Below are 62395 nucleotides of genomic sequence, written 5' to 3' on the forward strand. Positions count from 1 at the left end.
TGATCGCACTAGTGTGAACTTTGCCATTGGAAGCCATATAACCTAATTTCTATGCATTTTTTTTATGCGAAAAAAAAAAAAAATAAATAAACTCCACTGGACTGCATGTGGTGTGAACTGGCCCTTAACCACGTCAATACCGGGCCTATTCTGGCATTTCTCTCCTGCATGTAAAAATCATCATTTTTTTTGCAAAAAAATTACTCAGAACCCCCCCAAACATTTTTTTTTTTTTTTTTTAGCAGACACCCTGGGGAATAAAATGGCGGTCATTGCAACTTTTTATCTCGCACGGTATTCGCGCAATAATTTTTTTTTGGGAAGATAAACGGGTTCACGAATTAAAAAACAACAAAACAGTAAAGTTAACCCAATTTTGTGTAATGTGAAAGATGAGGTTACGCCGAGTAAACAGATACCCAACATGTCGCGCTTCAAAATTGCGCACACTCATGGAATGGTGCCAAACTTCGGTACTTAAAAATCTCCATAGGCAACGCTTTGAAAATTTTTAAAGGTTACCAGTTTAGAGTTAGAGGAGGTCTAGTGCAAGAATTGTTGCACGCGCTCGAACGCTCATGGCGATACCTCACGTGTGGTTTAAACGTTTATTTTTTTGATTACTTTTATTCCTATTACAAGGAATGTAAACATCCCTTGTAATAGGAATCTATTGTGACAGGTCCTCTTTATGGAGAGATGCGGTGTCAAGACCCCCACATCTCTCCTCCAGGCTGGAAAGCATGAGATTGGTGAAAAAAAAATAATAATAATAATTCACCGATCTCATGCTGACAACCGCGATCGCGGCTTTGTTTACATCCGGGAACCTGGGTGTGACGTCATAATGTCGCGCCCAGGCCTCTGACGGTCATAGAGATGACTGGTGACCATCTGGTCACCGGAAATCTCTATCGTAGTCATCCAGCGCTGGCCGATTCTTTCTCTGGGCCCCTGATGGCACGGGAGAGCTCGTAGAAGCATCGGATTGGCCATGGGGGAGAGAGAGAGAGAGAAAAAAAATATATCGCCTTCCGTCGCCTATAAGAATGATCAATCAGCGGAACTGGCACTATGATCATTCTTATGCTGCACAGAATCGCTGGCTGGAAATAATGATATCAGGATGATGCCTCTAGCTGCAGGCATCATTCAGATATCGCCTCACAAAGTCAAGGACGTCATTTTACTATGGCCCATTAGGGAAGTGGTTAATGAGTAAGTCCACTTTTGCTGAGCAAACACACTTTAATCTGCCCGTTCACCAACTGTACAAATGGGTCCCAATGCTGGCCGGTTGAAGAGTTAAAAGAGTAACTCCACTTGTGTTGAGAGAAACCCCTCCCCCTCTGGGTGATCTCTGTACATTGCAGAGAGTGTAACAAACTGTTACAGATTCCTAACTTTTGTTATTGTGAAGAAATTAGCGGTTTGTTTCTCTGTGTGCACAGTGAATGGGAGTGATTTTAAAATTATCAGCTGCTGCACTTGCAAGGCTCTGAGGAAACTAGCAGGGTCTGCACCCCTTTTAGATGGGATTTCTATTTTTTTTTTTTCCCCCTTTGGGAAGATCTCACCAAAAATGAAATTTTTGTCGCAGGAGATGCCAAAAACTGGATTTGTATCTTAGTGCAGACGACTTGGAAAATCGGTGAGTCAATCACACGAGCAGGAGGTTACATTTCTGGGGCTGAGCGTTTGGTTGGATGTCTGTATACCCTCTGTGTACAGAGCGCCTCCAAGTGGTCATATTGCATATTAGAGAATTACAGCGGCTGCAGATTGAAAAGGAAAGGGAATTTTTAATAATATTCAATTACAATATGACTTGTGCTGCCATTGTGTACACTATATTATTTTTTATTTGCCCTGGTGATTGATCCATTGATTGAATATGGTGGAATGCATGTTGTTGTCTAAGTGCAGAAGCATCAGTCCAGTCAGTAGAAAGCACTGGTTAGTTTATTTCCCATGGAATAAAAACCAATGATCACTATACAGAGAGAGCTCAGAGCCTTGTGCAGCCGGACTTCACCTGACTGTCAGGCGGCAGCGGTTTCCCCATGTGCTGCCCCACGCTGGGCCCATACTGCTCCTTGTGCTTCTCCATCACCTCCTTCTTCAGCACGAACCCCCCGGGGAAGGTCAAGTCAAATTCCTCATTGGGCACGAAGCTGATGGGCTTCTCCTCCCAGATCTTGGCCAGACGAGCCTTCCAGGCGTCCAGGATGACGGAACGTTTCTCAGGAGGGATGTGCCCGATGCTGTAGCCGATCTGAGGTTCAAGTACCTGGAAACCACAGAAGTGCAGGACTCCTCTCTGCGGGAGACACAGCGGAAGAGTCAGCAGACCGTTCATCTACACCACACAGCCTAGATGGCATAAGGGCAAAGGCTAGGCCCTGGATTTATAGCAACATTGTACATTGAAATCCAAATTATCACAAAAGCACAAGGTAATAACATTGGAATGCCTTACAGCGGACCGATCATCCCCCTTACAGGTCTTTATTACATATGACCGTGCCGTCATCTGCTTTTCTCATCATATGGATCAGGGGTCTCCAAACTTTCTAAACAAAGGGCCGGCTTACGGTCCTTCAAACTTGATGGGGGCTGGACCTTGGCCATTGGGGGTAAAAAAAAAAGTCCCATCTTTGGTGTTAGGTGGAGGAATTGTGCCCCATCATTGGTATCAGTAGGAGGAATAGTGCTCCGTTGTTGGTGTCAGTGAGAGGAATAGTGCCCCATCATTGGCATCTGTAGGAGAAATAGTGCCCTGTTATTAGTGGGAGGAATTGTGCCCCATTCATTGGCGTCAGTGGGAAGAATTGTGCCCCATCGTTGGCGTCAGTGGGAGGCATAGTGCCCCGTTGTTGGTATCAGTAGGAGGAATAGTGCCCCGTTGTTGGTATCAGTAGGAGGAATAGTGCCCCGTTGTTGGTATCAGTAGGAGGAATAGTGCCCCGTTGTTGGTATCAGTAGGAGGAATAGTGCCCCGTTGTTGGTATCAGTAGGAGGAATAGTGCCCCGTTGTTGGTATCAGTAGGAGGAATAGTGCCCCATCGTTGGCGTCAGTGGGAGGAATAGTACCCCATCGTTGGCGTCAGTGGGAGGAATAGTGCCCCATCGTTGGCAGGAATAGTGCCCTGTCATTGGTATCAGTAGGAGGAATAGTGCCCCATTGTTGGTGTCAGTGAGAGGAATAGTACCCCATCATTGGCATCTGTAGGAGAAATAGTGCCCATCATTGGCGTCAGTGGGAGGAATAGTGCCCCATCCTTGGTGACAGTGGGAGGACTAAGTGCCCCTTCGTTGGTGGCAGTGGGAGGACTAAGTGCCCCATCATTGGTGGCAGTGGGAAGAATAATGCCTAACTGTTGATGGCCGTTTTAGGAATTATGCCCCATCGTTACTGACAGTAGGGGAATATAGCCCCAAGGGCAGGATAAAAGCAAGCAAAGGGACCCCTGATTTAAACGGTACCATCTTTGTTTGGGTATCATCCAGGTTCACCATCTATTTATTGGACTGACAGCAAGTTCTTAGATGTGTTCACAAGTCTGACACAGATCAGCCCCTGCTGCCGCCTTGCGCCTGACTACAAAGTTACAGTCCTCCAGTATGGTCACTAGGGAGGAGAGGAGACCAAGGAAATACCATCTCCTGTCCTCAGCAGACTGATGTCATCACAGCTTAGTCAACAATACCTGACCTGAATGCAAGGACAGCTCTTTAATGATAATACCTCCCCCCACCCTTCCAAATCACCCATTGTCCCTTCCCCCCAATACACCTTTGAACACTGTCCCTTGTCTCTGCCCCCTACTCTACTCCCAATAGACCCCCTCAGCAACAACAGATCCTCTCTCCAGCAGCAAAAGAGACCCCCCCCCCCAGGAATAATAGATTCAACCCAGCAACAACAAACCCCCACCGGCAGCAGCAGACCCTCTCCCCAGCACCAGTAGACTCCCCCCAACATTAGTAGATCCTTTCCCGCAATACAAGTTTCCCTAACACCAGCAACAGTAGATCCCCCAACAACAACCCTCCTGCCTGCCCAAGCGCCCCTTGCCGGTACATACATTCAGTACTGGTGGTGCCGCATTGTGTGCCCACTGAAAAATCCTTGAATATAATTAGGTTTTATGATAGGTCAGGAATTCATGGAAAACATAAAGTGGTTAAAAGGCGCACACTAATAAAACCTAAACAATTTCTGCCTTCCACAGCAAGAAAAACAAAAGTACACGCAGATCTACAAACCCGTTACCTGGAGTGGCCAGAGGATAACATTCATATCTCCATTGACCCCAGTTGTAGAGTACATGGACTCCAGCCCCCCGGTGGTGAAGGAAAGGATAGCTTTTTTATTCTGAAAAGAGTAAAGTACATTTACAGACGGCATATTAAATAAAGGGAAAAGCATTTATTAAAATGTAACCTTTTACAAAAAGCACAGTGGTGTAGTGGTTAGCACTTACGCCTAGCAGAAAAAAGGGTCACTGGTTTGAATCCCAACCACGACACTACCTGCCTGGAGTTTGCATGTTCTCCCTGTGCCTGCGTGGGTTTCCTCCGGGTACTCCGGTTTCCTCCCACACTCCAAAGACTTCTGTCCAAAATTGGCCCTAGTATATGAATGTGAGTTTGGGGACCTTTGGATTGTGGGCTCCTTGAGGGTAGGGACCGATGTGAGTGTGCGATGTATGTGTGGAGCGCTGCGTAAATTGACGGCGCTATACGGGCATCTTAAATAAATAATATATAATAGAGGAGTATCTTAATGAGACACAATGTACAGGGATAGGGGCAATTGTAGACACGCACACTCACACTGGATGGACTGGTGTCTTTATTTAACCTTACTAACTCTGTAAAGACTACTGATCCCTAAATACACCAATGCAGGGGAGGAACTACAGCAAAGCCTTTGGGGAATTAGCCTGTCAGGGATGGGCTCAGCCCTTCCATCTCTGAGCTGGCCGCTCAGCTGTCAGCTAAATGGCAGCTCCCATCTCTCTCCACAGTGACTCACCTGTTGATGATATCCTGCTCATCAGTCCTGCCTACTTAAGCCGTCCAGCCCAAAAGGATCTCTGTCTTCGCCTTGAACAACATCACAGAGACTATCTCCTGCCATCCTGTTCAAGACTTGCTTTGCTGACATCCCTTCTGGCTCCAGATCCTGCTTGCTGTTCCACTACATTGATCCCTGACTTCTGGCTTGGCTGACTATCCATTCCAGTTTGGCTATGTTTTGACTATGTTTGTTCTTTTTACTTTTATTATTAAACAAGTGTGATTTAACTGTACTTCTGTCTCGGCCTGATTTCATGGTTTCTGACATAGCTAAAAGGTTATCTTCATGGACACTTCCTGGAAATAAAGTCCAGCCAGAGATGTCCCCTACAAATAACACCCCCCTCCCTCAGAGTAAATCAACCCAATCCTTAAAGTGTAACTCCACTTTTGTTGAGGGGAAAAAACTAAAAAAAAAAAAAAAACTAAACACATTCCCCCTGGGTGATCTCTGTACAATGCAGGGATTATAACAACCTTTGTTGCAGATCCTTACCTTGTGTTATTCTGAAGAAATCCCTGTGTGTTCCTCTGTGCCTCCGTGCTCATTGGGTCTAATGGGAGTGATTTTATAATTAACTGTCGTGTGCAGCTGTAGGGCACTAAAGAGGAAAGCTGCTGGGCCTGCATCCCTTTAGACGTGTTCCTATTGGAACTCCTTCACCAAAAATGAAATATTTTGTTGCAGGGGATGCCTGAAATCTGACTTGTATCTTAGTGCAGACTTCTGGGAAAATTGGTGAGCCAATCACACAAGCAGGAAATGATGTTTCTGGGGAGTGATTAGTGCACATCCTATGTACAGAACAACTTCTGGTAGCCACATTGTATTGCATTTATAGAACATTACAGAGGCTGCAGATTGAAAAGGTCATTTTTAATAACATTCAATTACAATAAGATTAGTTTCGCAATTGTATGCGCTGTATTATTATTTTTTTCCCCACGAAAGTGGAGTTACCCTTTAAGACGGAGCGAAAAGCCCCAAATACATCATTAGTTACAAATCGAAATTCTGACATTTTCTCTTCTCTGAGATTCGGATATTTCCGAACTAGGATAGTAACAAATTTCAACAAAACCAAAATAAAATTATAACGAAATGAGTTATTGAAAAAAGAAATTTCAATTCGAACATGAAAACGTATTGCAATACACACAGGAAGGTAAAAGTGAAATAAGATGATGATACCTACTTAGTCTGCTTTATAGAATAGAACAAAAAAAAAAGAAAAAAAAAAAAAAAAAAAAAGGTAAAAGAATAGAAAATAAAGAAATAGAATAAAAACAGAATTTATTCCGTTTTATTCTATTCTTTTCAAATTTTTATTTTTATTCTATTCAGCAGCCCAAGTAGGAATCGTCATCTTATTTCACTTTTATAAGTTACTGTATTTACTGCAATTTGTTTTATATTTCAAAAATTCATTTTCAAATTCAATTAGAAAACAAATATACAAAACAAATTCTGAAAATGGATCATTCTAAGTTAATAATTTCATTCTCTCCATATTCGTTATGTTAGAATGATAGATTTTTGGAATTCGTTTTGTATTACATAACGAATACGAGAGAACGAAATTATTAACTTTATGTTAGAATGATTAATTTTCAGAATTTGTTTTGTATATTTGTTCATTTTCTAATCGAATTTGAATTTCAAATATAAAACAAATTGCAATCAATACAGTAAAATATAAAAGGTGAAATAAGATGATGATTCCTACTTGGGCTGCTGAATAGAATGGAACGGACAAAAAAGGGGAAAAGAATAGAAAATAAAGAAAGGGAATAGAATAAAAACAGAATATTTTATTCTATTCTTTTCTATTTTTTTTTTTTTTTATTCCATTCTATTCAGCAGCCCAAGTAGGAATCATCATCTTATTTCACTTTTATACCTCACTGTATTTACTGCAATTTGTTTTATATTTCAAATTCATTTTTAAATTTGATTAAAAATATAACAAAATATACAAAAGCTAATTTTCCGAAAATGAATCAAAGTTAATGATTTCGTTTTGTCATAATCGTTATGTTAGGATGATTAATTTTCGGGAATTCGTATTGTATATTATTTTCTAATCGAATTTGAAATATAAAAAACAAATTGCAATAAATACAGTAAGATATTAAAGTGAAATAAGATGATAATTCCTACTTAGGCTTTTAAATAGAACGGAATAAAACAATAGGAAAAAAATAGGATATTCTGTTCTATTCTATTTCTTTATTTTCTATTTTCCCCCTTTTTTTTATGTTCTATTCTATAAAGTAGACAAAGTAGGAATTATCATCTTATTTCACTTTTATACCTTACTGTATTTGTTGCAATTTTGTTTTATATTTCAAATAAAATTTTCAAATTTGATTAGAAAATAACAAATATACGAAACGAATGCCGAAAATTAATCATTGTAACATAACGAATATGACAAAATGAAATTAATACCTTTAAACTAAACCAATTTTTCCTTTGGGCACATCTCTATCCATTGTCATGTCATGGATTGGGTTACTCTTACTACTTCCCTGCAGAATGGGGGAGGGTCACTCTACAGGTGCTCATGTTGCCGGCTTGATGACGTGAACAATTTCCACTCGGACTGTCAACGGGGATCACAGGAAATATTTCCTGTTTAAGTCACATTGATAAATAAGCCCCAAACGAACTTTAATTTGTGATCCAAGCATCAGATATGAAATGCACTGGTGGGGTGGGTGGGGGGGTTATATAGTAGTATACAGAATGTCTGAAGAACCAAGCCCTGAATCTGAGCTAGATAACGCATAGTCCTCTGGAAGACAAGAAAATCTGCCAGCGACCATGGGGTAAAGCCACAGGGGATCAACCTGATGCTCCCTCCACGACAGGACAGAAGAGACCTTCAGGCAATAAGAATCACTCCACTTGAAGGAACATTGAGACTGTACCAGCAAGGGGTTGTGAAACCCACTAAAACAGGTACAACAACATAACTACCTGATAAGGAAGAGAAGTGATAAAGAATAAAGGACACTGGAAAAACAGATCCCCAGAGGGAACCTTGAACAAAAGCAGGTCCACTAGAGAAGAACAGTCGGCCCATATTTGAAGGCCAAGGCCTTCTACCCTCAACCCCTAGGATTCAGAGAAATGCGGTTCAATCATAAGAATGGGGTTACCCGGCAAGACAACCAGTTTCACAAGAAGATAACCAAAGAATATGAAAATCCAAACAGTGTAATAGTCCATAAAGATAGCAATGTGACCCCTGAGACTGAAAACCCAAAGGGTATCAACTATAAAGTCAGCCTGACTGAAGAAAGGGGGTGGGGTTTGCTAAAGATACCCTACACAGGTAGGCAGGAGAGATGGTGTACTGCAACCCAAGACTGGTGTACATGAATATTATAAGAACAAGAGGATGAGCAAGGAACCAACACCCAGAGGTGTCTGTGGAGTTTAACTCTCTAAGCCCTTGTACACACGGTCGGAGATTTTGCCAACCAAATCCGTCGGATTTTGCCCGTCGGATTTAGTCCGACGGATTGTGTCCGAAACTGTTGCATACACACGGTCGGGCCAAGTTGGCGAAAAATCCGATCTTTCAGAACGTGATGACGTAATTTCGTTACAATGAGACTAGATTCAGGCTAGTAGCCAATAGCTTTGATGTAGGAATTTGATCTGACCATGCGTGGCACTTGGTCCGATGAAAATTCTCTACACATGATCGGATTAGGTCCGTCCGGCCCAGTTGGTCGGGAAATATTTCCAACATGTTGGAAAATTGGGTCGGATGGAGATTCGGACGGAATCAGTCCGATGCATACCACACACAGTCGGATTATCTGACGACACGGTCCGATAAGACTCATTCCGACAGATTCTCCGACCGTGTGTACAAGGGCTAAGACCTGCCCAACCTTGATCCAGAGCATGCTTCTAAGAATCTTATAACCTGCCCTGGAGCACCGAAGCATCCACAGCCATGGACCGAGGGGTGGGAACCCTAGTCACACCACTAAACCCTTGTACACACGGTCGGAAATTCTGACAGAAAATGTCCGATCCGACCGTGTGTGGGCTCCATCGAACCGTTTCCGTCTGAATATCCGACCGACAAAGTTTTAGAGCTGGGCTATAAAAAAATTTGACAACATGATCCAATCAGACTTTGTCCGATCGTTTGTAGAGAATTCAGATCGGACAAAGTGCCACGAATGCTCAGATCAAATTCCTAGACCAAAGCTATTGGTTACTAGCCTGACGTAGTCCCGTCGTAACGAAATAACGTCATCACGTTCCGAACAATTGGATTTTCCGACAACTTTGTCCGACCGCGTGTATGCAACACCAGTTTCGGACAAAATCCGACAGATTTTGTTGTCGGAATGTCCGACCGTGTGTACAAGGGCTAAGAACATTCACCTGATTGAGGACAGAACTGAGGAAGGAACTTAAAGAAATTCCACAAGAGGTTGTGGATCTGCCATGGAAGGAAGGCTTATCTCCAGATGATCGGGTCCCACAAAGGCCTCTGGATGTAATTTATACGCACCAAGGGGGTACCTGTAGCGGGATATAAGCATGTACATTCTGCTGACATTCCAGGGGAGTAGAGAGCCCTCCAGCAATGAGTCCTTTGTACCACGCAAGAGATGAGGAGCACCCAAGTGCGAAAACCTCTCCCTTTGAGGTGGAGACCACCAGCTGAGATAAAACAAATTTCAAGTTTCATTGTCCTAAGAAAGACAACACAGTCAAGTACTACACTCTTAATGTTGTCCAGCGTAGTGACCAGACCAATTGACTTGTCACAGGAAGAAACTCCCAGACTTTCCCGCAAGTGAAAGTGGCTATTATTAGGAAAGTTTTCTGTTAATACCCCACAAGCCCCTAAAGGGGAAGGAGGGGGATTTTCAATGATCCATGGGGTGTAGACTTCTTCAGCGAGGGTTTGAACTGGTTACTGATATTTACCAAACACTAGGCCCCTATGAGGCCCTAGGCTTATTAGGTCCTTTAAAAGGGTTCTGACTGCAAGGGACTAAACAAAGTATCCCTGTACAGGTAAGGTCACCTGAATGTCACACAAATGAGATGCCAGAATAAGGCACTAAAAGGTGGGCATAAGGTCCAGTGCTTCAAGAAATAGCATGTGCCTTCTGAAGGCCCTCTTATTTTAAAAGGCAAGTGCACCTGCAGCCACTCCCGTGCCACTCTGGTCACCCACGAAAGTGAAGTACCCCCAGGAATGGCGAGCATGCGTGGCCAATTGCATGGCCCATGGGAGAAGGGCTACAGATAACTAGGGCTGCACGCAATGATGATGAAGTTTGAGCCCAAGCTTTCGAAGCTGTGTATACGGTAGGTAATGTTGACAGCTACTAAATAGATAAGGTAGTCATTTCCAAGCTCACCTTGAATGGTCCATTATAGTACATTTCTGATTGGCTGTATGCAAATCCCCCAGTTAACACACGATCAAACCAGCCCTTCAGGACAGCTGGAAGTCCAAACCAATACATCGGGAACTGTTGAAACAAAACCAACAAAAAAAAGGAGGTCATCCATCTCCGTGCCCAATTTTGGTCATAAAAACTTTGTGGCCTTTTTGCCCAACCAAAAATAATCATGCACCTGAAATATCACCAAATCGGCATCTGCCAGCTTCTTCTGTTCCTCTACAATGTCTTTACTCAGACGGCCTTCTTTGTAGGCGTGCGAGGACTCAGCCGGGTATTTGAAGTTCTCTGGATCACGTGGACTTCCTGTACGAAAAAAAAAAGAATGCGATAAATAAATATGTATAGTCTGCCTAAGGAATTTCCTTGCAGAGTCCTTCACTATGAAGGTCACATATGGGATGCAGCAGTATGGCGCAAGATTGGTGAGCACTTTGGCCTTGGGGTCATTAACTGCCCAGGGTCATAAATCTGCATAAGGTTTGTGCAGCTTCCCCCTTGGTGGTGGTAGGGAAATTAGATTGTCGGCTCCTATGGCATGGTGAGGTGTTATATGTTGATGCTAAATACATCTGTGACGAAAAAAAGGTTTAATAAATGTGTAAATCAGAGAGAAAACCAACTTCTTTGGGAATGTTGGTATATTTTTATCTACTGGATGCCCAATAGACAACATACCACACTTATAAAACACATTTGGCTGGAGCAAGCACAGGACCAGGCAACGTGTTTCGAGGGCTCTGCCCTCTTTATCAAGCCCCTTGATAAAGGGACTGAAGCACACAAAACATGTTGCTGCCCATTCTCCCTCGTACCTTGGACTGAGTTTACCTGTGTGGACGCGCTGCAGGAGCACCTGTAGATGCCACCGATAACACACTGACTTGGTATGTCCTTGGCTTCTATATCTCCCATCTAGCCATGCTAATATTTTGCCTCCCTGCACAGTCAACCCATCACAGTTATCCTCTATGTAAGTGATACTATTGTTTGTCAATAAATCTGCTACAAACTATGGCAGGAAGGGGGTGCAGAGAATGTTGAGAGGCATCAAAAGACTCTTTACAGTTCAGGAAACAAACTCAGATTCCATTCTACCTACAATAGTGTTTCCTAGTCTTTACTAAAACAATCAAAAAGGACAAAAACAGGTGGAGCATGTATAAAGAGGCATCAAGGGCCTCATGGTGTCTACACACAGCCCTGCCTGTAAGTATTTGGTTGGAAAGCACCCTGTATGACATGGGTGCTCAACCTGTGGCCCTCCAGCTGTTGCAGAACTATAAGTCCCATGAGGCATTGCAAGCCACTGACATTTACAAACATGACCCCCAAAGGCAAAGGCACGATGGAACTTGTAGTTTTGGAACAGCTGGAGGTCCACTGGTTGAACACCCATGCTTATGATATCTGAAACATGGCCTCAGTTCCTATTTGGATCTGCTGAAAAATGGAAGGTTCATAATGTAATGCACCTGTGATGTCATCCCGTGACACAAGAGGGTTGAACTTCATGGCGTAGAGGTCAGACACCGTGACGACCCAGCCTTTCTTCTTCAAGGCTTCCACAGCCGCCTCCATCATGGCGTAATTAAACGAGGTCCGTTCCTGGTGAGCCAGCACCACCAGAGCTTTCTTACCTGGAACCAAAAACATGGGAACAGACTGCTGAGAAATTCAGTTCATGGGACTGCAGGTCATATATATATTACAACAAAAACAGTCTTGCGAGCTGCCATGTGAAAATCCAAATGATAATTAGAGATGACCCTTTGAGGACAATAATATTACCATCATCAATGTAAAAATAATTATATTTTTCCCTTTAACCACTTTCAGCCCAGGACCATTTTGCAGGCCAAAGACCGGACCACTTTTTGCGATTCGGCACTGCGTCGATTTAACTGACAATTGCGCGGTCGTGCGACGTGGCTTCCAAACAAAATTGGCATCCTTTTTTTTCCCCACAAATAGAGATTTCTTTTGGTGGTATTTGATCACCTCTGCGGTTTTTATTTTTTGCGCTATAAACAAAAAAAGGAGCGTCAATTTTGGAAAAAAAAAAAAAAAAAAAAACATTTTTTACTTTTTGCTATAATAAATATCCCCCAAAAATTTATTAAAAACATATATTTTTTCCTCAGTTTAGGCCGATATGTATTCTTCGACATATTTTTGGTAAAAAAAAAAAAATATTGCAATAAGCAATTATTGATTGGTTTGCGCAAAATTTATAGCGTTTACAAAATAGGGGATAGTTATTTTAATAATTGTATTTTTTTTTTTTTTTAACTAGTAATGGCAGCAATCAGCAATTTTTATTGTGACTGTTACATTACGGCGGACACTTTTGACACATTTTTTGGGACCACTGTCATTTATACAGCAATCAGTGCTATACAAATGCACTGACTCCTGTGTAAATGAAACTGGCAGTGAAGGGGTTAAGTGTTTCCTAGGGGCGTGTTACTAACTGTGTGGGGGGGGGGGGGGTGGCTGTGTCTTAGTGAACACTTATCTCTGCTCCAATCACAGGGAGCAGATATCGGTGTCACTTGTTGCTAGGCAGAATGGGGAGATTCTGTTTACAGGGGGATCTCCCCGTTCAGCCTCCCTGTGAGACGATCGCGGGTATCCACCACCGGCGCACGCACACGATGGCACGGCGGCATTCTTAAAAGGGACGTACCTGTACGCCCATATGCCTGTCCATGCCATTCTGCCAACGTACATCGTCGTGCGCCGGTCGGGAAGCTGTTAAGAATGTATTTGAACAATAAATAAAACCATTTCCACACTTGTGTCATTTTTGAGGGAGGAATTATGATCCAATAACATCTATTTAGGTTACTTTTTATGGAAAAAAAAGAAGCAATTTTATTCGTACAGTTTCGTAAGTTCGTACACTTTGGTTGCTGTAACTGAGCCATTTCATAAAATAACTGGCAAAAAGCTAGATCCATTTGTTGATAAGAACTAATATTTTGACTCAAACCAAAAAATGATAAAACAATAAAACAATAGAACTTGACATTTAAAGATATTCTCACAATTGACCCCTTTTTTTCCCCACAATTTTTGATTTTTTGGGGGGGATTTTTCACAAATCTGTGGATTTATTTGATTCCTTTTCATGAATTTGCATCCGATGATCATCATATTTAATTCCTGAGCACTTAGTTGGAATATCTCGGACACTATAACGGACTGTTAGCTCCTGCATTTTTGCCTTTTTTGGTACTTTATTGCCTCTTTGCACATCTTTGGCACAATTTTTTTTTTTTTGCTACACTTGCACATGACTGTTCATTTGCACTATTAGTTATTATTGCATTGCTCTCAATATTGCTACTTTGCACAGATTTCTTATTTTGCACTTGGATCTTTATTTACATTTTTATTATTGCTATTTTTCACAGATTGCGTATTTGCACTGGATTTTTTATTTTATTTCTCAGGATTTACGTGATTTATTTTTTTCAGGATTTACGTGTATTTATTTTGTAGCAAGTGATTTTATATATTTGCTTTTTTGAAATTTTTTGTTGATATGCTTATTCTGCACTAGGATCTTTATTTACATTTTTATTATTGCTATTTTGCACAGATTGCGTATTGGCACTTGCATTTTTATTTAGTTGTTCTTATTTCTCAGGATTTCAGTTATTTATTTTTTCAGGATTTCAGTGTATTTATTTTGTAGCAAGTGATTTTATATACTTGCTTTTTTAAATATTTTTTTTTGATACGTTAATTTTGAAGTAGAATATTTTTTCTGCACGTGGACATTTATTCTTTGCACTTTTCTTATATGCTCTTGATGCCGTATTTGTGATTTCTTACTCATATATTATTCTATTGCTGGATACAATGTTGAATTGGATTTTTTCTGGGAGCGGCTAGTTATATCTTTGTGGACGTTATTGCTTGGAGGGGCGGTTATTCATTAATTGTACAGCATTGGTTTGCAAATTCGTTTGTCCTCCCCCTACACATTGTAAAGCGCTGCGTAAACTGTTGCCGCTATATAAATCATGTACAATATTTTTTTGTTCTATTTATATTTATGTATGCTTCCTTTTGGAACATTGTAATGCTTTATATATATTATGTAACTAATGTATTTTATATGTTTTTCAGCACCATATTTGTTATATGTATACAAAGCTCCTGATGAAACTCATTTGTGAGTGAAACATGTCGAGCATCGTATCTAATTATACTTTTTGATTTCACAAGAGATTCTTCAAAATCTTTGTGTATTGGATGGATCTTTACACATGGTGTTTTTAGAAAAAGTTGTGAATTTTTTGTATTTTTTTGTAATAAATTGTTGAGATTTTTCTCTTTATCTTGGGTCTATTGTGTTTGATCCCTATTGGGTTCTCCCCATACTATGCAATATCAAAAGTCCCGTGAGGTTGGTTACCTCTTTCCCTGTTCTACATTTATATTGTTAATTCTTTCGTTTTTAGTAAGCGCCACATTACCTTTCTATTACTATCTTTATTCAGTATGAGAACACTTTTTATGTCGGCAGCTACTTTGTTAGGTTTTATTTATTTGTTTCCTCCCCTGTGGTTTGCACATTCATTTCCTGCTTCTTAAAACAATAAAGTGCTCCTGTTCACTCTTGTGCTCCCCTTTGGTGTAGGCGCTCACCTTGGAACGTGTGACCTTGCACCTAAGCTTGATCAAAATACGCTTTTAAACCACCTCTGGGTTTATGGTCAGCATTCAGATCCTTGGATGGTTGCTTGTAGCAATATTCATATGGAAAACAGAGGAAACTGGATAGTGTATTACCGTTTTTAAAAATGCCCAAGAGGGTTAGGGCAGTGCTGGAGAATAATGGTGGCCACACAAAATATTGACACTTTGGGCCCAAGTTGGACATTTTCACTTAGGGGTGTACTGACTTTTGTCGCCAGCGGTTTAGACATTAATGGCTGTGTGTTGAGTTATTTTGGGGGGACGGCAAATTGACACTGTTATACAAGCTGTACACTCACTACTTTACATTGTAGACAAGTGTCATTTCTTCAGTGTTGTCACATGAAAAGATTTACAGAAATGTGAGGGGTGTACTCACTTTTGTGAGATATTTGTGTGTGTGTCTCGTGTATGTATATTGTATAATATACATCATTTTTTTTTTATCTCTATATTTTTTTATATCTCTCTCATCTATATATATATATCTCTATATTTTTTTTATCTCTCTCATCTATATATATATATATATATATATATATATATATTTTTTTTTATATCTCTCTCATCTATATATATATATATCTCTATATTTTTTTTATCTCTCTCATCTATATTATATATATATATATATATATATATATATATATATATATATATATATATATTTTTTTTTTTTTTTTTTATCTCTCTCATCTATATATATATATATATATCTCTATATTTTTTTTTATCTCTCTCATCTATATATATATATCTCTATATATTTTTTTTATCCCTCTCATCTATATATATATATATATATATATATATATATATATATCTCTATATTTTTTTTTATCTCTCATATCTATCTATCTATCTATCTATATATATATTTATTTATTTTTTCTCTCTCTCTCATATCTATATATATATTTTTTTTATCTCTCTCATATCTACAGTGGTGTGAAAAAGTGTTTGCCCCCTTCCTCATTTCCTGTTCCTTTGCATGTTTGTCACACTTAAGTGTTTCGGAACATCAAACCAATTTAAACAATAGTCAAGGACAACACAAGTAAACACAAAATGCAATTTGTAAATGAAGGTGTTTATTATTAAAGGTGAAAAAAAATCCAAACCATCATGGCCCTGTGTGAAAAAGTGATTGCCCCCCTTGTTAAAATATACTATAACTGTGGTTGTCCACACCTGAGTTCAATTTCTCTAGCCACACCCAGGCCTGATTATTGCCACACCTGTTCACAATCAAGACATCACTTAAATAGGAGCTGCTTGACACAGTAAGGTCCACCAGAAGATCCTTAAAAGCTACACATCATGCCGAGACCCAAAGAAATTCAGGAACAATTGAGAAAGAAAGTAATTGAGATCTATCAGTCTGGAAAGGGTTATAAAGCCATTTCCAAAGCTTTGGGAATCCAGCGAACCACAGTGAGAGCCATTATCCACAAATGGCGAAGACATGGAACAGTGGTGAACCTTCCCAGGAGTGGCCGGCCGCCCAAAATTACCCCAAGAGCGCAGCGACGACTCATCCAAGAGGTCACAAAAGACCCCACAACAACGTCCAAGGAACTGCAGGCCTCACTTGCCTCAGTTAAGGTCAGCGTTCATGCCTCCACCATCAGGAAAAGACTGGGCAAAAATGGCCTGCATGGCAGAGTTCCAAGGAGAAAACCACTGCTGAGCAAAAAGAACATCAAAGCTCGTCTCAATTTCTCCACAACACATCTTGATGATCCCCAAGACTTTTGGGACAACATTCTGTGGACCGATGAGACAAAAGTGGAACTCTTTGGAAGGTGTGTGTCCAAGTATATCTGGCGTAGAAGGAACACTGCATTTCATAAAAAGAACATTATACCAACAGTAAAATATGGTGGTGGTAGTGTGATGGTCTGGGGCTGTTTTGCTGCTTCAGGACCTGGAAGACTTGCCGTGATAAAAGGAACTATGAATTCTGCTGTCTACCAAGAGATCCTGAAGGAGAATGTCCGACCATCTGTTCGTGTACTCAAGCTGAAATGAACTTGGGTTCTGCAGCAGGACAATGATCCTAAACACACCAGCAAGTCCACCACCGAATGGCTGAAGAAAAACAAAATGAAGACTTTGGAGTGGCCTAGCCAAAGTCCTGACCTGAATCCTATTGAGATGTTGTGGTATGACCTTAAAAAGGCCGTTCATGCTCGAAAACCCTCTAATGTAACTGAATTAGGACAATTCTGCAAAGATGAGTGGGCCAAAATTCCTCCAGGATGCTGTAAAAGCCTCATTGCACGTTATCGCAAACGCTTGGTTGCAGTTGTTGCTGCTAAGGGTGGCCCAACCAGTTATTAGGTTTAGGGGGCAATCACTTTTTCACACAGGGCCATGATGGTTTGGATTTTTTTTCACCTTTACAAATTGCATTTTGTGTTTACTTGCGTTGTCCTTGACTATTGTTTAAATTGGTTTGATGTTCCGAAACACTTAAGTGTGACAAACATGCAAAGGAACAGGAAATGAGGAAGGGGGCAAACACTTTTTCACACCACTGTATATATATATTTTTTTCTCTCTCTCATATCTCTATATTATATATATACACACACACACACACATATCTCTCTCTCTCATATTATATATATATATATATATATATATATATATATATATATATATATATATATATATATATATATATATATATATATATATATATATATATACACACACACACATATACACACACACACTAAAAGATCCTAAACACATGTTTTAGAAGCAGCAAGTGTACATGAGACCTAAATGCTATTTTCACTGTGACGTTGCATTGTACTGTAGTAGTAGTAATAATAATTAAAGAAAAAAAAAAAAGATATATATCTCCATCTCTATCTATCTTTTTTTTTTCTTTAATTATTATTACTACTACTACAGTACAATGCAACGTCACAGTGAAAATAGCATTTAGGTCTCATGTACACTTGCTGCTTCTAAAACATGTGTTTAGGATCTTTTAGTGTTTTTTTTCTTGCCAAAGCCCCTGAACTCAACTGTACCCGAGTTTAGGAGCAGCAGAGTTTAGCAGCAGTTAAATGTCCCTCTCTTGCACAGAACTATTGCATTCAGGAGAAGAACGTGTCGGGCAAATAAAACGCCAAATGCAGCAAAAAAAAAAAACGCATGTAGACCTTAAACGCTTTCCACGTTTAGCGCTTAGCCATTTATTCATTTCAATGGCAAGTACTCTGGTCAATGAAATTAATAAACATCCAAGCCTTAAACGCGATACCGTGTTTACACACTTTTTTTTGCCACATTTAGCATTTTTCTGCTGCCACGTCTAGGGGAGTGCCAGTGTACATGTACACTCTTATGCCCTGTACACACGGTCGGAAATTCTGATGGAAACAAGGTCTGATCGAAATATGTTGTCCTGTGTGTGTGGGCTCTATCGGACTTTCCGTCGGGAAATTCCGACAGAAAAAGTTTGAAAGCAGGATCTAAAATTTTCCAACAACAAAATCCGATCTGACTTTTTCCGATCGTTTGTAGAGAATTCCGACAGACAAAGTGCCATGCATGCTCAGATTAAATTACGAGACTGACGCTATTGGCTACTAGCCTCTACGTCGTCCCGTCGTATGGAACGAACGTCACCTCATTCCGAATGATCAGATAACTTTGTCCGACCGTGTGTGTATGCAACACAAGTTTCGGCCAAAATCCGTCGGGAAAAAAATCTGACGGATTTTGTGGTCGGAATGTCGCATTATGCCGCGTACACACGACCGGACTTTGACAGCAAAGGTCTGACGGAACGAATCCGTCGGACAATTCAATGGTGTGTGGGCTCCATCAGACCTTTGCTGTCCAAAAATCTTGACGGACTTTAGAAATAGAACATGTTTCAAATTTTTCCGCCGGACCCAGTTCCTATGGAGAAATCCGTTCATCTGTATGCTAGTGCGACGGACAAAAACCGACGCGAGGGCAGCTACTGGCTATGAACTTCCTTATTCTAGTCCGGACGTACGTCATCACGTTCAAATCCATCGGACTTTGGTGTGATTGTGTGTGGCCAAGTCCGTTTATTCGGAAAGTCCATCACAACTCCACCCAAAAGTCTGTCGGACCTAGTCTGCCGGAAAGTCCAGTCATGTGTACGTGGCATTAGAGCACAGTTTTTGCATGTGCGGAGTCGCAGGCTCCCAGAAGGGTTTGGTGTCGCTTAGGGTTTCACCCATACAGGATGAGGAGGGGCCCCAGAATGCAGGTCTCAGAGGAGACTAAATTTGTAAATCTTGGTCGGGGTGCTGGAGCCTAGAGACTTTGCAGATTCTTGCGTGGGGATGGAGCCTCCAGCTAGGTGTCCAAATTTTGGATGGCGACCAGCACACTGATTGTAGAGGTATGTGCAAGGGTTCTTTTTTGTAGGGAAGCCCACTACAGTTCAGCGCTCTATCTTGGAGACAGGAGGCTTCCCCCTGGAGGTCAGCGTGCAGGTCCAGTGCAGTCAGGAGCCTCAGGGTGTACAGCGTGCATGTGAGAAGGTCTGGGAGGAACAACAATGGTCTAAAGCAGGGATATGCAGTTAGCGGACCTCCAGCTGTTGCAGAACTACAAGTCCCATAAGGCATAGCGAGACTATGACAGCCACAAGCATGACACCCAGAGGCAGAGGCATGATGGGACTTGTAGTTTTGCAACAGCTGGGGGTCCACTAATTGCATATTCCTGGTCTAAAGCATGAGGCCAGAGCAACAAGTGAAAGCCAGGAGGCTGATGGAGTATTTTGTCGTGTTCGTGGAAGAGAGGCACGGAAAACTCCGGCAAGGGTAACTTTAAGGGTTATTTTAATAAAACTGGGCAAGAATTTTTTTTTCATAGATTTAAAAAAAATAAAAATAAAAAAAGTGTTTAAAGAATGTTCTCCCTGCAGGTTTGTGGACATGGCTCCGAATATTCTTCTTGCATTGTTTCTGCTGGGTGGAATCTTTGAGAGAGTGTTTATAGATGATAAGAGCCAGAAATCCAGGAAGTCTCTCCAGGCATAACATTTATTTTTTGGATAAAAGCCATTTTTATACAGCAGTCTTGTAAGTGACTTCCACACACATATATGGTCTGGGCTGGCTCCGGACACCCACCATGTACCAGGAAAAAAGGGTCCATTCACACACGAGCATTGCAGAAACGAATTGCTCCCCAGCGCACCAAAACTGAGCAGACTCGCTGGGTCTACAAACATATTATGAGGGTCTCCCACCCGCCTAGATTATGTTTTTGGAGGAGCTGGGACACCCAAAATGCCCATGTGGACAGAAACACAGTCAGGATATAATGGTACAGTGCCTTGCAAAAGTATTCACCCCCTTGGCTTTTTACCCATTTTGTTACATTACAGCCTTTAGTTCAAAGTTTTTTTTTTAAAAATCTGAATTATATGTGATGGATCAGAACACAATAGTCTAAGTTGGTGAAGTAAAATTAGAAAAATATATACATAAAACAATTTTTCAGAAATATAAAACTGATAATTGGCATGTGCGTATGTATTCACCCCCTTTGTTATGAAGCCCATAAAAAGCTCTGGTTCAACCAATTACCTTCAGAAGTCACATAATTAGTGAAATGATGTCCACCTGTGTGCAATCTAAGTGTCACATGATCTGTCATTACATATACACACCTTTTTTGAAAGGCCCCAGAGGCTGCAACACCTAAGCAAGAGGCACCACTAACCGGCCATGAAGACCAAGGAACTATGTTGTTGAGAAGTACAAGTCAGGGTTAGGTTATGAATAAAAAAACAAATCTTTGATGATCCCTAGGAGCACCATCAAATCTATCATAACCAAATGGAAAGAACATGGCACAACAGCAAATCTGCCAAGAGACGGCCGCACACCAAAACTCATGGAGCGGGCAAGGAGGGCATTAATCAGAGACCTGAGGTAACCCTGGAGGAGCTGCAGAGTTCCACAGCAGAGACTGGAGTATCTGTACATAGGACGACAATAAGCCGTACGCTCCATAGAGTTGGGCTTTATGGCAGAGTGGCCAGAAGAAAGACATTACTTTCAGCAAAAAAACAAAATGGCAAGTTTTGAGTTTGCGAAAAAGGCATGTGGGAGACTCCCAAAATGTATGGAGGAAGGTGCTCTGGTCTGATGAGACTAAAGTTGAACTTTTTGGCCATCAAAGAAAACGCTATGTCTGGAGCAAACCCAACACATCACACCACCCAAAGAACACCATCCCCACTGTGAAACATGGTGGTGGCAGCATCACGTGGTGGGGATGTTTTTCAGCAGTCGGGACTGGGAAACTGGTCAGAGTTGAGGGAAAGATGGATGGTGCTAAATACAGGGATATTCTTGAGCAAAACCTGTAGTACTCTGTGTGTGATTTGAGGATAGGACGGAGGTTCACCTTCCAGCAGGACAACGACCCCAAACACACTGCTAAAGCAACACTTGAGTGGTTTAAGGGGAAACATGTGAATGTGTTGGGATGGCCTAGTCAAAGCCCGGACCTCAATCCAATAGAAAATCTGTGGTCAGACTTAAAGATTGCTGTTCACAAGCGCAAACCATCCAACTTGAAGGAGCTGGAGCAGTTTTTCAAGGAGGAATGGGCAAAAATCCCAGTGGTAAGATGTGGCAAAACTCATAGAGACTTATCTAAAGCGGCTTGGAGCTGCGATAGCCGCAAAAGGCGGCTCTACAAAGTATTGACTTTAGGGGGGTGAATAGTTATGCACACTGACTTTTTCTGTTATTTTGTCCTATTGGTTGTTTGCTTCACAATAAAAAAAAACAAAAAAAAAAAAAAACACACATCTTCAAAGTTGTGGGCGTGTTCTGTAAATTAAATGATGCAAATCCTCAAACAATCCATTGTAATTGCAGGTTGTGAGGCAACAAAACACGAAAAATGTCAAGGGGGGTGAATACTTTCGCAAGGCACTGCAGGAAGATCTCACCTTTGTATGTTAGAAGCCAGTGGCTCATTCAGCTCGCCAGATTCCACCTAGACCTGAGACCACTTTTTGGTGGCCTGAATTGGGCTGTAGGTTGGGTTGAGGTTCACGCAGCTCTAGGATGAGGGGTACGTGTGTGTGCAGGGAGCTGGCGCTCAGCAAAGTGACACGTCTCCATTGGTTCTCCTGTAACCCGCATCATCACATGACCCAGCTAGGAAGTGCAGAGAAAAGAGTTTCGCAACTTATATAGCGCTACCTCCGAAGGAGCCACTAATTTGGGTTCTCTGCAGTGGTGGCCACCCATAAGGGGCGTCACCCCCCCCAAGCCACGCGCCCAGCCCCTAACCTCAATGCAGGGCACCGGACACATGGATTTCAACAGCATTTTTTATGTGGAAGCACATGATTAGAGCATGAGGCTCCCATTGGCTTCAAAAAAAAGGTGGGCTTGGGGGCACAGAGCGCTGCTCCCTGAGCCCACCCACTTTAGTGAATTCATTTTTCCCCAATGTCTTCCTGCTTCCCCTCCACGAGACTCAATTGGCCGGGAGTCCTAAGACCTGATTGGCCGGGAGTCAGCCAGGAGGAGAAGCGTCCGCCGGGGGGGGGGGGGAGAAACGGAGGGACGCCGCTAAAGCCGTGACCTGGATGGGGTAAGTGCGGGCTGGCGGGCAACGGACAAGCGAAGTGGCGATCAATCAAGCGACCAGCCACCAAAAAATAAATAAAAAATTGAGCAGCAGCCGCCACTGGTTCTCTGTTCTGCTCCTCGGCTCCAGTCAGCCCCTCTGACACACCTGGTTGGAGTGAAAGTTACAGCAATCACTTATAGGAACACAAAATGTGGAGACCTTTAACTTGACGGTGAATTAGCATCGGCCCTTTCCAGCTGTATTGTTAAAATTGTAAGTGGCCAAGGGGCGGTAAAAAAAAAAATGGCAGCGTGAAAGAGCTCTTAGGCCCCATTCACAGCTGAGCGATTGTTTGCTTGGAGCTCAAAAATACGAAGGAGACAGGGAAAAAAAATCAATTATTCTCTATGGAGTCGGTTCACATCTCCACTCCAAGTCACCTGAAGCCCAACAAGTTCTTGACGTGTTTGTATTCCCATAGAAATGAATTGAAATGCGCCATTCGCACATTTTTGCACGATTTTCTGCTCAAATAAAAAAAAAAAAAATAAGTAGAAAATAGTAATAATAATAATAATAAATAAATGGAAAATGTCAATACACAAATAACTAAAAATCTCAAATTAACTAAAATAAATGTATTGTAATAATACATTATTAAATAATAATTAACCTCTAAGGTTATTATTATTATACAGGATTTATATAGCGCTTTCTAGATTGTAAGCTCTAACAAGAGGGGACCGCTGATCCCTCCTGTATTGATTTGTATTGTAAGTGTACTGTCTGCACTCATAATGTAAAGCGCTGCGCAAACGGCGCTATATAAATCCTGTAGAATATAATAATAACAACCTTAAAAAAATATTAAATACATTATTATATTATTAATAATAAACACCCAAACTTTAACAAAATAAATAAATATTTTTGTGTTACGGTTAGGATGTTTAGTTAATTATTATTACTTTGTTTTTTTAAGGTGTAAGGGTTAAAGTTAGGGGTTATTTATTTATTGTTACTTAAAGAGGAGTTGCCATTCTAAAAAAAAAAAAAAAAAAAAAAAAATAATTAAAAAAATTGCTACAAATACTGCAGCTGCTGACTTTTAATAATCGGATACTTACCTGTCCCAGGGTCCAGTGTTTGCGGGGGATAGAAGCCCCGCTCGCCCCCCCCCCCCCCTGTTCAGCGGCGCCGACATTGTAACTGTGAAGCCACAGCCGGGCACCCACTGCGCATGCGCGAGCGGTGCCGCCGTGCGCCGTGATTGCCCTTAACAAGAGGGAGGGGGCGGAGCTGAGCCCTTACTGCGCCGAGGGAAAGTGATGTCACCAGCCCTGGCACTAAAGGAGGCAGACAACGAGGGACCCCCTAGCAACAGGCACTTAGAGGCGAGTAAAAAAAATTCCAAATTTTTTTTTTTTTTTAAGGAACATTCATGCATTTTTTTTTTTTGTGTGCAACACCACTTTAATATTCATATGACTTTTATTTGTGCATTTATTTTACAACTATTTATTCATTATTATTCATATAATAAATTAAATAAAATAAATAATAAATAACCCTAACCCAAGCCTAAACTGAACTCCCCTTACCCAAATGAAAAAAAATATATATAATAAATGAATAAGAAGAATAAGAATAAAAGAAGAAATAAAAGCGAATGGAAAAGTTAAAAAAAAAAAATAAATAAAAAAAAAAAAAAAAGCTAAAATACCTAGCAACAAATGATGCGACAGATAATTTTAAAAAAACGTCAAAGCCCAAAATAAACGCAAAAAAAATGCTGGAAAAGTGATCAAAAACGCTTCACTCAGGTGTGAATGCAGCCTAATATCAAGACATTATTTTAGGTATTTAGTTGCATAAAATAAAATAATAATGAACGTATAACCACATCGCATTTATTGACATTTTACATCTGTCTGGCTTTCAGCGTTTTACCATTTGAATTTTTTTTTTAGAGAGCAATTAAGCTGCCCATACACCAGAGGATTCCAAGATTGAATGTTCTTACAAACTAATTTTCATTATTTCTGTACAAAACTTTCTAACAGTGTATGGCCGGCTCCACGGTTGGCAAATATTTCTGTTGCTAGGCAGAATCTGCTTGGGTGGTGGCACTGGTGCCATATCTAATTTAGCGAAGAGCGTGTTTATTTTGTAGGATTAAATGAGTCCCTCTTGGTATAGTTATCATCTCAATAAATAGCTCAGCCCAACTCCCCTGTGGAAGGCATTGCCTGACGGTTCACCTGCCAGCAAACAAATACATTCAGGAAGGCATGATGTCGCCAAGCTGCGATTTATAAGATTCGCACGTTTGCTGTCTTAGAATTTGCTTTGGCGTGCCAAGCTGACCAGATTTCCAGAACTTACATTTTTAAAAGCTCAAGACAAAAAATGTTTCTTTCGTTTTAGAGCAGAAGAACACTGTCAGTTGCAAAGAGAAAGATCTCCATCCATTAGCCAGCTTCTAACGTTCCTCTACTTGTAGGTAGGGGCAGTCTACTTTCTCCACTGCAATGCAGGGCTGGTGCAAGGATTTTTGACACCCTAGGTCAGTAATGGCGAACCTTGGCACTCCAGATGTTTTGGAACTACATTTCCCATGATGCTCAACTACACTGCAGAGTGCAGGAGCATCATGGGAAATGTAGTTCCAAAACATCTGGGGTGCCAAGGTTCGCCATCACTGCCCTAGGTGAAACCTAATTTTGCCACCCCCATTGGCTCCATCCCTGACCCCACCCCCTTTGCCCTGCTCATGTGACAGAAGGCGCCGCTATACAGGAAGCATTGGCTCTGCTTCCTCTAGCGCTGGCTCCGGTGCCGTGTTCCACCTCTAATTACACTACCGATTGGACTGAGTTAGTTACATGCTGCAGCCTGCAGAGCAAGCAGACGTGGAGGGAAACCAGCAGCCGGGCGCCCCTAGGCAGCAGTACGCCCTATGCGCCCGCCTAGTGGTAGCACCGGCCCTGCTGCAATGGCACTGCAGCTGGAGAGGAACTCAAGGAGAACATGGTACCTTTATGGTTGCCTAGGTCACTGGGGAAACCAACGTATTGGATGTTGCGGTGCTATTTGACTGGCAGCCATCTTGGATCAGGCAGAGCCTATTTAAGGCCCTAGAACCCAGGGTTAGTGTGCATTTTGCAAGTGGGTAGAGGAAGGGAAGCGTATGGATCACAATTCTTCTGGACATCTTCCTGCTTGGGTATGAGATGGCCAGGCCACTTTCTGCCCCTCCTAAATGCTGTTTGGCTGGGACCTGCTCTCCGCACGCTGTGGAAATTCAGGAATGTTCCCGGTTGGGCCGTCTTCCCTTCTGTGGTTTACTGTGTCGCTGCATTGCTTCAAAAACAAGTTCCTGGCATGGTACTGGGACTGTGTGTGTTATCGCCGCCGCACCCCGCTGCACCCCACCTACACCATCTACACAGGGAGAGTTTTGTTTTTGTTTTGTTTTTTTAACCAGCATTTCCTTTGAAAATTGGTTTCTACTTCCCGCCCAAGACACAAGGTGAGGAAAGGGTTCTCCAATAGAGCCTACAAAAGGTTCTAACCTTTTCCAGCTCTACTGAAGGCCTAGTTCACACCTATACAGGTTGCCGTTTGCGTATTCCAGGTGCATTTTGTGTTTTTTCAGTACACGGTTTTGATACATTGATATCTATGGAACTAAAAATAAAACCTGCTGGTCCATGGCACTTTCTGTAAAATGCACAGATGCTAGCATGACCCATAGGAAACCATGTTAAATGGTTTCTGCAAAACCCACAAAAAATAAATAAATAAATAAATAAATAAATAAATGCATAGGTGTGAACCAGGCCTAAGGCTGGATTCACACCTGTGCAGTTTTAGTGCTTTTTGCATGTTGCAGATTTGCACTGCAGTCCACTTATCATGGACTGCAGTGCAATAAACGCTTATTGCGATATTTTATTTATTTTTTTAACCAAAAATACGTAGAAGAAGAATACGTATCTGCCTAAACTGAGGAAAAAAAATGTTTTTCTTATTTATTTTTTGGGGATGTTTATTATAACAAAATGTAAAAAATAATGCGTTTTTTTTTTTTTTTTTAAATTGATGCTTTTTTTTGTTTATAGCGCAAAAAATTAAAAACCGCAGAGGTGATCAAATACCACCGAAAGAAAGCTCTATTTTATTTTATTTTTTTTACCAAAAATATCTAGAAGAATACGTATCGGCCTAAACTGTGGGGAAAAAATGACCAGTTACACTTACCGGTAACGTCTTTTCTAGGAAATCTTCCAGGACGGCACACCTGAGAGATGACTGGTCCACCTGACAGGAAACACAATCAACAACAAGTTTAAAAGTCCCCACCCCTCCCTCAGACCCTCAGTTATGGTAAAGAAAAGCCCACACCGGTGTCAGAGGGAACATTCTGTGGAATCAATATACCACACCAATAAAACAAGGGTAGGGAAGTAGGCCTGCCGTCCTGGAAGATTTCCTAGAAAAGACGTTACCGGTAAGTGTAACTGGTCATTTTCTCCAGTCATCTTCCAGGACGGCACACCTGAGAGGATAAGCAAGAAGTTCAGGCCTACCTTTAGGGCGGGACAACCGCTTGTAGGACCTTCCTGCCAAATGCCAAATCCTGAGGGGACAACAGCTCCACTCTGTAGTGCCTCAGAAAAGTTCTATGGCTCGTCCATGTTGCTGCTCTGCAGATCTGGTCGATTGAGGCGCCTGCCCTTTCTGCCCAGGAGGTCGCCAGGGATCTGGTTGAATGCGCCTTAAGGCGGATTGGTACTGATTTACCCGCCTGTTTATAAGCAATAGATATGGTTTGTTTGACCCATCTAGCTATCGTTGTCTTAGAAGCTTGTAGACCCCTTCTCTTCCCTGAGAAGGCGATCAATAAGTGACTGGACATCCTAAAGTCTTTCACTCTTTCCAAATAGGCTAGGAGACAACGCCTGACATCTAAGAAATGGAAACTTTTCCTCTTCCTTATTCTTGGGATTCTGGTCAAAGGACGGGAGAATAATCTCCTGTGTTCTGTGAAATAAAGAGGCCACTTTTGGCAAATAAAGAGGATCCTGAGTGAGGATTACCCTATCCTCTAGGATGCGCAAAAAAGGACAGCTCTTTAATCGAAAGAGCCTGTATATCACCCACCCTTCTGGCTGTAGTTATAGCCAGAAGGAAGGCCAACTTAAATGATAAAAGTTTAACAGAAATTTGAGCCAATGGCTCAAAAGGCCCCCTTGTTAGGGCATCTAATACCAGGGACAGGTCCCATGGAGGGCAACAGACCGACCTGTCTGGGACTATCCTTTCCCTGGCCAACAAAAATCTTTTTATCAGCGGCTCCTGTCCTAGCTTCTTATCAAAAAACACGGACAGGGCTGCCACCTGGACTTTGAGGGTGCTGACTGCCAAACCCTGGTCCACCCCCTCTTGAAGAAAGTCTAGGATGGTAGGTATCACCTGGAGAGCCCCCTCTTTAGACTACAGCCAATGGGAGAAAACTTTCCAGACCCTTGCATAAATTTTTATGGTGACGCCTTTCCTACTGAGGAGAAGAGTGTCTATCACTCTCTCCGAACAGCCCCTGTCGCGGAGTATTTCCCTCTCAATAGCCATGCTGTCAGAGAGAGACGTCCCGGGTCGGGGTGAAAGACTGGACCCTGACTGAGCAGGTCTCGTTGCACCGGCAGATGCAGTGGGGGAGCTACCGAGAGACTCTGAAAGGTGGGAAACCAAACCCTCTTGGGCCACCAGGGTGCTATCAGCACCAGGTCTGTCCTTGAGTAGGTTAACTTCTGTAGGACTCTGGGAAGGAGTACCAGTGGGGGAAAGGCATAAGCCAGCCTGAAATCCCACACCTGTACAAGAGCGTCTATCCCTTCTGCTTCTTGATCCTTGTAAAGGGAGAAAAACCTGAGGACCTTCGCATTCCCCCGGGAAGCGAACAATTCTATTTCTGGCTTGCCAAAATGTCTGCACACCATGAAGAAGATTTCTTTGCTCAATCCCCATTCCCCTTGAAGGATGGGCTGAGTCTTTTATGTGAATCTCTGACAGTGAAAGGACCTTCCTTTCTGCTTCCCCAAGGATTCTGTGCTAACTGTCTTAGTTCCTTGGTGGTTTAGGTATGCAACCGTGACCAGGTTGTCTGAGAGGACCTGAACCTCTCTGTCCTGCAGCTGCTCTTAGAAATAGTCTAAGGCTTTGCCTACTGCCAGAAGCTCCCTGAAATTGGAAGATTCCCTGGCTTGGCTGTGGTTCCAGGACCCCTGGGTATATCGGTCTCCCAGATGAGCCCCCCCAACCCCAAGCGCTGGCGTTCGTGGTCAAGACCAATGGGTTTACCTGGGACCAGGGGCGACCTTTCAACAAATTGTGTGGGTTGAGCCACCACCGCAGAGAGAAAGAGAGACCTCCTCTGTGAGGGATACTCTGTTCCCCAATGTTTCTCTTTTTCCCTCCCCATGAGGCAAGCAGGAAAGTCTGAAGCTGCCGAGAATGGAGTTGTGCCCAGGTTACTGCCGGTATGCAGGCGGTCATGAGACCCAACAGTCTCATTATATACCTCAGAGAGGCTTCTCCTCTTTCGAGAAGGGTGACAACCGCATCTTGGACCTTCTTACTTTCTCTGTTGGTAAGAATACCTTCTGTGCCTGCGAGCCTAACAGGTAGCCTAGGTATAGTTTGGACTGAGATGGAGTCAGTGAGGACTTCTCCCGACTGACCATCCAGCCCAAAGTCTCCAGAGTCTCTAACCGATGTCTCTGTCTAACACCGCTTGCCTCTGATCCATACTGTAGATCAGCAAGTCGTCCAGGTAGGGTATTAACCCTATCCCCTGCAGGTGTAGGTATGCTACGACTTCAGCCATCACCTTTGTGAATATCCTTGGGCTTGCCGCCAGCCCAAAGGGAAGAACTCTGAACTGCCAGTGTTGTACCTTCTGCTGCATGCAAACTGCGAAGCATAGGTACTTCTGGTGTTCGGGAGCAATGGGTACGTGTAGATATGCGTTTTTTAGGTCCAGAGTGACCATAAAGACTCTTGTCTGAAGATGTTTTCTTACTGAGTAAATACTCTCCATCCTGAACCTCTTGTGGAGTAAGTAACGGTTGAGTCTCTCAAATTTTTTATCAACCGAAACCTGCCTGAGGGTTTTGGAACCACAAATACGTGTGAGTAAAAACCCCGGGCTAACTGACTGACTGGTACTGGAGCAACAACCCCTTGCTCTGCCAGCTCCTTTAAATTTCTCAGTAACCCCTTTGCTTTGGTTGGGTCCCTGGGAGGAAAGGTAAGAAGAAACTCCTGTGGGGGAAGACTTTGAAATTCCAGTCTGTACCCCACTTCTAAGAGATTTAAAATATATGGACTCTGCGTAATCCTTTTCCACTGGGGAAGGAAGTCGCTGAGTCTTGCGCCTACCCTTACGGTGGCGTCATTTGCCTTCTTTCTGAGAGGCTCCGGAACTGGAAAAAAAGAATTGCACTTTTTTTTTTTTTTTTTTCCAAGGTTCCACTTCTTCCTTGTTTCCCTCTATGATGAGTCTTTGAGTAGGGGCCTCGAAGAAATTCCTTACCCCTTTCCCTCTTGGGCCTCACCGGGAACTTCTTTCCCTTTTCAGTAGATCGGGACAAAACCTGATCTAGGCCTGACCCAAACAGCAGGGAACCCTCAAAGGGAATGCCGCATAAGCGAGACTTGGAAGTAAAAACTCCATCCCAGGTCTTTACCCATAGGGCCCTCCTGGCGGAGTTTAAAGTGCTGCTGCCTTAGCTGTGGTCCTAACAGTCTCCACCGCTGCATCTGCCACATATGCTACCGCTCGACTGATTACCTCCAGCGAGTCTACGATTTCTTTAGTCTCCCTACCCCGGGAGACGTGATCCATTAATTTGCCAAGCCAGGTGCATTCCTGGCTACACAGGCGGAAGCTAGAGCCGGCACCATTGCTGCCGCATTCGCCTCCCAGGCCCTTTTGAGTAAAGTCTCAGATCTTCTATCCATCTGATCCTGGATATTTCCAGAACCTTCGAAGGATAAATCGGATCTCTTCGACAGCTGCGCTAGAGCTGCATCCAAACGAGGAGTTTTAAAACTTTTCCTCCTCCTCATCCTTAAAGGGACACCTTCTTTTCCAAGCTTTCAGTTTGAGAAGCTTACGTTCAGGTTCCTTCCATTCTCTAAGGATTATCTCCTTCAGAGACTGGTGGATGTGGTCTGCAACCTTCCTAGGCCCCTATACACTCTGTCCTGCGCTGAGACCTGAGCAGAGGGGACCTGGAAATCTTCTGAGGTGTAAATGGCCTTTAATAGGCCCTCCATGTCCTCACTCGAGAACAAAAGTCCCCCAAGTTTAGCCTCCCCCTGGCTATCCTGGTCTGAATCTTCCTCCCCAGAACTAAAATCTGGGACCTGACCTTCCTCCACCTCAGACAATAGGGAGGTTTGGCCCTGGGAACTCTCCACATAAGATGTGGAAAGATTTTCTTGTGAATGAGGAGTCTCTCTCTCAGATGGACCCTCATCCAGACTTTTCACTAGAGTAGATTGAAAAGATTGAAGGGTGGCCAACCCATAACCTGGGTGGTCTCCTTGCCTGCGAGCTTAGATACATCTATCACAGAAAGGCCTGGTGTGCTATTGAGAATTACAATAGCCACAAATGCCTGGACTTTGAAGTAGCCTTACAAAAAAATAGACAATTAGCTACACATGTCCTAAAGGGGCAAGGGGGGTCTGCCTCAGAGTACCCTGCCCCTAAAACACAGCTGGATCACTCACCCCCTGTGGCGACCCCATGGCTGTCTGTTCAGACGGACCTTCCACATCCATGGCGATTTAGCTGCCCTGCAGGATCGCTGGACCAAGGTGCAATCTTGAGCGTCCCCCTGTTTGCCTTGGAGATGCTGCCAATACAAAGCGCTTCACCAGAAAATAGCCTGGGTGCTTCGCACCGCACCCTCTGCTGTTTAAATAGCGCACCGAACGGCGCCATCTTTTTGTCCGTCGCCCGGCAATGACGTACGGCCTCTTCCGGTCCTGCGCCGTGACGCTGGAACGCACGCCGGTGCGTCCAGACACCACAGATCCACCAGGCCTCCAGAAACTCGATACCCGGAAGTGACGCCTCCGAACTTCTGGACATGCGCCGTAGTGCTGGAACGCACGCCATCCGCGTTCAGCACTCCCGGAAGAATGCAGCTCACCTCACTCCACCAACGAACCCAGTTCAAGGTAGGCAAAAACGGCATAAATGGGGAACAGCACTGCTGGAACAACTCTCCTGTCCCACGAGGCTGCAACAAGGCTCACTAAAGAGACCTTGAGAGAGGACTATCACCCCCAGGTGTCTCTGGGGGTTACAAGGGAGCATCGCAGACCCTGTCTGCTAAGCCCCAGGAAAAGATAATTCTCTCAGGGAAAAAAACGGGGTCCCAGACCCCTCACAAAAAAAAAAAAATATAGAAAGGAGAAACTTGGTTTCGCTGCCATCCTGTGGGAAACACAATCAAGAACTGAGGGTCTGAGGGAGGGGTGGGGACTTTTAAACTTGTTGTTGATTGTGTTTCCTGTCAGGTGGACCAGTCATCTCTCAGGTGTGCCGTCCTGGAAGATGACTGGAGAAATAATGTTTTTTTTTTTGTTTTTTTTTAAAAATTGACGCTCTTTTTTTGTTTATAGCGCAAAAAAAAAAAAAAAAAAAAAAAAAAAAAAAAACGCAGAGGTGATCAAATACCACCGACCGCGCAATTGTCAGTTAAAACGGCGCAGTGCCGAATCGCAAAAAGTGCTCTGGTCTTTGACCAGTAAAGTGGTCCGGGGCTTAAGTGGTTAACATTCGTGACGTGGCAAATTATGAAATCTGGAAATGCAGCGCACAATTCTCTTCTTCTTTAATGGGATAATAATGAAGCTGCTTTGCAGGTGATACTGAGTTCTGAGTAGCCCATTATGCTTTACCTTTGCAGGGAATCAAAGAGGAAGTAAACCCATCAGGGTTTACTTCCTCTTCAATATTTGATTTGTTCCTGGTTATGTTTTTCTTTCCCTTTTTACACACCTTAGGCTTTGCATATTTTGTCGTTTTAAGCTTATTGGATACTCTCGTCCTTTTCCTGATGAAGCCAAACTGGCGAAACATGTTGAAATAGTAGGACAAGAGAATAACCTGTATGTGACTCCAGTTCTCTCGGCAGTTAGGGTTGAGATGTGCGTTATACCCAAAATGTTGACTGTAACTGTGGTCCTTGCTTTTATCTTGTTTATGTTCAATAAATGATTTCTACATTAAAAATGACCTGGTCGGGGGAGGGGGGGGGGGGTAAATCTTCCTTTCCAGAGCTGAAGTGGTTAAAGATAATAACATGCTGCTGCATTTTCAGAGAGCACACCGCAGAGGTATTCTCCTGGTGAACCAACGATAGTCTAAAAAGATAGTGCTGGACTTTCTTAGTAGAAAGCCAAGCATGCTTTGCATACACAGCGTCATGTACACTCCCTTATTACAAGTATTTTTTTTTATTTTTTATTATTGTATTTTTTTTTTTGCAAAATAAAGATTTTTGTTGCATCATTAAAAAAGATAATAACAAAAAAAATAAAAAAACTTTAAAGTAAAGTAAAAGAATAAATAAATAAAATTGTGTAAAAAAACTATTATACAATACATCTATGAAAACACGCCAGTGATGGTCCAGAGTGACTACAGGGTTAATTTTCCAAATCATCTAAAGTAAAGTTTCAGCTAAACGTTTACCCCCGTGTGTCACATGACTTGTCTAATCCCTCAAACCACCAATAAGACACCACCGCCCCCCAGTCTTGTGATTCGCTGCCTGAGAAAAGTTCAGACATTCCTAACAGGATGGGAATAATACAACAAGCCTGGAAGGAAGATTCTGAATTTCCTGCTGAGATCTGATTGGATTATCGGCACAGCTGAAGAGGATTTGTGACTTCAGTATATAGAACTGCTGTAGTGTTCTATCAAAAATCAAATGATGGATTTTATAGTTAATGGTTTAATTTCAAGGCTACTTTTAAACATAAAAAAAAAAAAAAAAAAAGGAGACACACTGGACGCACAAGAAAAAAATTTAAATATATACTCATCTTCAGGGCCTGACCCAAAAAAAATAAATAAATTGGGCAGGCTTTTAAGACTGAGTAGGCCAAGACATTTACCGGCCCCTTCCCCAATCCCGACGGAGGCAAAAGGGGGCATAGAAAAAGCACAGGGTGCAGAGAGCATGGGGGGGGGGGGGTGTAGAGCATGGGGTGCTGGAAAGCATAGGGGGAAGTGGGATGGGGGGCAGAGAGCATGGGGTGGTGGAAAGCATAGGGGGCACTGGGCGGGGGGGGTTGGAGAGCACAGGGGGCAGAGAGCATGGTGGGTGCGTAGAGCATGGGGTGCTGGAAAGCATAAAGAGAACTGGGGGGGGAAGGGGTTAGAGAGCATGGGGGGGGGGGTGCGTAGAGCACAGGGCGCAGAGAGCATGGGGGGGTGCGTAGAGTATGGGGTGCTGGAAATCATAAAGGGAACTGGGGGGTTGGAGAGCACAGGGGACAGAGAGCATGGGGTGCTGGAAAGCATAGGGGGCACTGGGGGGCAGAGAGCATGGGGGGTTGGAGAGCACAGGGGGCAGAGAGCATGGGGGGTGCATAGAGCATGGGGTGCTGGAAAGCATAAAGAGAACTGGGGGAGGGGGGTTGGAGAGCATGGGGGACAGAAAGCATGGGGTGCTGAAAAGCATAGGGGGGCCCAGAAGCTGCCACAGCTGACTGCTAATGAAGAAAACTTCCCTTTTTCCCCAATCATAGGAAAGCGTCGTCATTTTTTTTTTTTTCTTTGAGACGCCTGGCAAACCTCGGCTCTCACCGTGATTAAGCAAAATTCAGGTTTTCTTTCAGCCCTGATCACATGCCAAGGTTAATGACCACGTGCCAGAATGAAATGAATGGGAATAAAAAGGAGGGCTCTGTTCACTCCCTTCCAGGAGTGCGGGTGCGCCAACATCCAACACAAACATACAAAAATACAATTCTATCACACACAAAACTTACAGTGATATATTTTGTGACTATTTCATGTCTTTATTGTCTATTTTTGTAATATGTTTATATGAAAACCAACCAAAACGTACAGCAGCATTGTCAGTCTGGGAGGGCAGCGTTAGATGTACTAGCAGCAGAGCTGGTACAAGGGGGAGGGGGGGGTGGATGCCCTGGGCTGTACAATTTATTGGGGGGGGGGGCGCAGTGAAGTGTCCTTCTAAAACAGGCGTCACTAGTTTGCTGGGACCGCGGGTTTACCAAGCAACCAGTGACGCTGTGTGCGCGCGCCCGCCCCCTGCTCCTCACAGCAGGTTTTGGAGTTGACAGAAGACCAGCTCTCACTCACGGGCTGCGTGTAGGGGCATTTTTTTTTTTTAATAGTAATGGCGATGATCTGCGATTTTTTTTAATTGGGGCTGCAACATTGCGGCGGACTGATCGGACACTTTTGACACATTTTTGGGACCATTGACAGCTATAAAGCTATAAAGCTATAAAAATGCACTTATTACTGTATAAAGGGGAGCAATCAAGGGGTTAAGTGTGTGTTCCCTCAGTGTGTGTTCTAACTGTGGGGGGGGATTGACTTGGCGAGGAGATCGAACGGTGTTCCTATACACTAGGAACACACGATCTGTCTCCTCACCCCTGACAGAACGGGGATTTGTGTGCACACACACACACACACACACACACACACACACACACACACACAAATCCCCATTCTCGCTCTGTCAGGAGCGATCACGGGTGCCCGGCCAGCCGTGGCATGCATCAGCTCCTTCCAATGACACACAAGAGATTGTTTGTACCGCGAGGTCCTCCCAGTTCAAAGCTTTTATTTGTTGAATGCAAAACAAAAGTTTTTCGGTAGACGTGTTGTCAGGTGTGGCCGGGATTTTGGCTCGGGGCACGTAGCAGTTGAACACGTACAGTTTGTGAGTCAAACCAACGCACTGCGTCTTTAAAGGGTTTTCTGTTCTCAGCGACAAAAAAAAGAAGGAGCCGCTGCTAACCCCGTCCTCCCGAAAATACTAGTTTGCTGGTCTGAGGGACCCAAGACCTCCTGAGCATGCAAACGAGCATTTCTGATTTTACTGCTTGTACATTCCAGGTCAGTGGCTCAGTAGAATAACATGACTGCCAGTGCCAGCAAACTGATCAAACACCGAGGTCACCGAGATCACCGAGATCACCTAGCTCAAGAACTGTTCACTGTGCATATGAGAAGCAGACCTGAAATTGCTGGAGCATTTGGAGTTTGATAACATTTTTTGGGGGTAAAGCATCTACAGTGTTAAATATCTGGTGGTTCCTGCTCTACCACCCTGCTCCGAGGCGTGGGGTGGCCTCCATCATCCAGCTCCAAGGCGTGGGGTGGCCTCCATCATCCAGCTCCAAGGCGTGGGGTGGCCTCCATCATCCTGCTCCAAGGCGTGGAGTGGTCTCCATCATCCTGCTCCAAGGCGTGGAGTGGCCTACACCACCCTGCTCCGAGGCGTGGGGTGGCCTACACCACCCTGCTCCGAGGCGTGGGGTGGCCTACACCACCCTGCTCCGAGGCGTGGGGTGGCCTACACCACCCTGCTCCGAGGCGTGGGGTGGCCTACACCACCCTGCTCCGAGGCGTGGGGTGGCCTACACCACCCTGCTCCGAGGCGTGGGGTGGCCTACACCACCCTGCTCCGAGGCGTGGGGTGGCCTACACCACCCTGCTCCGAGGCGTGGAGTGGTCTCCATCATCCAGCTCCAAGGCGTGGGGTGGCCTACACCACCCTGCTCCGAGGCGTGGGGTGGCCTTCACCATCCTGATCCAAGGCGTGGAGTGGTCTCCACCATCCAGCTCCGAGGCGTGGGGTGGCCTACACCACCCTGCTCAGAGGCGTGGGGTGGCATACACCACCCTGCTCAGAGGCGTGGGGTGGCATACACCACCCTGCTCAGAGGCGTGGGGTGGCATACACCACCCTGCTCAGAGGCGTGGGGTGGCATACACCACCCTGCTCAGAGGCGTGGGGTGGCATACACCACCCTGCTCAGAGGCGTGGGGTGGCCTACACCACCCTGCTCAGAGGCGTGGGGTGGCCTACACCACCCTGCTCAGAGGCGTGGGGTGGCCTACACCACCCTGCTCCAAGGCGTGGGGTGGCCTACACCACCCTGCTCCAAGGCGTGGGGTGGCCTACACCACCCTGCTCCAAGGCGTGGGGTGGCCTACACCACCCTGCTCCAAGGCGTGGGGTGGCCTACACCACCCTGCAACAAGGCGTGGGGTGGCCTACACCACCCTGCAACAAGGCGTGGGGTGGCCTACACCACCCTGCAACAAGGCGTGGGGTGGCCTACACCACCCTGCAACAAGGCGTGGGGTGGCCTACACCACCCTGCAACAAGGCGTGGGGTGGCCTACACCACCCTGCAACAAGGCGTGGGGTGGCCTACACCACCCAGCTACAAGGCATGGAGTGGTCTCCATCATCCAGCTACAAGGCGTGGGGTGGCCTCCACCATCCTGTTCTGCAAGTAGTGGTCTCCACCATCCTTTGTCAGAGCATCACAGCGCCACCCCCACCCACCTTGCCCCTCTTTAATTACAGAGTCCCCCTGCCACCCACTTCACTCCGCCTCCAAGTCCAAGACACAGCAACCCCCTCTGCCCACCCCACTCCACTCCATCACAGTGCCTCACTCCATCATGGCGCCGCACCCACCCACCTTCGTTACAGTACCCATCCTCCATCCACAACACTACTTCATTCACAGTGCCCCATCCCTCTCATTGCCCACCTCCCACCCAGCTTAAAGCACCTCCCCCCTCCTCTATCCATGGCCGCCGCCCCCTCTATATGAATATTCGCTGTTGCAACACTGATACTCCTTCCCGCCAATCGGGAAGCGGGCATCAGACCCGCTTCCCGATTGGCTGAAAGGACAGGCAATCCCCGCCGCTGCCCAATTGTTTTCCTGCAAAGCACATCCCTTAGAGAAAGCAGCACACTAAAACACTGGCTAGGCACACACCTAACCCTGTGATCGCCCCTAGATGTTTAACCCCTTCCCAGACAGTAGCATTAGTACAGTGACAGTGCATATTTTTTAGCACTGATCACTGTATTAGTGTCACTGGTTCCCACAAAGTTAGTCAGTTAGTGTCAGATTGTCTGCCATACTATCGCAGTCACTGATCGCCACCATTACTAGTATACATTTTTTAATTTTTTATTTCAGTATATATTCCCATATTACCAAAAATATGTAGCAGAATACATATTGGCCTAAATTCATGAAGAAATTAATTTTTTTTTTATTGGATATGTTTTATAGCATAAAATATATATATATTTTTTTTATTTCAAAATTGTCGATCATTTTTTTTTATAGCTCAAAAGATAAAAAACGCAGAGATGATCAAATACCTCAAAATAATAATAATAATAATAATAATAATATTTGTGGGGGGAAAAAATGCTATAAATTTTATTTGGGTACAGCGTCGCACGTGCAACTGTTGGTTAAGGTAACGCAGTGCCGTATTGCAAGAAATGGCCTGGTCATAAGGGGGGGTAAATTTTCGGAATGTCAAGTGGGTAAAGTGACATAAAATTCTGATAAATAAACCCCATTCTATTCCAGTCTCCAAATTATTATTATTATTTTTCTTTTTGCAGGTGTGATCTGACTTCCTGTTGGAGGGCGACTACGTTCGGTTTCCAGGATCTGTATACAGGGGTGTAGTCACCCCTCTCTTGCTCACACCTGAGATGGATTATGGAGGGGGATGTCAAGGTCATGGTGGGCCGCATTAGTATTATGGTTGCCCCAAAGGGGCGTTGTATCTGTAGGGCTAAATGTCCAGAGAATCCCAACCCCCCTTTACATCAGAAGTCACGCGCCCCCCCCCCCCCCCCCATCAGAAGTCACCACCACCCTCCCGTACATCACAGTGCACCCACCTTACCTTGTGCTGCTGGTGGCGGAGCTGGGAAGCAGAAAGTGCAGGGTCTGGAGGAGGACCAGAGAAGAGTTGGAGTCAGATTCTGGAGTCTACTAAATGGCGAGGGGGAGGCGGAGACAAAAGGGGGTGCTGCGGCTGCACAGAGGATCTGTAGGAGGAGTTCTGGTGACTGCAGAGACATGAGGAGGGGGCAGAGACGAGCCTCTCCACGGTGAAGTGCAGAATCTGGAGGAGGCGCACTGTCCTCCTCTCTGGTGCTGACAGCAGAGACGGGGAAGGGGCAGAGATGAGCCTCTCCACGGTGAAGTGCAGAATCCGGAGGAGAAGCTCTGTCATCCTCTCTGGTGCCGACAGCAGAGACGGGGGTGGGGGCAGAGATGAGCCTCTCCACGGTAAAGTGCAGAATCCGGAGGAGGAGCTCTGTCATCTTCTCTGGTGCTGACAGCAGAGACGGGGGTGGGGGCAGAGATGAGCCTCTCCACGGTGAAGTGCAGAATCCGGAGGAGGAGCTCTGTCCTCCTCTCTGGTGCTGACAGCAGAGATGGGGAAGGGGCAGAGATGAGCCTCTCTACGGTGAAGTGCAGAATCCGAAGGAGGAGCTCTGTCCTCCTCTCTGGTGCTGACTTCAGAGACTGAAGAGGGGGCAGAGACGAGCCTCTCCACGGTGCAGTGCAGAATCTGGAGGAGGAGCTCTGTCCTCCTCTCTGGTGCTGACTGCAGAGATGGGGAATGGGCAGAGATGAGCCTCTCCACGGTGAAGTGCAGAATCTGGAGGAGGAGCTCTGTCCTCCTCTCTGCTGCTGAATGCAGAGACGGGAGAGGGGGCAGAGATGAGCCGCTCCACGGTGAAGTGCAGAATCTGGAGGAGGAGCTCTGTCCACCTCTCTGGGGCCGACTGCAGAGATGGGGGAAGGGGCCTCTCCACGGATCTGGAGGAGGATCCCTGCCCTCTTCTTGGCTTCCGACTGCTGAGACAAAGTGGAGGAAGAAACAAGGGGGTTGCTGCAGCTGCAAGGGAGGTGCAATAGCCACATGAAATGACCTGAAGGGCCAGATGTGGACCTGTGGACTAGGGGCAGTGTAGTGTGCATAGAGCAGTGCATGTGACTGCAACTAACGTGCACTGCTCATTCCAAACAAATGGCATTGAGCAGGGAAAAGGAGAGGGTTGAGAGTTCATAGATAACGGTACAAAGAGGCAGAAAAACACAAAAACCGTTGCATGAAAAATAGATCACAGGGCCATTAAGTAGTGATGTGGATGGATTATTTATATGGAGAATAATATATATTACTTATATGGAGAATGAGGATGTTGTTGAATTTAAAGCGGTATTAAACCCAAAAACGAAAATGTCACATATTGCAGCTTATGGATGTGGTGGCTGCATTAGTCTTTTTTTCCCCCTCTGTTTTCACCTTGTGATCTGGCCAGTAACACACCTCCTGTATTAGAGTGCACCCCCTCCCCCCCCCCCAATCTGGATGAAGGAGCACAGGGGGCACAGCATCAGCAGCATTATCAGTCTGATCGGAGGTGGGGCAGTGTAGCAGCACATTTGGATACACTAACAAACTGAAGCCAAACTCCAGCTCACACTTTTATAATCTGTTACAGCAAACAGTTTTGGGATAAAAAAATTTACGTAGATAAAAGCTGATCATTGTAAGCACTCCTGTTCAGTGGGTAATGGTTTGTCCCATCCCTACAACTGCTACATCTGCAGGACAGCTTGTTCCTAAAAAAAAAAAAAAAAAAAAAACGACAGACTTACTGGCCGGATCACCAGGTGTAAAATAAAAAGAAAGAAGATGAATGCATCCATCGCATCTAAGAATTGGGACGCTGCAATATAATAAACGATGGGGGTCATTGCCGCTTTCAGTTCAGTAAACCTCGGCAAACAATCATAAATCACTCTGCTAAAATCAAATCTGTACAAATCAGATTCCGATTGGTTGCCAAACGTTAGCGCCCTTAGGAATAGAAAACGCTTTATTGAGTACAGCTGTGTTTACACCCCAGTGACCCCACCCACCCCCCACCGTAATCAGAGATGGTTCGATCCGCACACAGCCATTGGGGGTCTCCCTGTGATCAGTCATTGCTGGGATCCATTTCTGATCTCTCCATTGTATAGAGAGAGAGAATGAAATCTCCTGTATAAGATCTGCGACTGTCTCTACACTCTACACACACTGCAATCTGCACCGTGCAAGATCTACAATCTGATGGGAAATATAGGTATAGATTGCAAGCTTTTGTGCAAAGTTCTGTCCATGAAGTCCTCCCAGAGAAGTAGAAGGGTGACACACATGCAGGACTCACCGGCCATGTCCTTGTCCTGTGCAGTCCTCCTCTCCGGGTGATGACGGTCCTCCTTCTATGGGGTGAACAGCCAGGATGACAGTAGATGGGGGGTGTGGCTGGGTGAGGTTTATTGGCCCCGCCCCAGGGAGGAGTTTGATGACAGCTATCCTCTGGGCTGGGATTCCTCAAGTGTGACCATTATATACTGGAGATCTCTGGCTGTGTGTAGAGGAGGGAGATACAAACAATCTGAGATATGAAATACATTGTAACTTTTAACATTGTTTCATTTATTTCTGCAAATACATTTTATAAAGTTCATGCATCCCTCCATCACACCGATGCGATTCATGTGATTTGACCCTTCAAAGCCGCATGACAAGTCGCACCCCATCGCCAGCAATGGAACCTTTCAAAATTGTTGCGACTCGAGTCGCTCGTCAGCCCTTCTCCCCGCAAACCTGACTCAGCACTTACCCCATCCAGGTCCCAGGCGGCTTTCCCAGCTTCTCCTCCAGGCCAATCCGGTCCCAGGACCCGCTTCCTGTCCTGATTGTCCTCAAGTCACTCGGCAGCCCTGCTCTCCCGCAAGCCCCACTCAGCACTTACCCCACCCCATTCAAAATCGCATGACAAGTCGCACCCCATCGCCAGCAATGGAAACTTTCAAATTGTTGCGACTTGAGTTGCTCGGCAGCCCTGCTCTCCCGCAAGCCCCACTCAGCACTTACCCCATCCAGGTCCCAGGCGGCTTTCCCGCCTTCTCCTCCCGGCCAATCCGGTTTGCTTCTCCTCTAGGTCAATCCGATCCCAGGACCCGCTTCCTGTCCTGATTGTCCTCAAGTCGCTTGGCAGCCCCGCTCTCCCGCAAGCCCCACTCAGCACTTACCCCACCCCATTCAAAATCGCATGACAAGTCGCACCCCATCGCCAGCAATGGAACCTTTCAAATTGTTGCGACTCGAGTCGCTCGTCAGCCCTTCTCCCCCCGCAAACCTGACTCAGCACTTACCCCATCCAGGTCCCAGGCAGCTTTCCCAGCTTCTCCTCCAGGCCAATCCGGTCCCAGGACCCGCTTTCTGTCCTGATTGTCCTCAAGTCGCTCTGCAGCCCCGCTCTCCCGCAAGCCTCACTCAGCACTTACCCCATCCAGGTCCCAAGGCGGCTTTCCCAGTTCACGTCTCTTCCCGGCCAATCCAGTTCGCTTCTCCTCCTGGCCAATCCGGTTCACTTCTCCTCCCGGCCAATCCAATTGCAATGGCCACCATTTTATTCTCTAGGGTGTTAGGGAAAAAAAAACAATTTTTAAGGGGTTCTAAGTAATTTTCTAGCAAAAAAAGCGGTTTTAAACAACGAGTCTGAAAAAGAGGCCTGGTCTTTAAAGTGGGGTGCCCCCTAAAAAAAAAAAAAAAAAATTAAAAGTCAGCAGCTACAAATACTGCAGCTACTGACTTTTAATAATCGGACACTTACCTGTCCCAGGGTCCAGCGATGCGGGGGAACGAAGCACCTCCCCCCTCGCCGTGATATGCCGCACAGTCATCTGGGACACATGACAGGTCCCTGATGACTGTGCGAGGCGAGGGAAAGTGATGTCACCAGCCCGGGCAAGGAAGAAGGCAGACTATGAGGGACCCCCTAGCAACAGGCATTTAGAGATGAGGAAAAAAAATATTTTTTTCCAATTATTTATTTATTTATATATTTTAAGAATTTTTAACTATTTTTTATTTTTTGGTGGCAACACCACTTTAAGTGGTTAATTAAAAAAAAAAAAAAAAAATAGTAAAGTTAGCCCAATTTTTTTTAGTAAAATGTGAAAGATGATGTTGCGCAGAGTAAATAGATATGGAATGCCGACAAACTAAGGTACCTCAAAATCCCCATAGGTGATGCCTTAAAAACATTTTTACAGGTTACCAGTTTAGAGTTACAGGGAGAGGTCTTATGCTAGAATTATTGATCTCGCTCTAACGATCGTGGCGATACCTCACATGTGTGATTTGAACACGGTTTACATATGTGGGCACGAATTACGTATGCGTTTGCTTCTGCGCGCGAGCTCGGAGGGATGGGACGCTTTAAAAAAATATATATATAGGTTTTTTTTTTTTTTTGATGACTATTATTCCTATTACAAGGAATATAAACATCTTTTGTATTAGAAATAAGTATGACAGGTCCTCTTTATTGCAAGTTCTGGGGTCAAAAAGACCTCAGATCCCACAATTACACTTAAAAGCAAAAAATAAATAAAAAATTGGCCCCTTAACCACTTCAGCCCCGGAAGATTTTACCCCCTTCCTGACCAGAGCACTTTTTGTGATTCGGCCCTGCGTCGCTTTAACTGACAATTGCGCGGTCGTGCGACGAGGCTCCCAGACAAAATTTGATGTCCTTTTCTCCCCACAAATAGATCTTTTTTTTGGTGGTAATTGATCGCCTCTGCGGTTTTTATTTTTTGCGATATAAATTTTTTATACAATTTTGAACGCATTATATTTTACAAAATACATAAAAAATACTTTTTTTTTTTCCTCGGTTTAGACCGATACGTATTCTATATATTTTTGGTAAAAAAAAAAATCGCAATAATTGTGTATTGATTGGTTTGCGCAAAAGTTATAGCATTTACAAAATAGGGGATAGATTTATGGCATTTTTATTCATTTTATTATTATTATTTTTTTTTTTTACGAGTAATGGCGGCGATCTGCGATTTTTATCATGACTGCGACATTATGGCGGACACATCGGACATTTTTGACACATTTTTGGGACCATTGTCGTTTATTGGGGCAATAGCAGTGATCTCTAATGGCCTCATGTACCACGTCCCCACTCTCACCTGCAGCATGTCCTTAGTCTCCAACCAAACCTGTAACATGTCCCCGGCCATCGTTTCCTCTCGTGTGTCCGTGGTCTGTGATGGTCCTCTCTACTACTAGTTGGCCCTTTAGTGATGTCAGAGGCCACCGCTGAGGCTCTCTATACCTAGCAAGTTGACAACCTGGGAGAAAAGGTTCTGAAGCTATTTCAAATAAATACTAAGGTATTGTTATTCTTATTGGCACACTGCCCCCTGCTGCCAGGCACTGGTATTACCAGACTCTGTATTGTAATTGCTATTGGCACACTGCCCCCTGCTGCCATACACTGGCAATACCAGACTCATTCCTATTGGCACACTGCCCCCTGCTGTCATACACTGGCAATACCAGACTCAGGATTAAGTTATTGTAATTGCTATTGGCACATTGCCCCCTACTGCCATACACTGGCAATACCAGACTCATTCCTGTTGGCACGCTGCCCCTTGCTGCCATACACTAGCAATAACAGACTCATTCCTATTGGCACACTGCCCCCTGCTGCCATACACTGGCAATACCAGACTCATTCCTATTGGCACGCTGCCATACACTAGCAATAACAGACTCATTCCTATTGGCACACTGCCCCCTGCTGCCATACACTGGCAATAACAGACTCATTCCTATTGGCACACTGCCCCCTGCTACCATACACTGGCAATATCAGACTCATTCCTATTGGCACACTGCCCCCTGCTGCCATACACTGGCAATAACAGACTCATTCCTATTGGCACGCTGCCATACACTAGCAATAACAGACTCATTCCTATTGGCACACTGCCCCCTGCTGCCATACACTGGCAATAACAGACTCATTCCTATTGGCACACTGCCCCCTGCTGCCATACACTGGCAATAACAGACTCATTCCTATTGGCACACTGCCCCCTGCTACCATACACTGGCAATATCAGACTCATTCCTATTGGCACACTGCCCCCTGCTGCCATACACTGGCAATACCAGACTCAGGATTAAGTTATTGTAATTGCTATTGGCACACTGCCCCCTGCTGCCATACACTAGCAATAACAGACTCATTCCTATTGGCACACTGCCCCCTGCTGCCATACACTGGCAATACCAGACTCATTCCTATTGGCATGCTGCCATACACTAGCAATAACAGACTCATTCCTATTGGCACACTGCCCCCTGCTGCCATACACTGGCAATATCAGACTCGGGATTAAGTTATTTTAATTGCTATTGGCACACTGCCCCCTACTGCCATACACTGGCAATACCAGACTCATTCCTATTGGCACACTGCCCCCTGCTACCATACACTGGCAATACCAGACTCATTCCTATTGGCACACTGCCCCCTGCTACCATACACTGGCAATATCAGACTCATTCCTATTGGCACACTGCCCTCTGCTACCATACACTGGCAATACTAGAGTCAGTATTGTAATTCCTATTGGCACACTGCCCCCTGTTGCCAGGCACTGGTAATGCCAGACACGGCACTAAAGCTTGGTTCACGCCTGTGAAATTTTTAGTTAGTTTGTAGGAGCGCAACAGTGCTAACACCGTAAGCCTGCGTATGGGGCCCATTTACATCTATGCATTTTTCTCCAGTGCATTTTTGGGAGAGATGCATGCACTTCTTTTGGTGCAGGGAGGTGTAGTTTTGTCCCCATGGGCTCAGTTCACACCTGTGCGCTTTTGCTGCAGTTCACCAAAAAAAAAAAAAAATTTCCATTGAAGTCTATGGGAGTGCACCAAAAACGCACCTTCCATTGAATTGAAGTCTATGGGAGTGCACCAAAAACGCACATTCCATTGAAGTCTATGGGAGTACACCAAAACCTCACCAAGAACGTACCTTCCATTGAAGTCTATGGGAAAGCACCAAAAATGCACCTTCCATTGAAGTCTATGGGAGTACACCAAAACCTCAACAAGAACGCACCTTCCATTGAAGTCTATGGGAACTCACTAAAAACGCACCTTCCAATGAAGTTCATGGAAGCGCGCCAAAAACGTACCTTCCACAGAAGTCTATGGGAGTACACCATGCATGCGCTATGCTTTTTTAAAATGCATTTTAAATAAAGTTATTAAAAAAGGGCTAAAAACGCAATGTGCACCTTCAAAAATGCATTTTCCAACGCACAGATGTGAACGAGCCCATAGACTTCAATGGGAGCACATGAAGAGCGCATGTACGTTTTTTTTTGGGGGGGGGGGGGGTGTGTTTTTGTATGTAACAACCAGTCCGCTCCTCTAAAAAGAACACGTATCAGACCCCATTCCCACCTCCGCATTCTAGGAATGCGCAAAAGACGCATCAGATATGGCGGTGCCATTGGTCGGCAATGGAAGCCCAAACATGGCCAGCATCTGGGCATTATTGTGCTCTACAAAACAGGCAACAAACGCGCTACAAATATACCAAAGTGTGCGGTAAAAAATAAATAAATAGATGCTGCGCGCCTGTAAAAATGTTCTGGAGCTTCACTGGCGCATTTGTCGCACAATTTGTGATGCCCAAAAAAAAAAGAAAGTGTGCAAAAAAAGGGGGGGGGGGTAAAAATGTGTGTTCAGTGTCGCTGGATATGAATGGGGCCCGGGGCATGAGAGAGCATCAAAAAAGCACCTGAAAATGGACAAAAGCGCACTAAAAGTCATGAAGACGCACCTGAGAACGCCGGTATTGTAATTCCTATTGTGCAAAACTGAAACTATTTGTTTCATTTCATATTCGTTTGTTAAGTTAATATTTTTGTTTCGTTGTATTCGTTATATAATAATGATTTGTTACGTATATTCGCTATTTTCGAATTGATTCGAAAATTCAAATTTCAGAAGCCAGCTATATTTGTTCTATTCTATTCTTTTCTGTTTTATTTTATTCTGTTTTATTCTTTTCTCTTCTATTATATTCTACTCTATTCTTTACTATTTTTTTATTTTCTATTCTATTCTTTTCCATTTTAGTCTAGTCTATTCTATTATTTTGTTTTATTTTCTATTCTTTTCTTTTTTTATTCTATTTTATTCATTTATATTCTATTCTTTTATTTTCTATTATAGTTACATAGTTACATAGTTAGTCAGGTTGAAAAAAGACACAAGTCCATCCAGTTCAACCTTAAAAACAAATAAATAAAATAAAAAATAATCGTACAATCCAGATACCCAATTTTATGCCCACAATTGATCCATTATATTTTCTTATAGTCTACTCTACTCTGTTCTTTTATTGTATTTTCGATTGTATTCTATTCTGTTGTATTACATTATTTTCCATCCTATTCTTTATTTTCTATTATATTTTATTATATTTTTTTTAATTCTTTAATTTTTCATTATTTTATTTTATGTTCTATTTTTTATTTTCTATTCTATTATTTTCTTTCAATTTCTACCCTGTTCTTTTCTATTATTTTCTATTATATTTGACTCTAATTCAATTCAATTTTTTATTTTTTTATTCTATTCTTTTCCATTTTTATTCCATTCTTTTATTCTATTATTTTCCATTCTTTTCCATTTTATTCAAGTCTATTATATTCTTTTCTCTTCTGTTTTATTATATTCTTTTCTATTATATGCTACTCTATTCTTTTCATTTTTTTGTTTTCTATACTATTCTTTTAATTTTTTTTTCTATTCTATTCTTTTCAATTGTATTCTAGTCTATTTTGTTTTATTTTCTATTGTATTCTTTCCTATTGTATTCTTTTTTTTCTATTCTATTCTTTCACTTTTTCCCATTTTATTCTAGTCTATTCTATTATTTTGTTTTATTTTCTATTCTTTTATTTTTATTCTATTTTATTCATTTATATTCTATTCTTTTATTTTCTATTATATTTTACTCTAGTCTACTCTACTCTGTTCTTTTCTTGTATTTTCTATTGTATTCTATTCTGTTGTATTACATTATTTTCCATTCTATTCTTTATTTTCTATTTTATTTTATTATATTCTTTTTTAATATTTTAGTTTTCCATTATTTTATTTTATGTTCTATTTTTTATTTTCTATTCAATTTTTTCCATTCTATTATTTTATTTTATTTTCTTTTCTATTATTTTATTTCAATTTCTATCCTGTTCTGGTCTATTATTTTCTATTATATTTGACTCTAATTCTTTTCAATGTTTTTATTCTATTCTTTTAATTTTTTTTTCCATTTTCTATTCTATTCAATTGTATTCTAGTATATTCTATTTTTATTTTCTATTGTATTCTTTCATTTTCTATTCTATTTTCTGCTATTATTTTTTATTCTATTCTATTCTTTTCTTCGATTTTCCATTCTGTTTTATTATATTCTTTTCCATTCAATTATTTTCTACTCTATTATTTTCCATTTTATTTTATTCTATTATTTTATTTTCTATTCTATAATTTTCTATTCCGTTTTCTTCTTATTTATTGCAATATGTTGCCATTTACAATTTTTATTCACTTTCGCAATCAAATTCATTTTGAGTTCGGATAATTCGCTATACTTTAGTTCAGATTGGTTGAAATTGGTTACTATTGCGATTCGGAAATCCGGATACGTCTAAATCGCCCAATAATGAACAATTCTAACCAATACGATTCACACATGTCTCATTCCCATTGGCATACCACCCCCTGCTGGCACACACTGGCCATACCCAGGCTCAGGCTATTGTAAGTCCCATTGGCACACCGCCCCCTGCTGGCACACACTGGCCATACCCAGGCTCAGGCTATTGTAATTCCCATTGGCACACCGCCCCCTGCTGGCACACACTGGCTATACCCAGGCTCAGGCTATTGTAATTCCCATTGGCACACCGCCCCCTGCTGGCACACACTGGCCATACCCAGGCTCAGGCTATTGTAATTCCCATTGGCACACCGCCCCCCTGCGGCCACTCCCAGGCTCCGCAGCCGACGCGACAAAACCCGCCGCTTAGTCTTTACCCGTCACCATAGTAACCGCCCCCCGGCGCCTCCTCGTCGCTGACCGATGACGCCAGCGCGGCGGGGTCACGTGGGTGGGGCGCCGTTGCTAGGGAGTGACGCAGCGCTCACGCAATTTTTAGACGTCGGTTGCTAAGGGAACGTCACGGTGACGCGACGGCTGCTGTGACCGGGCAAGGCCGCGAGGAGGCGCCGGGGCCGGAGAGAGAGAGATAGAGAGAGGCCGGGGAGAGCGCCATGTAGAGGCCGGGATCAGACGGCCTGCGGGGAGTCCATCATGAGAAGATGTACCGGTGAGTGGAGGAGGGGTGACGGCTGTATGGGGGAGGGGGGATCACCCCGGCCAGCTGGTGGGGTTTCCAGGGACATGGTGGGGGGAGGGAGATCGCCTGGGGGGAGGGGGTCCCCCCTGGGATTGGTTGGATTCCTTCTATAGTCAGCTCTGTCCCTGGAACTCAGCCGCCTTGACCGGCCAATCCCTCCGATGTATCCGGAATATGATCACCGGACTGATCCCAGAAACTTCCATGGATGACGCTGGGAAGGGAGAGATTTTTTGGGGTTTTTTTGGTGCCATTTGTGTCCCATTGGAAAGATATACCTTCACTTCCTGTCCCAGAGACACAACAGGAAGTGGGAGGAAATCTCCACAAAGTGAGGGGACCGCCATGCCGGTTATTACGGTAACAAATGTCCCTTGTTGGAAGATTTCCCCTCCTGGTCCTGTTCTGGTGACCAATCAAAACATTGGATTTCTCCTCACTTCCTGTCCAGGAGATACAGCAGAAAGTGGGAGGAAATCTCCACCGGGTGGGGGAAATGGTTGTTGCCAGAACTAGTGCCCCCCCCCCCCCCCCCCATTGGAAGATTTCCTCTCTGCGCTTGTTATGTTGACTAATCAGAACTATGGATTTCTCATCACTTCCTGTCCCGGGGTCACAATAGAAAGTGGGAGAAAATCTCCACAAAGCGAGGGAAACTCTCATGGTTGTCATAGAAACCAATGTCCCCCCCCCCATGGAAAGATTTCCCCTATAGTCCCGTTCTGGCAGCCAGTAAAAACATTGGATTTCTCGTCACTTCCTGTTTCGGGGAGACAATAGGAAGTGGGAGGAAATCTCCACGAAGTGAGGGGACCACCATTTTGGTTGTTATGGTAACAAATGTTCCTCATTGAAAGATTTCCCCTCCTAGTCCTGTTCTGGTGACCAATCAAAAGAAGGGAACCCCCCTCTGGGTTGTCTGCATTAGGAGGTTTCCCCTCCCATTTCTGCCTTGGTGACCAATCAAAATCGTTTCTCATCACTTCCAGTCTCAGAGGCACAACAGGAAATGGGAGGAAATCTCCACAAATTGAGGGGACCGCCATCTCGGTTGTTACGGTAACAAATGGCCCTCATTGGAAGATTTCCCCTTCTAGTCCTGTTCTGGTGACCAATCAAAGCATTGGCTTTCTCCTCACTTCCTGTTCAGGATATACAGCGGGAGGAAATCTCCACCGGGTGGAGGAAATGGTTGTTGCCAGAACTAGTGTCCCCCCATTGGAAGATTTCCCCTCTGCGCTTGTTATGTTGACTAATCAGAACTTTGGATTTCTCATCACTTCCTGTCCCGGGGTCACAATAGAAAGTGAGAGAAAATCTCCACAAAGCGAGGGAAACTCTCTCGTGGTTTTCATGGTAACCAATGTCCCTTCCCCATGGAAAGATTTCCCCTCCTAGTCCTGTTCTGGTGACCAATCAAAACATTGGGTTTCTTGTCATTTCCTGTCCAGGAGATACAACAGGAAGTGGGAGGAAATCTCCGCAAAGTAAGGGGACCACCATTTTGGTTGTTATGGTAACAAATGTCCCTCATTGAAAGATTTCCCCTCCTAGTCCTGTTCTGGTGACCAATCAAAAGAAGGGAACCCCCCTCTGGGTTGTCTGCATTAGGTTTCCCCTCCCATTTCTGCCTTGGTGACCAATCAAAATCGTTTCTCATCACTTCCAGTCTCAGAGGCACAACAGGAAATGGGAGGAAATCTCCACAAATTGAGGGGACCGCCATCTCGGTTGTTACGGTAACAAATGTCCCTCATTGAAAGATTTCCCCTCCTTGTCCTGTTCTGGTGACCAATCAAAACATTGGATTTGTTGTCACTTCCTGTCTCTTGGAGACACAATAGGAAGTGGGAGGAAATCTCTACCAGGTGAGGGGAAATTCTCTCTGGGTTGTTTATGGGAACAAGTGTCCTCATTGGAAGATTGTTCCCCCCCCCCCCCTTGTTCTGGCAGCCAACCAAATTGGATTTCTCATAATTTCCTGCCCCGGAGACACAACAGGAAGTGGGAGGAAGTCTCTACAAAGAGAAGGGAACCCCCTCTGGATTGTCACAAGAACAAATGTCTGTGTTAGGAGGATCCCCCTCCCATTTCTGCTTTGGTGATCAATCCAAATGATTTCTCATCACTTCCTGTCCCAGAGACACAACAGGAAGTGGGAGGAAATCTCCACAAATTGAGGGGATCGCCATGTCAGTTGTTATGGTAACAAATGCCCCTCAGTGGAAGATTTCCCCTCCTAGTCCTGTTCTGGTGATCAATCAAAACATTTGATTTCTCCTCCTTTCCTGTCCAGGAGAGGAATTTTCTATTTTTTTTTTTTCTAAATTTCCGGGCTGTCCACCCTATAGCCTAACGACGGCTACAGCCCGGGCCTCCAGTGCCCAGAGGGCGGCAGTTACTCGCACTCCTCCTGGGGCACAAGAGTGGCAGGCTCTGTGACCGCCACGTCCTTCCAACTCGGGTCATCACAGAACAGGGTAAAGGTCCAATCACAGCGGACCCTTGACCACATGATCAGCTGTCAGCCAATGACAGCTGATCACAGAAGTAAACAAGCTGGTTATCTGCTTTTTTTTTTTCTCCTCTCGATCAGCACGAGGAGAGAAGCAGTAAGCCGGTAATCAGCTTCTGTTATACGGACATCGGTCCCTGCCTTGGTGCCCGCCAGTGCAGCTAATCAGTGCCCATAAGTGCCCATAAGTGCCACCTATCAGTGTCAATCAGTGCCTCGCCATTAGTGCCACCTCATCAGTGCCAATCAGTGCAGCCTCATCAGCACATATTAACGAAGGAGAAAAATTACCTGTTTGCAAAAATGTATCTTTAGCAAAAAATAAAAACCTCAGTAGTGATATAATACCACCAAAAGAAAGAGCTCCATTTGTGTGGGAAAAAGAAAAATAACAATTCAGTTTGTGTACAGTGTGGCATGACCGCTCAATTGTCATTCAAAGTGTGACAGCGCTGAATGCTGAAAATTGGCCTGGGCAGGAAGGGGGTGTAAGTGCTGGTAGGCAATTGGTTAAGTAAGAGCAGAACAGGGAGCTGAATGGGAACCTGGGAGAGACACACAGTGATTGGTTGCTATGTGGTCCTAGCAACCAATCGCCTGCTTGTTAATAGGAAAAATTAACTCTGGAAGACTCTCTCCCTCTGTCTTATCAGCGCTGCTGTGTGTCTCCTGTGTCCTCATTCAGCTTCCTGCTCCACTCCTCTCTGCTGTGTAATATGCTGGTTGGCTGTGTAATGTAAAGGGGTCCAAGAGGCGTGGGGGCTGTGTGATGTAAAGGGGTCCAAGAGGCACGGGGGCTGTGTGATGTAAAGGGGCTCGAGGCGCGCGGGCTGTGTGATGTAAAGGGGCCCAGAGGCGCAGGGGGCTGTGTGATGTAAAGGGGTCCAAGAGGCACGGGGGCTGTGTGATGTAAAGGGGCTCGAGGCGCGCGGGCTGTGTGATGTAAAGGGGCCCAGAGGCGCAGGGGGCTGTGTGATGTAAAGGGGCCCAGAGGCGCAGGGGGCTGTGTGATGTAAAGGGGTCCAAGAGGCACGGGGGCTGTGTGATGTAAAGGGGCTCGAGGCGCGCGGGCTGTGTGATGTAAAGGGGCCCAGAGGCGCAGGGGGCTGTGTGATGTAAAGGGGTCCAAGAGGCACGGGGGCTGTGTGATGTAAAGGGGCTCGAGGCGCGCGGGCTGTGTGATGTAAAGGGGCCCAGAGGCGCAGGGGGCTGTGTGATGTAAAGGGGCCCAGAGGCGCAGGGGGCTGTGTGATGTAAAGGGGCCCAGAGGCGCAGGGGGCTGTGTGATGTAAAGGGGCCCGAGGCGCGGGGGCTGTGTGATGTAAAGGGGCCCGAGGCGCGGGGGCTGTGTGATGTAAAGGGGCCCAGAGGCGCAGGGGGCTGTGTGATGTAAAGGGGCCCGAGGCGCGGGGGCTGTGTGATGTAAAGGGGCCCAGAGGCGCAGGGGGCTGTGTGATGTAAAGGGGCCCAGAGGCGCAGGGGGCTGTGTGATGTAAAGGGGCCCAGAGGCGCAGGGGGCTGTGTGATGTAAAGGGGCCCAGAGGCGCAGGGGGCTGTGTGATGTAAAGGGGCCCAGAGGCGCAGGGGGCTGTGTGATGTAAAGGGGCCCAGAGGCACAGGGGGCTGTGTGATGTAAAGGGGCCCAGAGGCACAGGGGGCTGTGTGATGTAAAGGGGCCCAGAGGCGCAGGGGGCTGTGTGATGTAAAGGGGCCCAGAGGCGCAGGGGGCTGTGTGATGTAAAGGGGCCCAGAGGCGCAGGGGGCTGTGTGATGTAAAGGGGCCCAGAGGCGCAGGGGGCTGTGTGATGTAAAGGGGCCCAGAGGCGCAGGGGGCTGTGTGATGTAAAGGGGCCCAAGAGGCACGGGGGCTGTGTGATGTAAAGGGGCTCGAGGCGCGCGGGCTGTGTGATGTAAAGGGGCCCAGAGGCGCAGGGGGCTGTGTGATGTAAAGGGGCCCAGAGGCACAGGGGGCTGTGTGATGTAAAGGGGCCCAGAGGCGCAGGGGGCTGTGTGATGTAAAGGGGCCCAGAGGGCTGTGTGATGTAAAGGGGCCCAAGAGGCACGGGGGCTGTGTGATGTAAAGGGGCTCGAGGCGCGCGGGCTGTGTGATGTAAAGGGGCCCAGAGGCGCAGGGGGCTGTGTGATGTAAAGGGGCCCAGAGGCACAGGGGGCTGTGTGATGTAAAGGGGCCCAGAGGCGCAGGGGGCTGTGTGATGTAAAGGGGCCCAGAGGGCTGTGTGATGTAAAGGGGCCCAGAGGCGCAGGGGGCTGTGTGATGTAAAGGGGCCCAGAGGGCTGTGTGATGTAAAGGGGCCCAGAGGCGCAGGGGGCTGTGTGATGTAAAGGGGCCCAGAGGCGCAGGGGGCTGTGTGATGTAAAGGGGCCCAGAGGCGCAGGGGGCTGTGTGATGTAAAGGGGCCCAGAGGCGCAGGGGGCTGTGTGATGTAAAGGGGCCCAGAGGCGCAGGGGGCTGTGTGATGTAAAGGGGCCCAGAGGCGCAGGGGGCTGTGTGATGTAAAGGGGCCCAGAGGCGCAGGGGGCTGTGTGATGTAAAGGGGCCCAGAGGCGCAGGGGGCTGTGTGATGTAAAGGGGCCCAGAGGCGCAGGGGGCTGTGTGATGTAAAGGGGCCCAGAGGCGCAGGGGGCTGTGTGATGTAAAGGGGCCCAGAGGCGCAGGGGGCTGTGTGATGTGCAGGGGCCCGAGGCGCGGGGGCTGTGTGATGTGCAGGGGCCCGAGGCGCGGGGGCTGTGTGATGTAAAGGGGCCCAGAGGGCTGTGTGATGTAAAGGGGCCCAGAGGGCTGTGTGATGTAAAGGGGCCCAGAGGCGCAGGGGGCTGTGTGATGTAAAGGGGCCCAGAGGCGCAGGGGGCTGTGTGATGTAAAGGGGCCCAGAGGCGCAGGGGGCTGTGTGATGTAAAGGGGCCCAGAGGCGCAGGGGGCTGTGTGATGTAAAGGGGCCCAGAGGCGCAGGGGGCTGTGTGATGTAAAGGGGCCCAGAGGCGCAGGGGGCTGTGTGATGTAAAGGGGCCCAGAGGGCTGTGTGATGTAAAGGGGCCCAGAGGGCTGTGTGATGTAAAGGGGCCCAGAGGCGCAGGGGGCTGTGTGATGTAAAGGGGCCCAGAGGGCTGTGTGATGTAAAGGGGCCCAGAGGCGCAGGGGGCTGTGTGATGTAAAGGGGCCCAGAGGCGCAGGGGGCTGTGTGATGTAAAGGGGCCCAGAGGCGCAGGGGGCTGTGTGATGTAAAGGGGCCCAGAGGCGCAGGGGGCTGTGTGATGTAAAGGGGCCCAGAGGCTGTGATGTAAAGGGGCCCAGAGGCGCGCGGGGGCTGTGTGATGTAAAGGGGCTCAGAGGCGCGGGGTTGTGATGTAAAGGAGCCCAGAGGCGCGGGGGCTGTGTGATGTAAAGGGGCCCAGAGGCGCGGGGGCTGTGTGATGTAAAGGGGCCCAGAGGCGCGGGGGCTGTGTGATGTAAAGGGGCCCAGAGGCGCGGGGGCTGTGTGATGTAAAGGGGCCCAGAGGCGCGGGGGCTGTGTGATGTAAAGGGGCCCAGAGGCGCGGGGGCTGTGTGATGTAAAGGGGCCCAGAGGGCTGTGTGATGTAAAGGGGCCCAGAGGCGCGGGGGCTGTGTGATGTAAAGGGGCCCAGAGGCTGTGTGATGTAAAGGGGCCCAGAGGCTGTGTGATGTAAAGGGGCCCAGAGGCGCAGGGGGCTGTGTGATGTAAAGGGGCCCAGAGGCGCAGGGGGCTGTGTGATGTAAAGGGGCCCAGAGGCGCAGGGGGCTGTGTGATGTAAAGGGGCCCAGAGGCGCAGGGGGCTGTGTGATGTAAAGGGGCCCAGAGGCGCAGGGGGCTGTGTGATGTAAAGGGGCCCAGAGGCGCAGGGGGCTGTGTGATGTAAAGGGGCCCAGAGGCGCAGGGGGCTGTGTGATGTAAAGGGGCCCAGAGGCGCAGGGGGCTGTGTGATGTAAAGGGGCCCAGAGGCGCAGGGGGCTGTGTGATGTAAAGGGGCCCAGAGGCGCAGGGGGCTGTGTGATGTAAAGGGGCCCAGAGGCGCAGGGGGCTGTGTGATGTAAAGGGGCCCAGAGGCGCAGGGGGCTGTGTGATGTAAAGGGGCCCAGAGGCGCAGGGGGCTGTGTGATGTGCAGGGGCCCGAGGCGCGGGGGCTGTGTGATGTGCAGGGGCCCGAGGCGCGGGGGCTGTGTGATGTAAAGGGGCCCAGAGGGCTGTGTGATGTAAAGGGGCCCAGAGGGCTGTGTGATGTAAAGGGGCCCAGAGGCGCAGGGGGCTGTGTGATGTAAAGGGGCCCAGAGGCGCAGGGGGCTGTGTGATGTAAAGGGGCCCAGATTATTATCTTAATTTCTTAGTAGGTGAATGTGTCCATGGATTCACATACATTGAATCTGGCCTTTAAGTGGAAAAAGGTTGCTGACCCCTGCATTAAGCTAAAAAAACGCCGACGCCTTAAGTCTTTCACTGGAACTTAGGGGCCAAGCCCAACCCCTGAAGAACAACCCAACACCATAATCCCCCCCTCCACCAAATGATTTGGACTAGTGCACACAAAGTAAGTTCCATAAAGACATTGATGAGCGAGTTTGGGGTGGAGGAACTTGACTGGCCTACACAACCCGATAGAACACCTTTGGGATGAATTAATGCGGAGACTGCGAGCCAGGCTTTCTCATCCAACATCAGTGCCTGATCTCACAAATGCGCTTCTGGAAGAATGGTCAAACATTCCCATAGACACTCCTAAACCTTGTGGACGGCCTTCCCAGAAGAGGTGAAGCTGTTATAGCTGCAAAGGGCGGAGCCAACGCAATATTGAACCCTACGGATTAATGCCGCGTACACCCGATTGGAAATTCGTCCAGCAAAAGACCGATGAGAGCTTTTGGTTGGAAAATGCAACCGCGTGTACGCTCCATCGGACTTTTGCTGGCCGAATTTTTCGCCAGCAAAAGATTGAGAGCGGGTTCTGAATTTTTTGGTCGGAAAAAGTTCCTATCTGAAATTCCGATCGTGTGTATGCAAATCTGACGCGCAAAAAACTCACGAATGCTCAGATTCAACTACGAGATGGAAGCTATTGGCTACTGGGTATTGAACTTCCTTTTTCTAGTCCCGTCGTACGTGTTGTACGTCACCGCGTTCTTGACGGGCGGAATTTGGTGTGACCGTGTGGAGGCAAGGCGGCTTTAGCGGAATTCCATTGGGAAAACCATTAGAGCTTTTTTCTCTCAAAATTCCGATCGTGTGTACGTGGCATAAGACCTGGGATGCCATTAACCACTTACCTACCAGGCCAATTCTGACATATTCAAAAATTCTGTAAAAATTTTTTTTTTTTTTTATAAAATTGCATAGAACCTCCAAACATTATATATTATTAGAAGAGACCCTAGAGAATAAAATGGCAGTTGTTGCAACTTTTTATCTCACACGGTATTTGCGCAGCAATTTTTCAAACGCTTTTTTATTTATTTTTATTTTTTTGTAAGAAAAAAAAAAAAGTTTTGTGCTTTAAAAAAAAAAAAAAACTGTGAAGTTAGGCCAATTTTATTTGCATAATGTGAAAGATGATGTTACGGCGAGTAAATAAATACCCAACATGTCACGCTTCAAAATTGCACGCGCTCGTGGAATGGCGCCAAACCTCAGTACTTCAAAATCGCCATAGGTGACGTTTTATAAATTTGTACATGTTCAGAGTTACAGAGAAGTTCTAGGGCTAGAATTGTTGCTCTCGCTCTGACGTTCGCGGTGACACCTCACATGCGGTTTGAACATCGTTTACATATGTGAGCGCGACTTCTGTATGCGTGCGTGGACAGGGACGCTTTACATTTAATATTTTTTTTTTTTTTTTTCATTTTACTTTTATTTTTCTAGTTTGACACTTTTTTTTTAAATTATTATTATTATTTTTTTTACTTTTTTTTTTTACTTTTTTTTTTTTTTTGATTGCTTTTATTCCTATTACAAGGAATGTAAACATCCCTTGTAATAGGAATAAGCATGACAGGTCCTTTTTACAGAGAGATCTGAGGTCAGTCAGTCCGCACATCTCACCTCTAGGCTGGGAAGCCTGACATAGAATTATCTCAGCCATAGCGCCCCGACCTCCGAACGATCATAGAGATTCCTCCCTTCCGATCAGATCCAGAACCTCCTCCATTACCAGCTCTTCAGGAGGAGTGGTGACTCGCAGTGATAATTGGATCTTTGTTCTTGCCAGGTGCAGGAAACCTATAAAACCTCCTCGTTATGGAAGACAATAGAAGATTGCACAAGTCACACAGTTTGATTTAGTTTTACTGCAACAAGAAGTTTACACCCCCCCCCCCAAAAAAAAAACTTCAACACCAGATGAACAAGCACCCCCACAGATCTATACATACAGCCATAACATTATGACCACCCACCATAAGCTGTCCAGGCATGGACTCCACTAGACCTCTGAAGGTATGTTGTGGTATCTCGCACCGTCAGTAGCCAATCGTTTAGGCTCAGTTCACACATGTCCGGCCAGTCTTTAGAAGGAGTTTTTTTATTTTTTTTCTTGAAATCGCACCTGAACCGGACTGAAAAATGCACAGGATTTCTTTTAAAAGTGCTCTGTGACCGGCCCATAGATATGTGACATGTGACCTCCATAGAGAAGGCTGCCGGTTCACATGTCATGTTCAAAACACATTTTGCATATGTGTGTGTGTGTGTGTGTATATAAATATACACTGAGCCTTAACCACTTGCCGAACAGGCCATAGCCCGGTCGGCTTATTCTGGGAAGAGGTCAGTGGGACGTCCTCCCAGAATGTTGCTCTCGCGCACCCCCTCAAACATCCATGACCGCCGGCTTTGGAAGAAACGGTGGATCGCGGTAAATGGCCGCTTGTAGTGGCCGTTTACTATGCGATCGCTCCGTCAAGTGATGGATTGATCGCTTGTAAACAAACCGGCGTCGCATCATGACGCCGGTTCCTCCCTCCCCTCTCTGTACCAATCTGTACAGTGCGAGGGTAGAGGGGGGAGAGATTGTTTTTAGCAGCGCTGTGGGCTGGATCTGTAGTGCCCACAGCGCTGCTCTCTGCAAATACTCCCCAATACTCTGTCAATACTCCCCAATACTCTGCCAATACTCCCCAATACTCTGCCAATACTCCCCAATACTCTGTCAATACTTGCCAATACATTTTAACAGAAACAAAGATGATTTTTTTTTTTTTTACCAAATTTTCCGTCTTTTTTGATTCATAGCGCCAAAAATATAAAACCCAGCAGTTATTGAAGAGGACGTAAATCCTGATGGGTTTACTTCTTCTTTGTCTCCCTGCAAAGGTAAAGCATAATGGGCTACTATGCATCGCACAGGAGCCAGCAATGTCATCGCTGTCCCCTGTAGTACAGAGCGTCCATCTACACAGCGCCGGAGCAGCGATGACAACACTCCCGCACAGGAGCCGCCACTAACGGCATAAAGCCATTAGCAGCGGCATGCTGCTAACGGCGATAGTGCGCATGCGCAGTAGACAGCGGTGCATGTCTTTTTGTAAATGTCTCCTAAACCATATAGGTTTAGGAGATATTTCTTGGACCTACAGGTAAGCCTTCGTCTAGGCTTACCTGCAGGTCAAAGTGGTTTGTAAGGGTTTACAACCACTTTAAATACCACCAAAAGAAAGCTCTATTTGTATGAAAAATTTCATATGGGTACAGTGTTGCTTGACTGAGTAATTGTCATTCAAAATGTGAGAACACCTCCATCAATATGAGCCTCCCCTCCCCCGCCTCCATCAATATGAGCCTTCCCTCCCCCGCCTCCATCAATATGAGCCTTCCCTCCCCCGCCTCCATCAATATGAGCCTTCCCTCCCCCGCCTCCATCAATATGAGCCTTCCCTCCCCCGCCTCCATCAATATGAGCCTTCCCTCCCCCGCCTCCATCAATATGAGCCTTCCCTCCCCCGCCTCCATCAATATGAGCCTTCCCTCCCCCCGCCTCCATCAATATGAGCCTTCCCTCCCCCCGCCTCCATCAATATGAGCCTTCCCTCCCCCCGCCTCCATCAATATGAGCCTTCCCTCCCCCCGCCTCCAGCAATATGAACCTTCCCTCCCCCGCCTCCAGCAATATGAACCTTCCCTCCCCCGCCTCCAGCAATATGAACCTTCCCTCCCCCGCCTCCAGCAATATGAGCCTTCCCTCCCCCGCCTCCAGCAATATGAGCCTTCCCTCCCCCGCCTCCATCAAATGAGCCTTCCCTCCCCCGCCTCCATCAAATGAGCCTTCCCTCCCCCGCCTCCAGCAATATGAGCCTTCCCTCCCCCGCCTCCAGCAATATGAGCCTTCCCTCCCCCGCCTCCAGCAATATGAGCCTTCCCTCCCCCGCCTCCAGCAATATGAGCCTTCCCTCCCCCGCCTCCAGCAATATGAGCCTTCCCTCCCCCGCCTCCAGCAATATGAGCCTTCCCTCCCCCCCGCCTCCAGCAATATGAGCCTTCCCTCCCCCCCTCCTCCAGCAATATGAGCCTTCCCTCCCCCCCGCCTCCATCAATATGAGCCTTCCCTCCCCCGCCTCCAGCAATATGAGCCTTCCCTCCCCCGCCTCCAGCAATATGAGCCTTCCCTCCCCCGCCTCCAGCAATATGAGCCTTCCCTCCCCCGCCTCCAGCAATATGACGAGCCTTCCCCTCCCCACCCGCCTCCATTAATATGACGGGCCTTCTCCCCACCCCGCCTCCGTCAGTATGAGCCTCCCCCCTCCATCAATGAACCTTGGCCATCCATGACCTGTCACTGGTTCACTGGATTTCCTTCTGGTACCACTTTTGGTCAGTCCTACTGATCCGATACAGACTTAAAACATCCCACAAGAGCTGCAGTTTTGGAGTTGCCCTGACCCAGTCATCTAGGCACTACAATCTGGCCCTTGTTAGTACCACCATTATTTGTATATACTGCACTTCGTTGGTGTCCCCAGGTATCTCTTCTTAGCCCTACAGATGACTGTACCAGCCTACCCATTGTGTTGCCTGGACCCCGGGCATCCTGCTGCGCTGAGGACTTCCACCAGAGTCCTTTTATCTTTTCATGACCTATTGGGGTTGAATTGGTAAAACTGAAGAGTGCATATTCTGGTGCAGCTGTGCATGATAGCCAATCGGCTTCTAACTTCAGCTTGTTCTATTAGCTGATTGGTTTCTATGTAGGATTGCAGCAGATTTTGCACTCTCCATTTTTAGTAAATCAGTCACATTGTTTGTTTTTTATCTGTTAATGTGCAGTTTGTCTTTTCACCACAATAAATGTGTTTATACTACACTTCGATCGCGCCCTTCTCTCTGCTAAGCACTTTTTTTTTAATTTTTGTTTGACTTTTTTTGGTACAAAAGCATTAAAAACCAACTACGGCTAAAATGTCTAACTTCAATGTCTAAGTTAAACAGAGAAACTCCCTCTAGATGCATCAAAAGCCTCTATTGTGTAAGTGGCATAAAACAAAAATTGTCGAATAAAATCCGGTTACACAATGTAGCTGACCGTATTGGTTTCTTCAGCAGATTTAGCCTGAAGGATGGAGTTCCTGCAGAGACTCAAATGGGTAACGTGATGTGTTCACATGATCCTGTGATCTGCTGGGAACACACATGTAGGCGTGATATAGCGGGTATGTTGCTGGAAACCGGCCTCTGTGAGTGAAGGAAGAGACTTTCATATATTTGTAGCATGGCGCCTTCAGAGCGCGCTGTGCCATCAGAACTGGCATCATTTTCATTTGTGCTGCCAGTAGGAACAATTGGGGTCGGGATTGGTATGTTAGAAATGATTAGTGGTGAGCAAAAAATAAAAATATGATACAATATTAAGGTAACTACTTCAGCCCCGGACCATTTGGCTGCTCAAAGACCTGAGAACTTTTTGCTATTCGGCACTGCGTCGCTTTAACTGACAATTGCGCGGTCGTGCGACGTGGCACACAAACAAAATTGACATCCTTTGTTCCCCACAAATAGAGCTTTTTTTTTTTTTTTTTTTTTTTTTTGCTGGTATTTGATCACCTCCTGTGTTTTTTTTTTTTTTGCGCTATAAACAAAAAAAGATTGACAATTTTGAAAAAAAGTTATATTTTTTTACTTTTTGCTATAATAAATATCTCCAAACAATTTATAAAAATTTATAAAAAATAGGCCGATACATATTCTTCTACATATTTTTCGTAAATTTTTTTTTCAATAAGTGTTTATTGATTGGTTTGCGCAAAAGTTATAGCGTCTACAAAACAGGGGATAGATTTATGGCATTTTTATAAAAAAAATTTTTTTTTGTATTTTTTTTTACTAGTAATGGCGATGATCAGCAATTTTATTTTTATTTATTTTTATTGTGACTGTGACATTATGGCGGACACTTTTGGACACTTTTGGAGCTATTTTGGGACCATTCACATCTATACAACGATCAGATTAAATGTGCATTGATTTACTGTGTAAATGTGACTGGCAGTGAAGGGGTTAACCGGGGGGGGGGGCTACAGGGGTTAAGTCCTAGGGAGTGATTCTAACT

General features: G+C 45.4%; 1 protein-coding gene across 3 annotated transcripts; it reads right to left on the minus strand.

Moving 5' to 3' along the window:
• Positions 1-1944: 1944 nt before the first annotated feature.
• On the minus strand, positions 1945-41369 carry NQO1 (NAD(P)H quinone dehydrogenase 1). Of its 3 annotated transcripts, XM_077451913.1 has the most exons (6): positions 41217-41369; positions 12012-12176; positions 10712-10842; positions 10492-10605; positions 4277-4378; positions 1945-2320 (listed from the first exon to the last, which is right to left on the minus strand). In XM_077451913.1, exons 1-6 carry the CDS (start codon positions 41221-41223, stop codon positions 2009-2011), a joined length of 831 nt encoding a protein of 276 aa, XP_077308039.1. In that variant the 5' UTR covers positions 41224-41369; the 3' UTR covers positions 1945-2008. The 3 variants fall into 3 exon arrangements, with proteins under 3 accessions (XP_077308039.1, XP_077308050.1, XP_077308029.1); XM_077451924.1 differs by lacking the exon at positions 4277-4378; XM_077451903.1 differs by lacking the exon at positions 41217-41369 and having other exon boundaries at positions 12012-12192.
• Positions 41370-62395: the final 21026 nt, after the last annotated feature.

The sequence above is a fragment of the Lithobates pipiens genome, unplaced genomic scaffold, assembly GCF_037356315.1.
Source record: "Lithobates pipiens isolate NorthernLeopardFrog02 unplaced genomic scaffold, aLitPip1_a1.2 Scaffold_10, whole genome shotgun sequence".
Taxonomy (NCBI): Eukaryota; Metazoa; Chordata; class Amphibia; order Anura; family Ranidae; genus Lithobates; species Lithobates pipiens.

Coding starts and splice junctions, on each gene's coding strand:
- NQO1 (XM_077451903.1), bottom strand. CDS start 12,192: ATGTTTTTGGTTCCAGGTAAGAAAGCTCTGGTGGTGCTGGCTCACCAG. Junction 4,379..10,491: donor ACTATAATGGACCATTCAAG/GTGAGCTTGGAA, acceptor TACTCTTTTCAG/AATAAAAAAGCTATCCTTTC. Junction 2,321..4,276: donor TTATCCTCTGGCCACTCCAG/GTAACGGGTTTG, acceptor TGTCTCCCGCAG/AGAGGAGTCCTGCACTTCTG.